The 72,089-nt window shown below is 34.4% G+C and overlaps 4 protein-coding genes across 4 annotated transcripts; 2 read left to right on the top strand and 2 right to left on the bottom strand.

Moving 5' to 3' along the window:
* Positions 1 to 9,074: 9,074 nt before the first annotated feature.
* LOC107892637 (F-box/kelch-repeat protein At3g06240) lies at positions 9,075 to 10,304 on the bottom strand. The gene has a single exon (XM_016817701.2). It carries the CDS (start codon positions 10,302 to 10,304, stop codon positions 9,075 to 9,077), a length of 1,230 nt encoding a protein of 409 aa, XP_016673190.2.
* Positions 10,305 to 19,275: 8,971 nt separating this feature from the next.
* On the top strand, positions 19,276 to 20,510 carry LOC107892636 (uncharacterized). Its single transcript, XM_041100203.1, has 3 exons — positions 19,276 to 19,374; positions 19,491 to 19,706; positions 19,803 to 20,510. Exons 1-3 carry the CDS (start codon positions 19,276 to 19,278, stop codon positions 20,508 to 20,510), a joined length of 1,023 nt encoding a protein of 340 aa, XP_040956137.1.
* A 23,425-nt stretch (positions 20,511 to 43,935) lies between these two features.
* Positions 43,936 to 44,805, top strand: LOC107892635 (uncharacterized). The gene has a single exon (XM_016817698.1). The coding sequence runs from the start codon at positions 43,936 to 43,938 to the stop codon at positions 44,803 to 44,805; it is 870 nt and encodes a 289-aa protein (XP_016673187.1).
* Positions 44,806 to 51,617: 6,812 nt separating this feature from the next.
* Positions 51,618 to 52,584, bottom strand: LOC107892955 (pollen-specific leucine-rich repeat extensin-like protein 2). Its single transcript, XM_016817967.2, has 2 exons — positions 51,855 to 52,584; positions 51,618 to 51,764 (listed from the first exon to the last, which is right to left on the bottom strand). The coding sequence occupies exons 1-2, from the start codon at positions 52,510 to 52,512 to the stop codon at positions 51,703 to 51,705; spliced, it is 720 nt and encodes a 239-aa protein (XP_016673456.1). The 5' UTR covers positions 52,513 to 52,584; the 3' UTR covers positions 51,618 to 51,702.
* Positions 52,585 to 72,089: the final 19,505 nt, after the last annotated feature.

Raw genomic sequence — 72,089 nt, forward strand, 5'->3', positions numbered from 1 at the left:
GTAAAATTAGATTGAATACCTCCAATAAGTGCTTTTATTGGATTTTCAAACCTTTTATCCAATAGAATTGCTATTATAGGAATATCATGACCTCTCCTAAATAGAGCTCTAATGGTTATCATAATAATACCTAAATGTATATATCTAACTTGAGGATATTTCTTTTTAATCATCTTAATTTTATCTTTATTAAATAGGAAAATTTCTGTTAATCCTCCTCGAGTATCCTTAGCGACTGTGTTACCGCTAATTTTCTCTATATGTATGTGAGTCCATATTTTTAACTTAGATATTTTATATATTTCTTTTTTAGAAATATATTTTTTATTTACTTTTTCTATCATCTCATCAGAAAAGTCTTTTTCTTCTCCGATTAAACTTCTTAATTTAATATCCTGTTGTTCAGAATTAGAAATTTCTTCTAATTGATTATTAGAACTACTTCCTATATTAAACATATAATATTTTCATATAATATTTCATATAATATTTCATCAGGATTTGTTTCTTCTTTGTAACATATTTCTAAATCTTGTTCTTCAAGACTTTTAATTATTTTCTTAGCATTTTTTTCCTTTGTTAGCATAAAATGTTGCTATGTGAGATTCTTCATCACATATAAAACATTTACAATTTTGTTTCTTAGGTTTTTTAGGAGTTTTTCTTCTAACAAATTTTTTATTATTATAACCAAAAAAAAATTTATTACATGGTTTCCATTCAACTAATTTATACTTCTTATCTTTCTTTTTATGCCTATGATAAGTATTAGGACGTATTGTTTTATACCCTAATAATTTTGCTGAATTTTTATTAGTTACATTTTTTAGTTTACTAGTCAAAATGCTGGTTGTATTTTTCTCAATATCTATATTAAAAGATATCATATAGTCATTTGTTTGAATATCCGATTCTATTTTCCTTTTTCCGTAAGGATCTGTTGGTTCAGTATCCATAGGTTCTGGAATATCTATATTTTCATCTTCAGATGAAGTGTTTTCTTCATCAGAATTATGACTAGTGACTTTTATGTCTTCATCCTGATCTGTTGAAGTTTTTTCTTCATCAGATTGATAACTAGTAACTTTTATATCTTGATCTGTTGAAGTTTTTTCTTCATCAGATTGATAACTAGTAGCTTCTAAGTTTTCTGTATTTTCAAAATTATTAGAACCACTACTATTTGAAGTATCATAATTTAACATATAATAATAATTAAACAAAGTAAATAGATCTTTATGTAATTCATACAGTTCTTCTATTGACTTTAAATCTTCTACCTTTTCTAATTTATCAGTACTATTAATAAATTTATCTTTCCAATGTTCTATAAAGTTTTTGTAGGACTGGAAATTATATTTTTGTTGTTTTTCATATTTTTTCCTTTTTTTTATATTTTTTAGACGAAGTTGATTCTTCAAACGAATCAAAAAATCTAATATAATATTACCATTACTCATAATATAAAGGACCTAAATCTATTTCTTGATTTATATTATTATTTATAACCTGATTTAATTTATTATTAACATTAGTTAATATTTCTTTAGATTCGCTATTCAAATCTAAATTTTATGTCGGTTTGCTCCGCTTGTATGTGGTTAAGGTTTGGATCTTTGTATGTTTACTATGATTGGTTTGGGTAATGGTAATCGTAAAAATTAACTTTCCAATATCACCATTTTATTTGTTTGATAATATCTCGCCTTCCAACCACACCATAAAGCCTGCAGTTCTTCAAAGTAAATAGCAGTGAACTCTTTTAGCTGCATTTTTAGTCATCATGTTCTATTATTAACACTTATGTTAATTAAGTTTAATTATTAAATTATTTAACACTTTTACAAAATCAAATTAGCCTAAACTTGATGACTCCTTTTAATAATAATCTTATATAAACACCATATATTCAATATTTTTTTCATATGTAATGTACTCATAACATGAAGACTAAAGCGGCATCCAAATTTTAAACAAATATGAAAGATAATTATCATGTAAAGTTACTTGCAGATTCTTTGATAGATACGAACTATGGTTATTTGGAAGAAAAGTCAAGAGTAGAACCATTGGTGTTATCTGTGAACAACCAGAAAGGTCCACTTTCTTGGAATATTCGGTCAATCAAATCTTGAGATGATTATGTCACCCTCTCCTCAAACATTTATCGATCCTTTTGGTGTAACTTTCATTAGTTCAAAAACTGAGTCAACACTCTCATTTACAAGCTCAAAAAAACTGCTACAACTTCTTTTCCCTGGCAAAAGGCTAATCTGGTTGCATGGAAGCCAAAAATGAAAAGGAAAACATGTGGCTATTGTAACATGTTAAGATGATCATAAAGCAAAGCATATACCCTTTTTCAATTGTTTGTTTGAATTACTTGTGAGAGTTTCTGCATTTCTTAATTAGTAGTTACAACAATCACCAAAGATCTCATTCAATTGTTGCAATCTTGACTCTCAAGTATGTGGACGTGTAACAATGAACTATGGTTACAGATGTGTACCATAGCGAGTTGTTTATAGCATGTAGAGGTTGTAATTTCTTGTATGTAAGACTAAAGAGGTTGAGCTGAATTCTAATGAAGACCGTGTCTGCAAATTTCTTAAGATTTTTCTCTTCATATCTAATTATTTCTCCATTTCATTTCTCTTTTTGTTATGCATACATTTTTAAATGACGATGTCTGTCTTGTCTTGGGACCTTTGCTCACAAAATTGTCAACTGAAAATGTGCTTTAATTGTACCTAATTCAAAGGATTAAAACCTTTAAATTTTATAGGAAATAATTGGAACAAAAAATTGTATCAATTAAATTAATAAACTGGACTACTTCAATATAAAAGATAAATTTTGAAGGGGTATAGTGGATGGTAACACCAGGGCAAAGCTAGAACAATTTTTTAGTGTGGCCGAATGAATTTTTAATTTTTTATAGTCTATATCCTTATAATTTTTAAAGGATTAAATCAAATTTTTATAATTTTAAGAAGGATCAAAGTGTAATTTTATCTTTACTAATTTAAAATTTTAAAATATTTAAAACACCTAAATTGTTATCCCCAAGCATGCAAGGTTCATGCAATTTGTGTTGCCAACTTGCCTTTCTTATTCTTATTATCGATTAACATTAAAAATTATTTATTAAAAGATATAATCATCATTTGATAATTTTTTATTTTATTTTTATTAAAAAATCTATTAAGGGTCTATCAATGATTTTGAGTATTTTAAAATTTAGAGGTTTTACTGTTTAAAAAATCTATTAAAGGATAAATTTGACATTTAAGCAATTTTTCTTATACTATTGTAGTCTCTGTTTTACTAAACCAAGCACATTAATGCAATTACAATATTCATCCCATTCCATCTACCAAACTACTGTTATACTTATTTTATTCCATTACAACTCTATTTCATACCGACATAATAGCCATTTTATTACAGTTCTATCCATTCTAGTGAATCAAACGCGGTGTAAATTTTCACGACCAGACCTATGATTGAAATGGATAAACCATTTATTCTCGATTCTTCATTTGGTTGACCTGAATGGTTTGTTTAGTTCAATAAAATAAATTATTTAAAAATTATAAATATAAAAAAAAAGTCGATTTGACCTCTTTTTTAATTCAATTCAATTGGTGGTTCATATCAATTAGCGAATTAACCAATCCCACTTCTTTATTTTGAACCGATACTCCAACTAACAACTAATTTTCGATCCCGACGCACTTATCCAATACTTAAAACAATGCTTTTGATGATGAAACTCAAATGGAGCCAAATCTCGTTTAACTCGACTTAAATTATTATAGAATAGTGTTTGCTTAGTTGGGTAAATAAGTATTTCTCTAAATTACTATGAATTAAAAATAGTATTAGGTAAGAGAATATAAGAAATGTAAAAAACAATAGGAAAAAAGGTTTTCGTACATAAAATTAGTGTCCAAAATTAGAGGTGCTCATGGGCCGGGCCGGGCCGGGTCCAGAAAAATTTTTGGCTCGCGTCCTAGGCCCGAGCCCGAGTCCGGCCTAAAATATGGGCTTAAAATTTTGTCTATGCCCGGCCCGGAAAAAATCCCTAAGCCCGAGCCCGACCCGACCCGGCCCATTTTTTTTAATAAACATTAAAAATTTATTTTAAAAATAAAATAATAAAAAAGAATTTTAAAATTATTTTAAAATAAAAAAATAAAAATAAATATTTATTATATATTCGGGCCGAACGCGGGCAAAAAAAGTGGTGCCTGAGGCCCGGCCTATTTTCTAAACGGGCCTCTTTTTTTGCCCAAACTCATATTTTGGGCGTATATTTTTACCTGAACCCTCCCATATTTCGGGCGGGCCGCCTGGCACATGAGCACCTCTATCCAAAATGTGCCAAAAGTGATTTTGGATAGTAAAATGTCTAATTAACCCTTATAGTAAATTGAAATTTAAATTTTTTATCATTCAAATATGTAATTATTGTACATAATTTAATGTAAAAATATTAAAAATAAATACCTGGAAGAAAATATGTTGAGATTAGAGGATTCATTTTAATGTCATGTTAAGATTAAACTTTGGTACTCAATGTTATTACTCAATTAGAATCCACACAAAACGAAGGTTCCAATAGAATAATCTAGCAATTTACGTCCATTTATTAAGCATATGAATCCATAAGTAAAGGTATGTCCATCAAAAGAGTGTCCAATAAGTCCAAGAGTTTAGCAAATGAATCCATAAGCAAAAGATGGTGCAATATGAAAATTCAACCGTTTAAGTGCAGTCCAAAAATAAAACATATGGTATTATAATCATTTGATAACTTCAAAGCTTATAAAAAAAATTTCAAATATTTATTATGGTAATTTTCATATGTCTACAACAAACCAAGGTTAATTTATTCAAGCATTTATTGTGTCAGCTGTTGTCTATAACAAATAAAAAATCTTACTTTACAAGTATGATTATGGCAAGTGGTTGAAAATCAATTTTAGCTCAAATGATAAATATGGAATTTATCTTAATATTTGTCGAGAGTCTCACCCTTTCGCCTCAGCATTGAAAACTTAGAAAAGCATAACAAAATTAAACAATTCAAACTTAAATGAAAAAGACATATTAGATATAAGAAACTTGAGATTTTACATGGATAAAGAAAGAAAGAAATACTAACAAGATTCTGAAAAATAAATGCTACTTATAGAGGTTTGGGAGGAGGAAAATGACAATGCCAAAGACTTGTTAGTAACAAATTGCTAGATCCCACTTCTTTTTCATTTTTTGGAATTATTTTTCACATGTTATTTGATGACTTCTTTTGTTCAAGTTAACGACTTTCAATTGGAAAAGTCAAAGAAAGTTGATTGAATATCTACATATTGTAGAAGATATGATTCAAATACGAAAATGCGTCAAAATTGTCCATCAATGTGAAACTTGTAAGATTTCTTCTTGATGCATTTTGATATTGGTGTTCCAATATTCGAATAGATCTTCAACTTCTCTTTTTGATAATATAAAGTACACTCGAAATGGAGTCCAAGAGTTCGAGAAATGATTGAAACAGTAAAATGTGTTTTGGTTGGAAGTTTTAAATATGTCCAAATTACAAATTTTGAATTTTTGAGCATTGAACTATCACTCATCATCTAAATGCGTGAACAACATTAAAACACACAATATTTACAATACAAATATAAAAAAATGTTAGAGTTGTATGAGTTGTATGACCCGAATCCTTGTTAAAATCACCTAAAATAAAATACAATTAAAACACACAATATTTACAATACAAATAAAAAAAAAGTCAAATCACCTAAAATAAATTCAAATTATTTCTTTATCGTTAGAGTTGTATGACCCGAATCCTTGTTAAAATAAAATACATTTCTTCTATTTGATATTGATTAGAATAAAGTTTTTCAACCTTTAAATAAATGTAGTCGAAACTCCTCTTCTCTCGTTCGGTTTTTCAACATTAGTAAATTATCTTCTTCTCTACCCGTAATTTTTTCCCAAAAAGATTTCCACGTAAAATCTGTGTGTTTTATTTTTCTTTTCTTATTGCTTTGCAATTGTTCTATATTGTTATTATCAACGTTCAGTTGTTAACATTTACTTGTTAAAAATTTAATTAAAACAATTTTTTTAAAAAAAAAACAACCATGTTACTAAGTCAAACTATAGGTCGATAAAAAAATTAAAATTTAGCTTGAGTTTTCATTAATAGAAGTTTAGTTTCTTGAACTTGGAAATTTTATATTAATCAATTAATTCAATCAATATCTTTCTAATTGAGAGAGAAAGTAATTGCAAAATATAACAAAAATATGCATAAAATTAGTTGAGAATACGTTTATTTTTTATAATTACAGTTAAAAATAAAAAAAATTCATAATTAAATTCTTGGAAATATTTAAATTTACTAAAATTTTCAAATAAAATAAAGATGATAATGTTGATATAGATTATTTTAGATTAAATTATGGTTACAAACAAACCCTCTATTATCAATATCTACACTTTAATTTGAAATAATTTTATCCACCTATTTTTATAGTGTTGTAAGTTAATCAAAATAGTTAACACCTTTTAACTATTCTAATTAAAACGTTGAGACAGATTTTTTAAAAATACCCATTTTAATTTATGGAGACAGATTATTTTTATGCTTTACAAAAGTGTTTTAAAGAAAATTTTATGTAGATTTGAATGTAAAAAAAGTTGACAGGTGGAACCAATTTGGGAAGACATCATAGGTATGTGTAAGAACAACTTCAAGGCTTTGGTATGGTCAGGTAAAGAAACAACAAGATTGCTTTATAGTTTACGTTTTCTTGCGTATCCAATGACTTTCTTCTACAAATAGTTTCTTAATGAATAGAAAACCTTACTCCCAAGACCAAGTAATTCCCATGCACGCGGTGAATATTACTTTTATGCCTTTAAGTTAGATAAATAAGTTATCAATAACATATATTAATCCTTGTTGTGGGGTGGATTGTTTGGGAGAAGTATTTAAAGTTTCGTCTGCTGAGTAGAGGTGATCATGGGCGGCCCGGTCCGACGGTCCGTCCGAAAAATGAAAGGGATCGAGTAAAATTATAGGCCCTAAAAATAAGTTTGGGTAAAAAAATGAGGCCCGTTTAGAAAACAGGCCGGGCCTTGTTTTTATTTTTAATCAAATATATATTTTATATATATTGAATATATATTTAATATGAGCCGGGTCGGACCGGATTCGGGTTAGCAATTTTCTCTCGGGCCAGGCTTGGATAAATTTTTAGACCCATATTTTGAACCAGACCGGACCTAAAATTTTGATTGGACCCGGCTCGAACTCAACCCGGCCCAGCCCATGATCACCTCTACTGCTGAGTAGTCAATCAATCCTCTAACAATGACAAAGTATCGTCTTTTGGTGGGGGTTTTATTCCCTAGAGAGCCCAAGTGTCTTTAATAGACTTTTCGTTGGCTTGTGTTCAGAGAGCTGGGAGCACTTCCATTTGTGAAGATATGACTTTTTCATGTATTATAGATTACTTAATTTCTTTAAAACTTTCATGTTTTAAGTAGTTATTTTAAGTTTTAAATAATTATTTCATGTATCACAAATTATTTAATTTGTTTAGAAGTTGAACTAAAATCCTTTCATGTTTTAAATAATTCTTTCAAGTTTTAAGATTTTTTTTGTCAAAACTGACAATTGAGTAATCCAAATATTTCTATCCTTAAAATTTTTATTTTCTTTCATCAGTCGAGATTATAAGATTTTTATTCAAACAGTTAGTTTTTATCAAGGTTTTCAGAACTAGACCAATGGTTAAACCAGTCAGGCCATCAGTTCGTTGATCCATTTGGTCCAGCTAGTTCGATTGATTTGTTCGATTCGATCAAATAAATCATTAAAAATTCATTAAAAAAATGCTAAAAATTTAGTTTAACCAATTCAATAGAGTTTTGCCTAGTTCTTGAGTCAATCGATTCAAAACCCTCTCCAAACCAATACTTTAACCGATTCCATTATTATTTAACCGTTTTTGTGGCATTCGATGTAATTTGTTAAATTTTTAGAAGTTAGATTGGGTTATTCTAATATTTGATTAGAGTAACATAACAATGTATTTTTAATACGTTGAACATATATTTGTAAGAAACTCAGATTGGAGGTGAAGCACAAATAATTAAATTTGAAATCAGATTCTTTTTTATATGAAATTAAGCTTGAATTTTAAAAGATAGAGTTCCAACTCCTTTAAAAAATAAGAGTAGAAGTATAATGCAAAAATCATAGCCAGTGAACAGTGGAGATTTGAGGGTTCAACTGAAATCAAAACTACTGAAGATAACATTAATCTCATAGCTATTATTATAAACCAATGAGAAGAACAATCAAAGGGTACAAAATTTCAGACATTAAAGATAATCCCTAACACCAATTTACAATCTCAGGTCTTACTAGACCTAGTGTACATGCAATTTCAAAGAGCTTATCGACAACTCCAAAGTATATATGGATGAAATCTTCGTGTTGACGACTATTTCTTATCTATCTATAGTCTAAACCTTCAAACGGGTTTGCTTCCGTATCATTCCATAGAAGAAGGATCCGTCCGATCCAAAAAACAATTACTAGAGCTGCTGTGATTCTTTGCGAACAGAAGAACATGAAGATGAAGAGGAGAAAAAACGATATGCATTCCACTATAAGTCTGCCAAAGGAGGAAACAAGTTCTAACATATGTTCTTCCAACTCTTTGTTTTTTCTTGAAGTACCAGTGTCTAACACCTATGTCTGACACTTATTCGGAGATGGGTATAAGCTATGATCGACAAATATATGATATTTAACTAAAGGATCAATAGAAGACAATATCAGCTAAAACAGTTACTATAAGGCTACCTTATGGTTACATGCTGAAGATATATACCGTGAAGGTTTGCCACTCACATCCTCAACCTTCCATGAAAACTTAACAGCTCAATTGGTATTCCATGTTGCTCGGACTCCAACGAGTTTATCATATTAAGCTCTTACCACTTGTCCCAAAGTTCCCAAATTTCCTGATACTGCTAGTTCAAGTCCGACAGAAGCCATTGGGTGAAACGAGGGTCTCCAAGTAGGTATCAGCTTCAAAACCATCCCCTGCCAGAATGCCATCGACCACTAAGTACTTATAACTATCGTCTTCCAAGTTGTACAGCAACAGTTTTCCATCAACATCCAACAGGGCTTCTCTGTTCTGCGCCAAACACAACGGCTTCATACATATGTATGAGAGACTGAGGGTTAATTTAGTCCATGATTTACCCACACCATACTCAGTCATCACCCAAAAATCATTGTGCATCTGATTGCGGCTATGGAGCACACACAGGCAACCATTAAGAACCCCAACCACGAACTCAAAGCTAGTATTGACAATGTCAGGTGCCGGCATATCCGAAAACACCTCTTCTTCCAAACTAAAAGCAGCAACCACACACCTACAATCCACCCCATCTTCGAAACTAACCATCCAGTGAATAGTCCCATTAAGAAGCACTCGGGATTCAGACACATTATCCACATATGGAAAACTACAAACAATCCTCCAAGAATCAGTTCTCAATGAGTAGACACAAACAGTTCCACAACCTACTTTCACCACCTTATAATCATCATTAACAAAATCATAACCGAAACCATAAAAACTCCAACCGTTCGGAACGAAACCCGAAGGTGGGTCTGGGATTCTCTTGGATTCTCTAGTGGAAGGATTAAACAAAAAAAGGGTATCTTCATCTGGGGCAATACAAACCAAACCATTACAAGAGCCTAAGATATCAACCCAATTCCTTTGGTTCACACAAAATGGCAAATTTAACTTCACCATTACTGGAAATTCATCATTACCTTCTTCACTTCTTTCACAATACAGAAAACCATCTCTGGCAGAATCTAATAACTCAGCTAATCCATTTGGCTTGTCTTTCAAGGGATAATCAAGCTCTAAAGCTACCAAATTCTCATCAAAACTACCATTTCTACCAATTGATTCATATTCAAGAGAGTACAAATTGTGTGAGGAAATGATTACTCTTTTTCTCTGAGAATAAAAACAATCATTACTAACGGTTTTTTTGAGGTGGGATTTGGCTAAAAGGGGATCTGATATAAGAGAAAGCCATTGCTTTGAGACACACCTGAATTGGCAAAGCGATTTGACGGGTAATCTTGAAAGGATTTCCACCATGATTTCTTGGGGAAGAAGAGGGATTTCAGCTTCAACCGGTGATTGCTGCTGAATTCTTCTTTCTTTATTCATGATTTCAATTGCTCTAAAGAACCAGTTTTGATGGAAAATATTGAATAACCCAAAAGGGGAAATAATTAGAAAAGACAGATGAAATGAAGCAAAGTAGATAAAAGACGAGAGCAATTGGATTTTGAGCAAATTTGGGAAAATTTTTGAGTCAAGTCGACACCTGATGGGCTTAACTCAGCCCCCACTTTAAATGATAATTTTTTATTTTGCACCTTTTATGTTTATGAATTCCGATTTTCCTCACAAAGTTATCACTTTTGGTCCTCAAACTCGAATTATTATTCACTATTCCAAAATTTTATTATTTTCAAATTTTGATACGATAAACATATTATCACATATGTAATGTTATGATAATTTTAACTTTTTACTTTCATATTTTACTTACAAAAAATCAATTAATAGTGTCGTTTGCATTAAAATTAAAATGCGAAAAATATAACTACTAAGAAAAATCCAATTAATTAATATGGACAAAATTTACAACTTTATGCATATAGTGAATGTTGTTCAAATTTTTTTGTGAAAACGGTGTTGACTTGAATTTTGAAAATGAAAACGAAAACGGGAGTCGCTACCAATCTTTTTTGATGAGGTGTGATAGGATCACCTCGAAAAGTGATTGTTTTTAATAAATAATTTGATTTTATTAAAACAACGATTTTGGTCCACGAAATTTAGAAAACAGGTTCGGGAGTCGGTTACATACGAGGAAGGATTAGCACCCTCGTAATGCCCAAAATTGGTACCTAGTTGATTAATTAATGTCTTAGTGTCAAAGATTGAAAACTTTAAAGAGATTTAAAATACGATCATTTATTGAAATGTTGAAAATTTTAGGGAAAAGGGCATATTTCACCTTAATCGAGAAAGAGAATTATATCCAGTAAGTTAGGACACAATGTCTTGAATTCCTGATGCGCGAATGAATGCCAAAAATTTACTTATTTAAAATATATTTAGTTATCTCGAGTTTAAAAAAGGGATCATGCCCAGTAAGTTAGGACACGATCTTTTCTTAATTCCCGAGATCGTTTAAAACTTGAGAAAAAAAGGGATCATGCCCAGTAAGTTAGGACACGATCTCTTCTTAATTCCCGAGATCGTTTAAAAATTGAGAAAAAAAAGGGATCATGCCCAGTAAGTTAGGACACGATCTCTTCTTAATTCTCGAGATCGTTTAACTTGAGTTTGAAATGATTCGTGTATTTAGATTTATCGAGAAAATCGAAACCCCGTAAGTTAGGATACGATTTTTCAAATCTCAAAATACGAAAAACAAATTTTGATATGTCGAGTAAAATGAAACATGATGTCGTAATAAAAATGCAAAAAACAAATTACATAGTGGATACGTATAACAAAACAATAATAAATACGATAGTGTAAAATATTACGAACAATAACAACAAAAATAAAATAAATAAAAGGACAAATCAATAACATACAAAATGATAAGCATACGAGCAAATAAAATTAAAACATTCTTTCAAAATAGTAATAAAAAATGTAAATAAATAGATAAATAAATAAAATGAATGAAATTATAAAAATGTAAAAAGATATATATATGTACGTGTATATAAAAATCATGAAATGTACAAAAATATAAAAGTATGTGTATACATGTATATTTATAATAATTAAAAATGTACGTATGTATATGTATATATATGTATATATATAAAGTATAAAGTATAAATAATATATAAGTATGTATATATATACAAATGAATCAAAAAATTATATACGCATATATATTATAAAAAATGTATGTATATATATATGTAACAAAATTTGAATTTTTTTTTGATAAAATGATTGGGAACTTTAATTATAAAACCAAAAACAAACAAAGCCCAACATTTTGAGGCCCAGTGTCAAGCAAAAACGGTTAAAACAATCAACATCACTAAATGTTGAACTCTTACTGCTTGGAACAAGTTAATCCATGCCACGTTCGCAACTCCTCTATCTAATCTTTCTCGTATGGTAGTCTTCGAAAAATTTCCTCTTTCCCAAGTAAACCAGCTACCTTCATAGCCCACATCGTACAATTGACATTCCTTGAGTACTCTTTGGAATAATTCCATTCTCCTCTCATCTTTAGGCAGTCCTCCTTTCGTCTCAACTCCATACATAATTTCATTGAAGTCACCCACAACAAACTATGGAAGATCCTTATTAGTAGCTAGGCTTTTCAGTATAGCCCATGATTTGCTCCGGTCCTATGTATAAGGGGATCCATAGAAGCATGTAAATCTCCACTTACATCCTTTCTCATTATCATCAACAAGTACATCAATGTCTTTTTGAGAAACTGCTCAACGATATATCAACCTTATTCCTCCATGCTAAGCACAACCCTCTCGTACCTTCTGAATCAACTTCAATACCATTTGTATACCCACATCTTCTATGAACTCGTTCCATCTGCTGTCTGCCTAACTTTGTTTCTATAAAGAAGACCATTTGGGGATTATGTAACCTCAGCATCTGCCGAAGCCTTTTGATCGTCCGTAGTCTCCCCAAACCAGAGTTTCCAGCTTATGATTTTCATTGTGACCGGTCGGCTTGCCTCTTGGCATTCGCTGATGATAAAAGGTTGAGATCCATCATTCTCCTGTTTCTTGTACTAGTATTGTCTCTTTCTACATTGCTAGGAAGATCTTCCATCTCCCCTTTATTTCGTTTTTTCCCCTCCTCACCCACTAAGGTCTCATCTTCTAAATTATGCTCCATTGCCATATTTATCTGACTTGAACCATATTTGCTCTTTTGCCATTCCGCAGGCTGTACCTCTCCCTCAATACTGAACCCCAAAATTCGGTCAATAATCTTTCCCCCTCTTACTTTTGAACTTCCATCCCTATGTCCTGATTCATCAGATCGATTCTCCCCCCATCTTCCAATCCCTTTTCCTTCATCTTCTCGCAGCCATATACTATTCATAGAAAGAGCTCTTCGAGATTGCGCTCGCAAAGATAAATCCCAGCCCAACTCTTCTGTATCTGCCCCTGTCATCATTTTTATCTCACAGAAGGACATAGATGAGTAAATAATAATAATAATGTAATATAATAGTAATAATAATATTAAAATGATCAATTTAATAATAAATAACTAAAATTCCAAATAGATGACTAAATTGAAACTAAACAAAACCTTAGGGCCGAAATAAAAAATGAAGAACAAAGAAAAAGACTAAATCGTGACGCGCGCGAAAGTAGAAGGGCCAAAAGGAAATTTATCTTGGCCTCTAAAACGCACAGCTCTGATGGGGACCAAATTGAAATAAAAGAAAAATAATAAGGTCAAAATTACAAATAAAAATAAATTACATTAAAAAGGTAGAAAATGTGGAAGGACCAAAATGGTAAATATCCCAAAAGTCAAAAACACGCGGATCCTGTAGCAGGTTAGGTTGCACACGTTGGTCAAGGAGTGAAACGATGCCGTTTTAGGGCTATCAGGGCCAGCCCTAAACAACGCCGTTTGGTAGCCCTATATAAGTTTAGATTTTTTAAAAAAATAATCATTCTTCTTCGTGTTTTAGAAAAAAATGAAGGTTTTCCTTCAACCTCCTCTCTCTCATCGACCAGGATCCGACCAAGGGTTCCAATGCGTCTCCATCGTAGCCCAGCCATAAGCGGCGATCGGAGGTGCAAAATAGGGTCTTTTATGTCCCTTTTGAAGCCAGACGCCTCTAGGACTCAGATTCAAGGCCAAACCCTTGGAAAAATGAGTTAAAACCTAAAAAAAACGCAAGAAACCGCTTGCTTTTCCTTCCCTCCGGCGCGGCACAGGTAAGATTTTATTTCTTTCTTTTTTATTACTTATTATTTAGTATGAAAAATAAAGAAACAAAAATAAAAAAATGGACGAAAAAAATGCAAATCTAAAAAAAATGAACTTTAAAAATTTTTTGTTTTTTTATTTCTCAAAATGTTCATGAAAAAAGAAAAAAAAATCCCCAACCCCTGTTACAGTGATTTGAATGGCTTTATATGGCCTTTTTACACATTTTTTAATTTTATAAACTGTCACTTTTCTCTGATTTTGCAGGTGCAAATGGCGGTTGGTGGGTCAGTGGCAGAGGAGTTGGTGCGGCGCAGCAGTGACGGTGGGGATGGGACGTGCGGCGCTGAGCAGTCAGAAGGCAGACCTAGGTGCGGCGCACCTAGGGTTTTTTTGTTGTTTTCTGTTAGATTTTTTTGGGTTATTTAGGTTAATGTATCTTTGGGCTTTATGGGTTAGGTCTAGGCTAGGTTTGATTTTGGGCCCCAGGCATAAATTGGGCTGTACAGCTATCCCTTTTTGCTTGTTGTCGTGTAGCGAGAACAGACCAAAGACTAAAAAAGACCAATTTTGCTCGGTCTCACTGATACTTCTTTGGGCTCTTCTTTTCTTCAAGTAACCTCATTCCAGTCCATTGTGTCTTATTGCTTCGATCCACTCCACTGCAACTTCAAAAAGAGATATGACTTGTGGCTTCAATCCAATCTGCTGTGACTTTAGGGGGGTGAGGTTTGTGGTTTTAGTCTGCTCCACTGCAATGTCAGGGAGATAAGACTTGTATATTTTTAACCTACTACAGTGCAACTTCAGGGAGGTAAGGTTTGATATGATATACTCTACTACAACTTCAGAGAGATAAGATCTGCTATTTATAGCTTTAATCTGCTCTACTGCAACTTCAGAGATAAGATTTGTTATATTCAGTCTGCTCCACTGCAACTTCAAGGAGATGAGACTTGCCGTTTTTGATCTGTTCGCCAGGGAAGTAAAATTTGCTGTTGTAGCTTCAATCTATTTAACTGTAATGTCGGGGAAGCAAGATTCATTGTTGTAGCTTCAATCTGTTTCATTGCATCACCAGGGAAGTAAGATTCGTTGTTGTAGCTTTAATTTATTTAACTGCGATGTCGGGAAAGTAAGATTAACTGTTGTAGCTTCAATCTATTCCACTACACCGCTAAGGAAGTAAGATTCGCTGTTGCAGGTTAAATCTATTTAACTGCAATGTCGGGGAAACAAGATTCATTGTTGTAGCTTCAATCTGTTCCACTACACCACCAGGGAAGTAAGATTCGTTGTTATAGCTTCAATCTATTTAAATGCAATGTCGGGGAAGCAAGATTCACTTTGTAGCTTTAATCTGTTCCACTGCACCACCAGGGAAGTAAGATTAGCTGTTGTAGCTTCAATCTATTTAACTGTAATGTCAGGGAAGCAAGATTCGCTGTTGTAGCTTCATTTTGTTCCACTGCACCGCTAGGGATGTAAGATTCGCTGTTGTAGCTTCAATCTGTTCCACTGTAATGCCAAAGAGATAGGATTCACTGCCCACAACTTTAATCCACTCCACTTCAGCTATTCCAAGCCTTAACGCCAGAGAGATAAGATTCGTTACCCTCAGCTTTAATCTTCTCCACTGCAACGCCATAAGATTCGCTATTGTAGCTTCAATCTGTTCCACTGCAATGCGAAGGCGATAAGACTGGTGTCTTCAATCCACTCCGCTGCCACTTTAGGGAGATAAAATTATTGGCTTTAAACTGCTCCACTTCAATTTTAGGGAAATAAGATTTGCCATGATCTAATTCAATCCATCCCACTGCAACCTCAGGGGTATAGGATTTATGGTTTCACTAATCTGCTCTCTAGGGAACAGAACCTGTAGAATCCATTTGATGAACCTAATTATGCCTAGTGATTAGGATATCATGATCAGAATGAGTCAAATGTTCCTAACTAAGTGTAATACCCGAATTTTTCCCCGGGTCTAAAACCAAATAATAAAAAGAAAGCACACTTAAGAGGCCAAATGGAACAGTCCATATAGGCCCAAAACTACAAAACCGAGTGGCCCAATTACAATGTGGCCCAAAACAGTTGCAGAAACTATTAGGGTTTCTATGGTAAACATCAGCCTTCAGCATTCACGCCGCAGCCACTTAGCCCGCATCTCCAATCTTCACCTGTACGACAAGAAAGGAAACAAGATCGGCAGAATAACAAGAAAATCGGAGCTAAATCAGCGAGCAGAGATTTCTTGCCTTTTTTCTTTTTTTTCATTATCTGCTATAAAAGCAAACTTAAAATATTGTAAAAGGGGATTCGAAATCAATAAGAAAAAACGATTATTTTCACAGCAAAAAGACAGATAGTTCAATACCGAGAGAGCAGAAATTGATCCAAGGTTGACATTTACGTTTTTTTTATTTTCTTCAATCTACAGTTATTATTATATATTTTTATCTATATACGAATAAAATAAATAGGAGATAGAAAGGAACAACCTTTGTTTGAACCCAGATCGCCGTGGACGGCCGAGGTAGTCATCTCCGAGGATAGACGGCAGGAAATCGAAAGGTTTCTTGAGATTTAGGGCTTTTTCATCGGTAATTTGAAGATCTCGGGGTTGGATTTGGGTTTAGCGGTTTCGAAAGGTCCAAATCTAAAATTTTCTTCTTTTTCGGCCACCGCATGCAGTGATGCTGTCACCGGTGACCGGTGGCCTGCGCGGCGATCCCTTCGCTGAATTTTAGGCCGGTGCCCGAAGAAAAAGGGAGAGGGTTGAGAGGTTTTTGGGTTTTTTTTATAGGAAATGAAAAAATGAATTTTTTGAGTTATTTTTGGCTTAAATAGCCTAATGAAACGGCGCCATTTCATTAGGCCTTCCCAGGTGCCAAAACGACGTAGTTTTGGGGAGGCCGACCCGAAACCGACTCGACCCATCCTAGGATCCGCGTGTTTTTATGCGAAGGGGTAAATTGCACTTTTGGTCCCTCCGCCTTTTAATGTTCTTGCAATTGAGTTTTTTTAATTTTTAAAATTTACCCTTTAATTTATTTTCGATTTCAATTTAGTACTACTTGAACGACGCCGTTTTAGAGGAGAAGGGAGAATTTTCTTTCCAGCTCCTCTATGTTATTCGCGTGTTCAATATGGTCCCTTAGTTTGCATTTATTTACAGATTTGCCCCAGATTTCTATCTCAAATTCAAATTAGTCCTTTTGTTATTTTTTAGAGAATTAATTAATTTCAAAAATTTAATTATTAATTCTATTTTTAACTTATGTATGTAATCATTATTTTCATAATATATTTATTTATTTTATAACTTATATATGTACATATATATACTTATATTCTTAATACAATTTTATAATTTATATATATAAATATTTATATATTTTTCTTTATTTTTGCAAATGCATTTTATATATTTCTTAAATGTTTTAATCCATATTCGTATATATAAATCCATATGCATGTCTTTTATTCTTCGTAATTTCAATGTATATATTATATTCACACCTTATATTCTTTATATATTTTTATTTTATAATTCCTTTCACTCGTTTATTTATTTGTGTTTTCATTTATATTTTAAAAGAATTTTTTTTGCTCATTTATTTGATATTTTGCTTGTCATTGATTATTTTTTGTTATTTATATTATTTTCGTTTATTTAATGTTCATACTATTCCTATATCATTGTTGTATTCATTATTTGTTAAAGCGGCATTTATTCATGCATCAAATGTAGCATTACACTGTTTTTTTACTCGAATTCTTAAAAATAGAAAACTTTGAAAAATAAATGCAATACTCGTATTTAGGATCTTCGAAAGGATTGAGCCCTAACGTATTGGGTTCCAATTTTCTTTGTTGAATCTAATTATCGAGAATGCTTTTTAATCAAACAAAATAAAAGCTTGTTATCGGAAATTCAACATGTCGTGTCCTAACGTATTGGATGTGATGCATTGATTTCTCGAGATGAAGATTTTTTTCTAAAAAAACAATAAAGGAAATATTCAATGTTTAGAATTTTGAGAAATTGTGCCCTAATGTATTGGGCCGCGATTTCTTTATAAATCTTAAACAAATAAATATATTCTTTTAAATTTTATTACACGAGTATTTTGGACAAACTCATTTTTGTGGAAGTAGAATATCGTGCCCTAACGCATTGGGTGTGACATTTTCTTTCTCCGAAATGAAAAGAGTCTTAATAAGTAATGCATTTTTTAAGTTTTTACTAAGGATCATATTTTTCAACTCTCGACATTAAGACACTAATTAATCAACTAGGTACCATTTTTTGGGCGTTACGAGGGTGCTAATCCTTCCTCGTATGTAACCGACTCCCGGATCCGTTTTTCTAAAACTCGTAGACCAAAGCCATTTTTAGGTGATCCAATCACACCTCAATAAAATATTGGTGGCGACTCCCGAATTTCATTTTTTTAAATCATTAACTGATTTTTTTTTTCCAAAATAAAAATGGTTTCGACAGTTTGGCGACTCCGCTGGGGATAAAATTTTGAGAGTTGAGCCACAAAGTTGATTAATTTCTGTTTTATGGTCGAAAAAAAAAATTTATTTTAAATTCACAAGATCCTTTTGCATTCATTATTTTCGTGCTTAATTGATCTAAGTACTTTAGTTGTTTTCTTTGCATTGTACATTACATGTGTTGGATGATTTTACCTTCTAAGTGGGAGTGAGAAACTATTCCTTCGTGAGGTTTTCACCTCCGTATAGGATAGCAGATCGCTTTCGGGATACATTTGTACCTATGCCTTCGTGAGATTCTCATCTCCGTATAGTCATAGGGAAATGTATTCCCCTGAACCGAACTTGATCTATATGAGCCTATAATGCGAGAAAATCGAGGAATCTATTGGTTTGGGTACCTTTCCCTAGATGCCAAACTTCATAAAATGAACCTTAGGAATCCACCTTAGGTAGAACTACACTAAACCCTAGTAGATATTCGAATAGGTGTTTTACTATTTCTTGATTATATTCTATGTTTATATATGATACTGACTTTTTGTGTTTTATTTTGATTGCATGACATGGCATTTCATTTTATTATAAAAGGCGTCGGTTCATATTCAGTTTCTAGATAGAAAGCTTATCATGGAAAAAAGGTTTCTTGATAAACTGGAAGATAATGCGGTTGTCCGAACTTGGTCTAAGACAACACAGTGAGAGAAAGGCGATAGTTTGGCTGATGGATATGTATCAGAATTATGGGACTTTACGCGCATCAGTGTAACTCAAAATAATTTGTAAGAATTGAAGGAAATCTGGGATCAGTGGAATGAAGAGGTTAGACAGCTATTTTATAATAATTATGGGGATTTGCCTTATTTGCTTGATGTGAAGGTAGACAAGCACTTATTTCGAGCCCTCGCCCAGTCTTGGAATCCTACTTACAGTTGTTTTACATTTGGGAAGGTTGATTTGGTGCCAACGATAGAAGAATACGTGGCTTTACTTCGATGTTCAAAGTTTCAAGTAGACAAAGTCTACTCGAGAGCGGTAAATGTGCCAACCTTTTTGAAGAAGCTGATGAATATAACGGGGATGAGTGAGCAGTGGGTTACTGCGCGGATCAAGCAAAAGGGGGATAGCAAGTGCATTCCCTAGAAGAGTTTGAAAGATTCAATTCTAACGCACCCATATGTGAGGAAGAAGGTAGATGTTTCTGCATTGAGTATATATGGCTTAGTCATCTTCCCCAAAGCTTTAGGACATGTTGATGAAGCAGTCACCGATTTATTCAACCGGCTTGATAAGAGAGTTACACCAATTCCGACAATCTTGGCAAAAACCTTCAAGTCATTGAGTGCATGCTGGAAAGCGGGAGAGGGTAGATTCATTGGATGTGCACAGCTCCTACTCGCGTGGTTTCACAGCCACTTTTGGAAGGTTGATAGGGTTTCATATCGGGTTTTCTCTAAAAATTATTCGCCACTAAAGAAGATTGTAGCCACACCGAGGAGAGACGACATTTCGGAGGAGAAGTGGATGGCAATTCTTCAGAATCTTAAAGAAGAGGACATCGAATGGAGAGCCCCTTGGTTGCTTCCGGATGAGATCCTGTATAGATGTGGTAATTTTGATTGGGCTCCTCTGCTTAGAATTTGGGGAGCTATTGGATATATCCCATTGCTAGTGCTAAGGCAATATAGGTCAAGGCAATTTATACCTGCAACCCAAGGAATAGCTGATTGTGAATTCTCATACAGGGATGATGGTTATGGAAAAAAGATTCAAGAGATATCTAGTGCATGGAAGCACATTCACCGGATGAAGAGGTTAGTCGTCGGTATAATGAATGGTGGGTTAGGAGAATCAATGATAATATACCCAAGACAAGTCAAGAAAACGACTAGTCAATAGAGGAACATTTGCGGGTCATCCCTTCTGAGTTGGAAATCATAATGCAAGATTTTGAAAGAAGAAATGTGGATCTAGAAAAGAATATAAAACAAATGGAGGAAGAAAAAATGAACTTGAGATTAGACATAGACGTTCAGAAGCTCGAAACTGAAAAATTAAGGAAAGAGAAAAATAAGGCTGAGGAAGAGTTGGATAGTTTGAAGACTGATTATAAAAATTTACGTCTGTCAATGAGAACTGTGGGGCTGAGAAAAACCTCAGAACAGTAGCGTGAAGAAATTCGAGAAGAAAAGGACAAAGCCGATAGATGGGAACGAAAATTCCAAAAGGTGCAGATGCGAAATGAGGCTTTAAAAGAGAGTTTGTCAGATAGCCAAAGAGAAAAAGGTGAATTAAAGGATAGGGTGACCGAGTTGGAAAGATCTCTTCATCAATATCGAAATCGAAACTCCGCAATAGAGTTGAAAGCAAGCTTGAGAAAGATTGAAGAAATGAAGAAAATAATATAATAGTTAGAAACGTCTTTGCAAAATTGTGACATCCGGATCCAGTACTTGGAAGCAAATAGAAGTCGTAATAATGAACAACTTCACTACTTTCAGACTCAAGTTAGGAGCAGAGATCATATTATAGGGGAAGCTGTGGTCCAGATTCGAGAAGTGGCTGATCACATACAGACTTTAGTGGTGCAGGTTGACATGTTGAGTTTGAGGTATGAGTTAGAGTCAGATCAGGGGCAAGAGTTAGCTTTGTTACTTAGAAAGATTAGAGTTCTGAGTAGTAGGGCAAAGCCTTATTTGTAATTGACTTTATGTAAAGAAATTTATTTTCTAGTAAAGTTTTTCTAAATGGAATTGAATCAAAATTGACGCCTTTTTTGCATTCATTTCATGCATTGCATTGCTTCATATGCATTAAAAAATATTAAAAGATTCTAATTGATATAAATCATTCCTAAGTTAATCTGGAAACCAACCATCCTACCAAGCACCGCTATGGTACTCGAGCAAAAACTAAAGACATGGACCAAATGATAGAAAGGCTAGAACAGTTCCAAAAAGAAATGCAGGATCAGCTTCAACAACAAATGAAAGAGTAGCTCGAGAAGATTCAGCAGAATATGATGGACAAAATGATGGAATCTCAGGGGAAAATGATGACTCAGTCAACTCAGTTGTTGACTGGAGAAGTTGATAAAGGAAAGGGCTCTGTGCTCAATGTTGAAGAAGGAGACAGTGAGGGACCTGTTTATCCTCCAGGCTTTACTCCTCAGCATGTTGAGGTATATCCACGCAAATCATTTGTTACCATCAAGCCTCAACAGTTTCAGGTCGGTGCTTCAATGCCAATGAATTTTCAAGTTGGATCAGGCTTTAACCCTGGAGACAACCTTGTTAATCCTGCTATCCCTGACTTCGATGAAACAGCTGGAAAAGAAAAAATGATGGATGAATTGCCAAAACAGCTAGAAGAAAAGTATAAATGGCTGGAAGAAAAATTTAGAGCGATGGAAAGTTCTGAGAGCTACCATGGGGTTGATGCTAAAGAATTGAGCTTGGTTCCGGATTTAGTACTCCCTTACAAGTTCAAAATGCTAGAGTTTGAGAAGTACAATGGAACTAGTGGCCCCGAAGCTCATATTACCATGTTTTGTATACGGATGACTGGGTATGTTAATAATGACCAACTGTTGATACATTGTTTCCAGGATAGCCTCACAGGGGCAGTGTCCAAGTGGTACAATCAATTGAGCCATACCAAGATTAATTCATGGAGAGATTTAGCACAAGCATTCATAAAGTAGTACAGTCATGTAATAGACATGGTACCTTATAGAATCACTCTACCAAACATGGAAAAGAAGCCTAGTGAAAGTTTTAGACAATACGTACAGAGGTGGAGGGAGGTTGCTGTCCAAGTTCAGCCATCTCTTCTAGAAAAAGAGATGACAATGCTTTTCGTTAACATATTGAAAGCCCCATTTATCACACATATGTTATGAAGTTCCACAAAAAGCTTTTTTGACATAGTTATGAATGGCGAAATGATAGAAAATGCTATCAAAAGCGGGAAGATTGATGCTGGAGAAAGTAGCAGAAGGTCGACCGTGAAGAAGAAAGAAAATGAGGTCAACAACACAAGTTCATATAGCAAGGGTTATTTAAAAACGATTGCGGTGAATCAGCTGAGAAAGGTGGCTGCTAACCAACAAGGATCATCAAAAAAGGGATCCGACACAAGACAAAACACGGTGAAGCTTTAATTTACGCAAATTCCAATGTCGTATAGGGAGTTGTATCAAAATTTATTTGATGCACCCGTTGTTTCCCCTTACTACTTAAAACCTCTACAGCCTCCGTACCCCAAATGGTACGATGCAAATGCACAATGCGATTATCACGTGGGAATCATGGGGCATTCCATAGAAAATTGTACGGTGTTTAAAAAGCTGGTTGAAAGACTCATAGGCATGTGCATTGTTAAATTGGATGATTCGCCTAGTACAGAGAACCCGTTGCCTAATCATAATGATAATGGAGTGAACATGATAAATGGAGATATGGGTAGAAGAATCAATGAAGATATCGCAGAAGTGAAAATTCCTTTAAAATGGGTCTGGAAGAAGATGGTAGAAAGGGGGTTGTTTGTTTTGGATTTAAAAAGAAGCTTTGGAAGGGTAAAAAACTACTGTGAGTTCCATAACGATGAGGGACAGGAGATTCAAGAGTGTACAGAATTCAGAGCCTTAGTTCAAGGTATGATGGATGACAAAGAAGTGAAGTTTTATAAAGAAATTAAGGAAGAAGGAAGTATATGTGCATCAGAATCAATAAAGGTTCCAAAAGTAACTCATCCTGTCATCATCATGTCGCGACCAAAGAATGATGAAGTGAGAACACCAGTAATACCAACGATCATAATTAAGAAACCTGCAACCTTTTCTTATCAAGATAGTAGGAAAGTTCTGTGGAACTACGAGTGCAATACAACTGCCCCTGGAAAGGAGATTACAGAAGATCAGGGTATAGGTGCTTATCTAGAACCTGTGAAAGGAAGGGCCATAACAGTAGAACAAAAGAAGGAAAAATAGTTGTGCCTGTGTTATTCATCAACGAGCCAGTGAAAGAGGAAGAAGCTGTGGAATTCCTCAAATTTTTGAAGCATAGTGAGCATAGCGTTGTCGAACAGTTGCATAAACAATCGGCTCACATATCTGTACTAGCCTTACTATTGAATTTAGAAGTACACCGAAGTGCGTTGATGAAGGTGCTAAAAAAAACCTATATGGCCAATGATATATCTGTTAACAAATTGGATCGATTGGTTAATAATATCAGTGCTGATAATTTCATATTCTTCAATGATGATGAAATACCACCTGGGGGCATAAGGTCTACTAAGGCTTTGCATTTTACTACACGATGCAAGGGGTATATCCTGCCAGGAGTGTTGATTGATAATAGATTAGCATTGAACGTGTTGCCATTATCCACACTTAACAGGCTTCCCGTAGATAGCTCACATATGAAAACATGCCTAAATATAGTGAGGGCATTTGATGGTACAGAAAGAAAGGTCATGGGAAGAATTGAGATACCCCTACTGATTGACCCAATAGTTTTATGAGGTGGATTTTCTCGTAATGGACATCAAGCCCTCCTAAAATTGCTTATTAGAGAGACCATGGATACATTCGGCGGGGGCTGTACCATCATCATTCCATCAGAAGTTGAAGCTAGTATCAGAAGGTCGGCTGGTGACAATAAACGCCGAAGAGGATATTATAGCGGCGGTATCTAATGAGGCACCGTATGTGGAAACTAATGACGAATTGGTGGAATGCTCTTTTCGATCTTTGGAGTTTGTCAATGCAACATTTATTCTTGAAGGGAGCAAAATTCTAGTGCCTAAAATATCTAAAACTACAGAGATGGGTTCGCAACTGTTGGTAGGGAAAGGAGCTTTACCAGAAGAGGATTAGGGAAATATCTTCAAGGAAGAATTGAGATTTCGGTGCTAAAAGAGAAACAAGACCACTTTGGCTTAGGGTATAAGCTAGATAAAGGACAGAGAAAAAATGAGTTAGAAAAAAGGCAGGAAAGAAGAAAGGCACGTCTAAGTGGGGAGAAGCTTAATTGAGAGCCAATGATAATTCCCCAAATATCCAAAACTTTCGTATCTGGAGGGATCATTCATTCTGAAAGAAATATATTGATTGAGGAAAGCGTCGAAGAGACATTGGAAAATATGCACATCAATGCCATAAATGAGGATGCAAATGAAGAAGGGAGCTTGTTAGACATTTGTCCTTATGAACCTGGGAGTGTTCTAAATAATTGGACTGCGGAAGAAATACCTAAACTCTTTAGAACTTTTTCAGAGTAATATTCAGAACAAACTTATTTTTTTAGCCTAGAGACAATAAGAACTCTTTTGTGAAATAGGCTTATGTTCGAACATTATTATTTTAATAAGATACATCTTTGTAATTGTTTTGAGCAAATATTCTTTCATTCTTTCCATACGAGTAAATATATTAGCTCATTCTTTCATTTATAATCATATTGCACAAATAATTATACATAAATTCATACATTCTTTTGTAATTATAATAGGCCCCTATATATCAATGACGTGAATGACGCCGATACAAACTCAGAGTTTCCTTTTGAACGAAACATGTGTTCAGAGGGATCGCATGACTTTGAAGGTGATGTAGATTGTGGTTTACCTTCGGACTTGTTGAGGATGGTAGAACAGGAAGAAACATAAATCCTACCTCACAAGGAATCAATAGAAATTGTGAGCTTGGAAGAAGGAAAATATGTGAAAATTGGAACTGAGATTTCCGTAGAGACAAGACGAGACCTCATTGAATTACCCCAAGAATTCAAAGATGTCATCGCATGGTCATACCAGGATATGCCCGGATTGAGTACTGACATTGTAGTACATCTCTTACCTATAAGGGAGGATTGCAAGCCAGTTCAACAGAAGCTCAGAAGAATGAGGCCTGATATTTTGCTTAAAATAAAAGAGAAAGTCAAGAAGCAGTTTGATGCTAGTTTTTTACAGGAGGTCAAATATTCTGAATGGGTAGCCAACATTGTTCCAGTCCCTAAAAAAGATGGAAAAGTACGAATGTGCGTGGATTATAGAGATTTGAACAAAGCAAGCCCAAAAGACAATTTCCCATTGCCACATATTCATACTTTGGTGGATAATACGGCGGGATATTTGCTATTTTCTTTCATGGATGGTTTCTCAGGATATAATTAGATAAAGATGGATCCTGAAGATATGGGAAAGACTACATTCATTACTTTGTGGGGAACATTTTGCTATAAAGTGATACCATTCGGATTAAAGAATGCGGGAGCAACATATTAGAGAGCCATGGTAGCCTTGTTCCATGACATGATGCACAAGGAGATTGAGGTTTATGTTGATGATGCCAAATCCAGAATAGAGGAGAAACATGTACAGGTCCTAAGGAAATTGTTCTTAAGACTAAGAAAGTTTCAGCTCAAGCTTAATCCAACAAAGTGCACTTTTGGAGCCAGGTTAGGAAAGTTGTTGGGCTTCATAGTTAGTGAAAAAAGAATCGAGATTGACCCCAACAAATTCAAGGCAATACGATATTTACCGCCACCACGTACTCAGAAAGAAGTTCGAGGTTTCTTAAGAAGACTGAATTATATTGCTCGGTTCATTTTACAGTTGACAGAGAAATGTGACCCCATATTTCGTCTTCTGAAGAAACATAATCCAGGTGTTTGGAATGAAGAGTGCCAGGAAGCTTTTGAAAAGATAAAGCAATACTTATCACATACTCTAGTGCTGTCGCCACCTAGCCTGAATAGACTATTGATTTTGTATTTAACGGTGTTTGACAATTCCATGAGATGTATGTTGGGTCAGCATGATGCGACTGAAAAGAAAGAAAAGGCGATATACTATCTCAGTAAAAAATTCACTGATTATGAAATGAGATATTTATCTATTGAAAAATTATGTTGTGCCCTGATTTGAACGACAAAGAGATTGAGGCAATACTTGCTCTACCATACGACTTGGCTAATTTCAAAATTAGACCCTTTAAAGTATATATTGGAATCAACTGCGTTGAATGGGAGGATAGCTAGATGGCAAATTTTGCTCTCTGAATTGGATATAGTATATGTAAGTCAGAAGGCCATCAAAGGGAGTGCAATAGCAGATTTCTTGGCTAGGAGAGCTTTAGAAGACTATGAACCTCTGGACTTTGATTTCCCGAATGAAGACTTTAAGTGTGTAGCAAATACTGAAAAGGATTCTCAAGAAAATCATTCTTGGAGGTTAAACTTTAACGGAGCTTCGAATGCGGTAGGTAATAGGATTGGGGCAATCCTGGTATCTCTAAATAGAGATTATTATCCTTTCACCAGTAAATTGGACTTTGATTGCACCAATAACATGGCTGAATATGAAGCTTGCATCATGGGTATCCGGACAGCCATAGAGCGGAAAATTAAGATGCTAGAAGTATATGGAGACTCGGCATTGATAATATACCAACTAAAAGGGGAATGGGAAAGGAGAGATCCTAAGTTAATTCGTTATCGGAGATTGGTTCTAGAATTGGTTGAAGAGCTTGACAACATTACCTTTTGTTATCTCCCATGAGAAGAAAATCAGATGGCTGATACTCTGGCTACATTAGCTTCCATGATTAAAGTGAACAAATTAGAAGGCATGAAGCCTATTCAAATTAGTATTTATGAAATCTCGGCCCACTGCTACAGCATTGAAGAAGTGGAGAATGATAATTGTCCTTGGTACCAAGATATATTGCTATATGTGAAGAATCGCGAATATCCTGATTAGGAAACGGAGAATGATAAGAGGACATTGAGGAGACTAGCTATTGACTATGTCTTAGATGGAGAGATTCTATACAAAAAGGGAAAGGATCGAGTACTGTTGAGATGTGTGGATGCTGTAGAAGTAAGAAAATTTTAGAAGAAGTTCATGAGGGTGTTTGTGGAACGCACGCCAATGGATTCACCATGGCTAGACAGATCATGAGATTCAGATATTACTGGCTCACCATGGAAAGAGATTGCATCAATTATGCCAAGAAATGCCATAAATGCTAAATTTATGGTGATAAAATGTACGCGCCTCCTTCACCTTTTCATGTTATGACTTCTCCATGGCCTTTCACCATGTGGGGAATGGATGTCATTGGGCCAATATCGCCAAAGGCTTCTAATGGACATCTTTTCATTTTCGTGGTTATTAACTACTTCACTAAGTGGGTAGAAGCAGCCTCATATGCTAATGTCACGAAGTCAACAGTCAATAAGTTCTTGAAAAAAGAAATCATATGGCGATATGGAATGCCTGAAAGAATCATATCTGACAATGTGCTGAATTTAAATAACAGCACAATAGTGGAAGTCTGCAGTCAATTCAATATTAGACACCATAATTCATCACCATATCGCCCAAAAATGAATGGTGCAGTAGAGGCGGCCAAGAAAAATATCAAGAAAATTGTGGGGAAAATGGCTGAAACTTACAAGGACTGACATGAGAAGTTACCGTTCACTCTTCTTGCTTATAGAACATCTATCAAGACTTCTACTAGGGCAACGCCTTTTTCTTTGGTTTATGGGATGGAGGCAGTTTTACCCATTGAAGTTGAAATCCCTTCTTTTCGGGTATTGGCTGAGTTAAAGTTGGATGAGGCTGAATGGATCCAATCTCGGTATGATCAATTGATCCTGATAGAAGAAAAAAGACTAAAAGCTGTTCGTCACGGTCAAATGTACCAGAAACGAATGATGCGAGCTTATAAAAAAAATGTTTGTCCTAAAGAATTTCATGAGGGGGACTTGGTGTTGAAAAAGATCCTCCCTTTATAAAAGGATTTTAGAGGGAAATGGATGCCAAACTGGGAAGGACCTTATGTTGTAAAAAATAATTTTTCTGCAGGTGCTCTGATTTTGAGTGAAATGGATGGTAAGAATTTGCTGAATTCTGTAAATTCAGATTCAGTAAAGAAATATTTCACTTGAAGGAAAAATAGGGATCAAAGTGAAAACCCGCAAAGGGCGCTTTGAATCACGAAAAAAAAAGGAGAGGCCAAGGTGAAAACCCGCAAAGGGCGCCTTAAGACCAAAGGGAATTTGAGTTGAAAACCCGAAAAGGACGGTTCAAATACTGATCAGATTGGGGCATGTGGTGATCTTGCCATACCTAAATCAACAGGAAATGGTATGTGACAGCTTGGGGCATCGACAAAGTACTGTAGATATTCTAAACACATGGTAAATTCAAAATGGTTCTTAGTTTGCACAGAGAAGTTCAAGCTGCGATATCCGAGGCATCTAGTCTTCATATTACTTGTACTGAATTTGTTTGTTCTTGCAATACTTTATTCTTTGCTGTTCTTGAATACTTTTTTCTTTTCAAGATACTTGCTCTCAATAAATTCCTTTTCTATTATTTTTATTTGATAATTCATTTCTTAGTCAGTATTATGATCTTGGTGCAAGCATGTTGCATTAGAATAATGATTAATGGACTAATAAACTTTCACAAAGGAAGTTTTGCATATTACTCTGGAAGTTTCTAAATAATACAGTAACCTGAAGCAGGACTATTGTTTAGAACACGCTAAGTTTAAAAGTTGAAATGTCTAAAACTATTCTTTTGGATTTTGTCGTCCAAATATTGACTGAACAAGATGACAAGATATCTTGTTGGTAACAAAGCTTCAATGAACAAACAAGCAGTGATCACCAAGGGATAAGAAGAAGTTCCCTTTAAAAAGAAAACTCTTCATTTGTGAATAAGAATTTGGTATGATACCCTAGGAATGGTGCAAAGGACCAAAAGAGTTTTAGGATCTGCATCCTTGAATTACGATAGGAGAGGATTGAGGAAAAGCCAGATTTTTCTACCTTTGGGTCACAACGAAAGAAAGATGATACAAATTTTGCGTCCCAGGGGATTAAACTTTGAAGGTTACAGTGGGGAAATCTGACTGAGTGTTTCTTGGGAGACACCAGCTGAGCAAAAAGGCGTTGTAGCACGTCAGTGATAAAACCTTAATAAACTTTGAGTAATGATAACCTGAGTGATAATGAGGGATCATTCTCGAGAAAAAAATGACATTTTGTATTCATTCATACACGACTAGTTAGGAGCATTTGATTCATTCTGATCTTATCTCTTTGAAGTTGCAGTAGAGCAGATTAAAGCCAATAATCCTATCTGCTTGAAGTTGCAGTGCAGCGGATTAAAGTGATAGATCTTATCTATCTGAAGTTGCAGAGAGCAGATCGCATCTAGTCTTATCTTCCTGAAGTTGCAGTGGAGCAGACTGAGTAAGCAGGTCTTATCCCCCTGAGGTTGCACTGGGGCAGACTCAAGAAAGCAAGTCTTATCTTCCTGAGGTTGCACTGGAGCAGATTCAAGAAAGCAAGTTTATCTCCTTGAAGTTGCAGTGGAGCAGACTCAAGAAAGCAAGTCTTATCCCCCTGAAATTGCAGTAGGGCAGACTGAATAAACAAATCCTATCTCCCTAAAGTTGTAGTGGAGTGGATTAGAATGATGGATCTTATATCTCTGAAGTTGCAGTAGAGTAGATCATATCAAATCTTATCTCCCTGAAATTACAGTGGAGAAGACTCAAGAAAGCAAGTCTTATCTCCCTGAAGTTGCAGTGGAGCAGACTCAAGAAAGCAAGTCTTATCCCCTTGAAATTGCACTGGGGCAGACTGAATAAACAAATCTTATCCCCCTAAAGTTGCAGTGGAGTAGATTGAGAAAACCAATCCAATCTCCTTAAAGTTACAATGGAGTGGACTGGAGCATCACTTCCTATACCTCTGAAGATGTAGTAAGATGGAATGAAGAAGAAAAGCCCTAAACGTAATACGACCGGGCAAAATTGGTTTTTGGGTCTTTGCTCTGTTCTCGTTACCCGACAACAAGAAAAGAGGGGCAGCTGTAATACCTGAATTTTGCCTCGGGTCTAAAACCAAATAATAAAAAGAAAGCACACTTAACAGACCAAATATAATAGTCCATATAGGCCCAAAACTACAAAACTGAGTGGCCCAATTACAATGTGGCCCAAAACAATTGCAGAAACCCCTAGGGTTTCTAGGGTAAACATCAGCCTTCCTCATTCGCGCTGCAGCCACCTACCCCGCATCTCTAAACTTCACCTGTACGACAAGAAAGGAAACAAGATCGGCAGAATAACAAGAAAATCGGAGCTAAATCAGCGAGCAGAGATTTCTTGCCTTTTTTCTTTTTTTCATTATCTGCTATAAAAGCAAACTCAAAATATTGTAAAAGGGGATTCGAAATCAATAAGAAAAAACGATTATTTTTACAGTAAAAAGACAGATAGTTCAATACCGAGAGAGCAGAAATCGATCCAAGGCTGACATCTACGTTTTTTATTTTCTTTAATCTACAGTTATTATTATATATTTTTATCTATATACGAATAAAATAAATAGGAGATAGAAGGAACAACCTTTGTTTGAACCTAGATCACTGTGGACGGCCGAGGTAGTCGTCTCCGAGGATAGACGGCCGGGAATCGAAAGGTTTCTTGAGATTTAGTGCTTTTTCATCGGTATTTTGAAGATCTCGGGGTTGGATTTGGGTTTAGCGGTTTCGAAAGGTCTGGATCTGAAATTTTCTTCTTTTCCAGCCACCACATGTGGCGGTTCCGTCGCCGGTGACCGGTGGCCGGCACGACAATCCTTTCGCCGAATTTTAGGCCGGTGCTCGGAGAAAAAGGGAGAGGGTTGAGAGGTTTTTGGGTTTTTTAAAGGAAATGAAAAAATGAATTTTTTGAGTTGTTTTTGGCTTAAATAGCCTAATACCGTTTCATTAGGCCTCCCCAGGTTCCAGAAAGGTGTCGTTTTGGGGAGGCCGACCCGAAAACGACCCGACCCGTCCTAGGATCCGCGTGTTTTTATGCGAAGGTGTAAATTGCACTTTTGGTCCCTCCGCCTTTTAATGTTCTTGCAATTGAGTTTTTTTAAATTTTTAAAATTTACCCCTTTAATTTATTTTCAATTTCAATTTAGTCCTACTTGAACGACGCCGTTTTAGAGGAGAAGGGAGAATTTCCTTTCCAGCCCCTCTATGTTATTCGCGTGTTCAATATGGTCCCTTAGTCTGCATTTATTTGCGGATTCGCCCCAGATTTCTATCTCCAATTCAAATTAGTCCTTTTTGTTATTTTTTAGAGAATTAATTAATTTCAAAAATATAATTATTATTTCTATTTTTTTGACTTATATATGCAATCATTATTTCCATAATATCTATATTTATTTTATAACTTATATATGTACATATATATACTTATATTTTTAATACATATTTTATAATTTATATATATAAATATTTATATATTTTTCTTTATTTTTGCAAATGCATTATATATATATTTTAAATGTTTTAATCCATATTCGTATATATAAATCCATATGCATGTCTTTTATTCTTCATAATTTCAATGCATATATTATATGCATACCTTATATTCTTTATATTTTTTTATTTTATAATTCCTTTCACTCGTTTATTTATTTGTGTTTTCATTTATATTTTAAAAGAATGTTTTTTTTATTTTGCTCATTTATTTGATATTTTGCATGTCATTGATTATTTTTTCTTCTTTATATTATTTTCGTTTATTTATTGTTCATACTATTCCTATATCATTGTTGTGTTCATTATTTGTTAAAGCGGAATTTATTCATGCATCAAATGTAGCATTACACCGTTTTTTTTACTCAAATTCTTAAAAATAGAAAACTTTGAAAAATAAAGGCAATACTCATATTTAGGATCTTCGAAAGGATTGAGCCCTAACGTATTGGGTTCTAATTTTCTTCGTTGAATCTAATTATCGAGAATGCTCTTGAATCAAACAAAATAAAAGCTTGTTATCGGGAATTCAACATGTCGTGTCCTAACGTATTGGATGTGATGCATTGATTTCTCGAGATGAAGATTTTTTTTCTAAAAAACAATAAAGGAAATATTCAATGTTTAGAATTTTGAGAAATTGTGCCCTAATGTATTGGGCCGCGATTTCTTTATAAATCTTAAACAAATGAATATTTTTTAAAATTTTATTACACGAGTATTTTGGACAAACTCATTTTTGAGGAAGTAGAATATCATGCCCTAACGCATTGGGTGTGACATTTTCTTTCTCCAAAATGAGAAGAGTCTTAATAAGTAATGCATTATTTAAGTTTTTACTAAGGATCATATTTTTCAACTCTCGACATTAAGACACTAATTAATCAACTAGGTACCAATTTTTGGGCGTTACGAGGGTGCTAATCATTCCTCGTACGTAACCGACTCCTGGATCCATTTTTCTAAAACTCGTAGACCAAAGCCATTTTTAGGTGATCCAATCACACCTCAATAAAAGATTGGTGGCGACTCCCAAATTTCATTTTTTTAAATCGATAACTGATTTTTTTTTCCAAAATAAAAATGGTTTCGACACTCGGTATGTATGAATGATGTTTGCATGAATGCAGAATGTTTTTTTTAGAATGATCCTTCTTTATCGCTTAGGTTGTCATTGCTCAAAATTTATTAAGGTTTTATTACTGACATGCTATAATGCCATCACTAGGCTGACATCTCCAAAGAAACACTTAATTAGATTGCCCCCATTGTGAACGTCAAAGTTCAATCCACTGGGACGCAAAATTTGTATCATCTTTCTCCCATTGTCTCCCAAGGGTAGAAAAATCTGGCTTTTTCTCAATCCTCTCCTATCGTAATTCAAGGATACAGAATGTGAAGCTCTTTGATCTTTTACCCCATTCCCAGGGTATCATGCACCAATGAAGAATTCTCTTCTCCAAGGAAACCTCTTCTTATTGCTTGCTAATTATTGCTTGTTTGTTCATTTAAGCTTTGTCACCAACCTAACATCTTGTCATTTTGTTAAATCAATGTTTTTGACAACAAAATCCAAAGAGAAAGTCCGAATTTATACTCTTCCTTCTCAAATTTCAGGTTATTGTATTATTTACAAACTTCTAAAGTAATATGCAAAACTTCCCTTGTGAAAGTTTTATTAGTCCATTAATGATTATTCTAATGCAACACGCTTGTAAAAAGAACAAAACAATGGATAACATAAAATTGATTTGAAAGCATAGCTTGAAATGAGTAAATTATCAAGAATATTGAGAATAAAAGAAGAATTGACTCGTATCTTGAAAAAGAATGAAGTATTCCAAAAATAAGCAATTTAATATAAATAGTATGACGACTAGGTGCCCCAGATACCGCAGCTTGAACTTCCCTGTACAAACTTCCTGAAAACCATTCTGAGTTTGACTTGTGTTTAGGAGATCTACAATACTCTATCGATGCCCCAAGATGTCCCATACCCCTTTCCTGCTGATCCAGGTATGTCAAGACCACCACATGCCCCATTTTGATCAAAATTTGAGCCAACCTTTTCAGGTTTTCAACTCAAATCCATTTTGATCTCAAGGTGCCTTTTACGGGTTTTCACCTTGGCCTCTCCATTTTCTTTTTCTTTTTCTTTACTATCTTTTTTGACTCAAAGCGCCATTTGCAGGTTTTCACTTTGGACCTTTTTTTTAGGACTCAAAGGGCCCTTTGCGGGTTTTCACCTTGATGCCTTCTCCTTTTAGGTAAAGTATTTCTTGACCGCATCTGTGTTTACAGGATTTGGAAAATTTTTTCCATCCATCTCACTCAAGATCAATGCTCCTCCAGAAAATACCTTTTTACAACATATGGACCTTCCTAATTTGGCATCCATTTTCCTATAAAATCCTTTTGTACAGGAAGGATCTTTTTCAACATTAAGTCATTCTCTAGAACGAACCTTTTGGTTGTAGGCTCGCATTATTCACCTTTGATACATCTGACTGTATTGAATAGTTTTTAGCCTTTTTCCTTCTATCGAGTTCAACTGATCACATTGCGATTGGATCCATTCTACTTCATCCTACTTCAGCTCAGCCAATACCCGGAGAGAAAGAATGTCGACTTTAATGGAAAAATCGTGATAAACTAAAGAGAAAGGCATTGCCCTGATAGAGTTTTTTTTTGTTTTTTTAACCGCGCTGTTCATTTTGGGGCGATATGGTGTTAATCTTAAACAGCCTGTAAACTTTTGATATCGTGCTCTTGTTCAAATTTAGCGCATTGTCAGATATGACCCTTTTTGGCATTCCATACTGACATATGATTTTTTTAAGAATTTGTTGACTGTCAACCTTGTGACATTGGCATATGAAGCAGCTTCCACCCACTTAGTAAAGTAATCGACGACCACAAAGATGAATCGATGACCGTCAGAAGCTTTTGGCGAGATCGGCCCACTGTCATTTGTGCCCTACATATAGAAAGTCTATGGAAAATTCATAACATGAAGGAATAAAGGAGGCACATGAATCTTGTCTCCATAGATTTGGCACTTATGACATTTCTTGGTATAACTAATGCAACCCCATTCCATGGTGGACCAGCAGTACGCGAATCTCATGATTTGCTTGGCCATTGTAAAACCATTAGTATGTGTTCCTCAGACACCCTTTAGACCTCTTCCAAGATTTCCTTAGCCTCAACAGTGTCCACACGTCTTAGTAGCTCAGGCATATCTTGTTACGATCATGCGAAAACATCTTTGAATTCTTGGAGTAACTCAATGACGTCTCGCTTTGTCTCTACGGTGATATAGGCTCCGATCTTCACCTCTTTCTCTTCTCCTAAGCTCACAATTTCCACTGATTCCTTTTAATGCAGGATTTGTTTCTCAACTTGTTCTACCATCCTCAAAAAATCTAAAAATAAGCTACAATCTATGTCATCTTCAAAGTCATAAGATCCCTCTAAACACATGTCTCACTCAAAAGGAGATTTTGAGTCTGTAGCAGCGTCACTCATGTCGTTGATATTCAGGAACCCATTGTAGGTGCCAAAGAATATACAAAGAATATATAAATTTATGAATAATTATTTGTACAATATGATTATGAATGAATGAATGATTTGGAAGAAAAATCCAAAAGAATCAAAATAATTATTCATAAAGAATGAAATAATATTGGCTCAAAAATCATCACAAAGATATATTTTATTAAAATAATGACGTTCAAACATAAGCCTATTTCACAAAAGAGTTATTATTGCCTCTAGGCTAAAAGCAACAAGTGTGTTCTGAATATTACTCTGAGTAAGCTCTAAATACAACAGGGGTCTCTTCTGCAGTCTAATTATTTAGAACACTCCCAGGTTTATAAGGGCGAATATCTAATAAGGTTCATTCTTCAACTGTTTCTTTGTATACAACATTAATGTGAACGTTTCCTAACATTTCTTTATTCATCGCATTCACCCAAATTATCAATATGATTGGGCAGTAGATTTTCTATATCGAATTTGACAATGCCCATACTAATGAGCCTTTCAACCACCTTTTTAAAGGCAGTGCAATTTTCTATGGAATTCCCCGTAATTCTCGCATAATAGTCACATTACGTATTTGTGTCATACCATTTGGGGTATAGAGCTTGTAAAGGCTTCAAGTAGAAAGGGGAAACAATATGTGCGTCAAATAAACTCTGATACAGCTCCCAGTATGACATTGGGATTGGTGCAAATTTAGACTTCTTAATGTTTTGCTTTGTGCGGGATTCTTCTCTCGGGGGGATCTGATGGCTAGAAGTAACCGTCCTTGGCTGGCTTGCAGTAATTGGATTTGAATAACCCTCGTTATACCTACTCACATCATTCACCCCATTTTTCCTCTTCCTTGGAGCCTTTGAAGTATTATTTTGGGAGTTCCACTCTTGCCCTTTCCGTTTGTAACAATCTCCAAATTGTTTTGATAACTTCATTCTCGCCTGTTTTGTTCCCGCTAGATCATCAAGAACAACGAGATTACTTAGATTGCCCCTAAGGTTGGAACCTGAGCCTATCGTGAAATTCACCAGTGTCGAGGTACTTGTCTGGTATTGTGGTCGGATGTTAACAGTCACCCTTTGTGGACATGTATTTGGTTGTGCTTGGATGTTTGTTGGGGTAAAGCCTGGAAAATGAGCAGGGTCTTCATTATCATCTCCAAAGTGGACCGCTGGTTTTTTTCCTTTTTCTAACCCTCTATCCAATAACTGGGTTAACTGGCTCATCAATTTCTTTGGACTTCGAGCATCTGATCCTTCATATCTTGTTGAAATTTGGTCAATTGGTCTAGCATCTGTATTTGCATCTGCTCTAATCTCTCCAACCTTTGGTCCATTCCTTTAGTTTCTGTTCGGGTACCGTAAGGGTGTTGGTTTTTCTAGATTAGCTGAAATAATTTTACTCAATTAGGGTCTTTTAATGGTCCTTTAATGCATATGATGTCATGTAATGCAAATGCATGAAATGAATGCAAAAAAGAGACGTTGATTCTTGGTTTAATTCTATTAGAAAAATTTTACTAGAAAACAAATCTCTTTACATAAAGTGGATATATATACGGTTTTACCGTCATAGGCGGAGACATTCGATCCTCTTCTTCATCCGAGTGCTAAGATATATCTCACTAACTCTTCAAAAGGGCGTCTCTTCTATCTCCTTTTTGCTTGATCTAAGTCGCGACTCGTTCTCACTCATCCTCGTGATGCTCGTTGGCTTCTCTTTAAGAAAGTTCGGCGACTCTCAAATAATCTTTGTCATCTTGAATCCTCGAGCAACGAAGCAAAGTCATGTACTCATTTATCAGACTATCACCCTTCCCTCATTACATTTTCTCGGACCATATTCGGACGACCGTATTATCTCCCGCTTTATCAAGAAACCTATTTTTCATGACAAGCTCACTATTTAGCAACTGAACATGAATCAACACCTCTTTTCCATTATGAAAGTGCAATGCAATCATAACCAAAACAAAAGAAAACAGGTTAGTACAAAGCAAAACCAAGCAAGAAAGAAACGAATAGAGCACCTATTCAGGTGACCACTAGGGGTTTGGAGTGGTTCTACCTAAGGTAGGTTCTTAGGGCTCATTACATGCGATTCGGCTCTAAAGTAAAGGGTACATGAACCAGCAGATTCCTCTATCCTCACACATTATAGGCTCATATGAACCGAGTTCAGTTTAGGGGAATACATTTCCTTATGGCCATGCGGAGATGAAAATCTCACGAAGACATAGGTACGGATGTATTCCGGAAGCGATTCACTATCCCATGCGGCGGTGAAAACCTCACGAAGGTGTAGTTTCTCACTCCCACTTAAAAGGGTGTGACCAACGGTCATGCAATGCAATGTGCAGAAAGATACCAAAACTTAAACTAACACAGCAATTATAAACCACAAGATGAATATCATAATAAAGACGGTTGAAATGCAACGAAAGGATCGTATATTTAAATCAAGTTTTGAATTTTTGACAAACAGACAAAAAGTAATCAACTCGTGGCTTGACTCTCTTATTTTAGGTCCCCAGTGGAGTCGCCAAGTTGTTCAATTTTTTTGTGAAAACGAAGTCGACTTGGATTTTAAAAACGAAAACAAAAATGGGAGTCGCCACCAATCCTTTTTGATGAGGTGTGATCGGATCACCTCGAAAAGTGGTTGTTTTTAATAAACAATTTGATTTTATTAAAACAATAATTTTGGTCCACGAAATTTAGAAAAACAGGTTTGGGAGTTGGTTACGTACGAGGAAAGATTAGCACTCTCGTAATGCCCAAAATTGGTACCTAGTTGATTAATTAATTTCTTAGTGCCGAAGATTGAAAACTTTAAAGAGATTTAAAATACGATCCTTTATTGAAATGTTGAAAATTTTAGGGAAAAGGGCATATTTCACCTTAATCGAAAAAGAGAATTATATCCAGTAAGTTAGGACACAATGTCTTGAATTCCTGATGAGCGAATGAATGCCAAAAATTTACTTATTTAACATATATTTAGTTATCTCGAATTTAAAAAAGGGATCATGCCCAGTAAGTTAGGACACAATCTTTTCTTAATTCTCGAGATCGTTTAAAACTTGAGAAAAAAAGGGATCATGCCCAGTAAGTTAGGACATAGTCTCTTCTTAATTCTCGAGATAGTCTAAAACTTGAGAAAAAAAGGGATCATGCCCAGTAAGTTAGGACACGATCTCTTCTTAATTTTTGAGATCGTTTAACTTGAGTTTGAAATGATTCGTGTATTTGGATTTATCGAGAAAATTGAAACCTCGTAAGTTAGGGTATAATTTTTCGAATCTCAAAAAACGAAAAACAAATTTTGATATGCCGAGTAAAATGAAACACGATGTCATAATAACAATGCAAAAACAAATTACATTGTGGATACATATAACAAAACAATAATAAATGCGATAGTGTAAAAATAATACGAGCAATAGCAACGAAAATAAGATAAATAAAAGGACAAATCAATAACATACAAAATGATAAGCATACAAGCAAATAAAATTAAAACATCCTTTCAAAATAATAATAAAAATGTAAATAAATAGATAAATAAATAAAATGAATGAATGAAATTATAAAAATGTAAAAAGATATATATATGTATGTGTATATAAAAATCATGAAATGTACAAAAATATAAAAGTATGTGTATACATACATATTTATAATAAGTAAAAATGTAGGTATGTATATGTATATATATGTATATATATAAAGTATAAAGTATAAATAATATATAAGTATGTATATATATACAAATGAATCAAAATATTATGTACGTATATATATATATATTATAAAAAATGTATGTATGTATGTATGTATATATATGTAACAAAATTTGAAATTAAAAGGACATAGATGAGTAAATAATAATAATGTAATATAATAGTAATAATAATATTAAAATGATCAATTTAATAATAAATAACTAAAATTCCAAACAGAGGACTAAATTGAAACTAAACAAAACCTTAGGGCCGAAATCAAAAATGAAGAACAAAGAAAGGACTAAATCGTGACGGCGCGAAAGTAGAATGGCCAAAAGAAAATTTATCCTGGCCTCCAAAACGCACAGCTCTAATGGGGACCAAATCAAAATAAAAGAAAAATAATAGGGTCAAAATTGCAAATAAAAATAAATTGCATTAAAAAGATAGAAAATGCGGAAGGACCAAAACAGTAAATATCCCAAAATTAAAAAACACGCGAATCTTGTAGCGGGTCGGGTCGCGCACGCGGGTCTGGGAGTGAAACGATGTCGTTTTAGGGCTATTAGGGCCAGCCCTAAACGACGCCATTTGGTAGCCCTATATAAGTTAGATTTTTTTTAAAAAAATCATTCTTCTTTGTGTTTTAGAAGAAAAATGAGGGTTTTCCCTCAACCTCCTCTTTCTCACCGGCCAAATCCGGCCAATGGTTCCGGCGCGCCTCCACCATAGCCCTGCCATAGGCGGCGGCCGGAGGTGCAAAATAGGGTCTTTTATGTCCCTTTTGAAGCCAGACGCCTCTAGGACTCGGATTCAAGGCCAAACCCTTGAAAAAATAAGTCAAAACCCGAAAAAACACAAGAAACCGCTCGCTTTCCCTTCCCTCCGGTGCGGCACAAGTGAGATTTTCTTTCTTTCTTTTTTATTACTTATTATTTGGTATGAAAAATAAAGAAACAAAAATAAAAAAATGGACGAAAAAATGCGAATCTAAAAAAATCAACTTTAAGAAATTTTTGTTCTTTTATTTCTCAAAATGTTCGTGAAAAAAGAAAAAAAATCCCCAACACCCGTTACAGTGATTTGAATGGCTTTATATAGCCTTTTTACATATTTTTAATTCTATAAATTGTCACTTTTCTCTGATTTTGCAGGTGCAAATGGCGATGGGTGGGTCGGTGGCAGAGGAGTTGGTGTGGCGCAGCAATGACGGTGGGGATGGGACGTGCGGCGCTAAGCAATCAGAAGACAGACCTAGGTGCGGCGCACCTAGGGTTTTTTTGTTGTCTTCTATTAGATTTTTTTGGGTTATTTGGGCCATTGTATCTTTGGGCTTTATGGGTTAGGTCTAGGCTAGGTTTGGTTTTGGGATCCGGGCATAAATTGGGCTGTACAGTGAAATTTAACCAAATAGATTTAATCGATACCATCTAAAGATTAAAATTTCAAAATTCAAAAAGTAGAATGATTAAAATTAACAAGTTAATAGTGTAGTTAGCATTTAGTTTTTTTGTTATTATATTTTTTTTATTTTCAATAAATGTTAACTTATGTTGTGTAATTATTTTTATTTTCAGAAATTGAAATATATTTAAATGCACAATATTATTTTTTTTAATAATCACATTATAGGTTTTGATCATATCTATTCTTTTTGACACAATGCGTTGGTCTACCCATAATCCATCCCCAATCCATAAATAAGAGGATAATGAGCTTCAACGTACTCAAACTCACATCCTCCTGCATCGGTAACAATGTCCACTCCAATTGGACTAAGATTCAAGCTAAGCTATTACATTTGATTGCATCTGATAGCAAGATAAATTCGTATTTTTAATATATTTATTTTTAGCTAATTATCGAATAAAATACTATTAAATATGAATTTTTCTTATCAAGAATGGAGTTGGTGTGCTGAATTCAAACTCTTACAAAAATGGACTAAATTGGAACAAAAAGCAAAGAGGAAGGCTTGATTGAAAGATTGAAGATTCAAAAAGTGGCTGGATAAAGATTGAATGATTTTTTATATTGTTACAACTTTGTAATTAGTTTAAATTTAATCTCTAGTTTAAATTTTATTTTTCAATTTTGAATTATTTAGTGATAATATTTAGAATTATTTGGTGATAATATTTAGGATTATTTAGTGATAATATTTAGTAAAAATTTAGCTAGATTTTAGCACTAAAAATGTGTATAAATACCTGGTGGCTACAGTCAATTGAACACACACCTTTGCCTTTCGCATTCAATAAAATTCCTTATTTTTCTTTCCCTTCCTCGGTCAGTTTTCTATATTGCTGTTTCATTCCCTTTTTTTTTCTCTTTTAACTTTTAGCTTTTTGGTTTAATTACCTTCCAAGGCCCTTTCCTTTTCCATCTTTCACAATTCCACAAAATCACTTTCAAAGCACGATTTTTTCCATGATTAATTAAACTTTTTTTAGCCTTAGCTCGGTTATTTCTTCGACAAAGTAATCATGAGATATAAACCCACACTAAGTATTTTGCAATTCGATATTAACTATCTCTTCCGTATATGGGATAGTACAAATTAGTCCCTCAAAGTTGACTCGTTTGTCGTACAGTTGGGAAATTGAGTCGGCAGTGCTATATTCAAAATAGAGGTGCTCATGGCTCAACTAAAAATTCAGGCCCATTTACTAGGCTCGGCCCAAAAAATGGGCCAAAAATTTTTCCAAGCTGACCCGAATAAAAATGCTAAAACCCAAGCTCGACTCGGCCCGGCCAGCCTGTATTAATTTTTTATATTATTTTTATATAATTTTTAAATATATATAATACACCAAAAATACTAAAAACATCAAAATAAATATTTCCCAACAGATTGAAAATAAATTTTAAAAAATATGTAGACTTAAATAACACAAAGATAAATGTAACTTAACAAGTAAATGCCTCTAAAAATAATAATAAAATTAACAAATGCCTTTAAAATAATAACAAAATTAACAATAAAATAAGTTTTATACAATACCCAAACAATAACAACAAAATAGTAGCAACATAATAGTAAAATGGTAGCAAAATAGGGAGAAAACAACAAGAAAATAACATTCAAAAACAAAAAAAAGGAGCAAATTTTTTTGTCCTTTAGTGAATTTGGGTCGGGCTGGGTCTGGGCCAAAAATGCCTTACTCGAAGCCCGGCCCATTTTTTAAACGAGTCTTTTTTTCCAAGCCCATTTTCGAGCCTATATTTTTGCCCAAACCCTCCCACATTTTGGGTTGGCCTTCGGGTCGGGTCAGGTGTCCCGACCCATGATTAGGTCTAATTCAAAATTTCGCGAACAAATTGGCATGTTCAATTAGAAAAAGCTAGTTGGATTCTATCAAGAGAGATAGTGATCGGATTTAAATGACCCACACGGTTGAGGCCGTTAATTCGAGTTGGGCTTTTCAAATCACAAGGCTATTGAAGTCTTAAATTACGGGTAAGTGCCACGTAGTTGGAAATTCGACAAGGGTCAATTTCCAGGTGATACCGGGATCGATTACGAGAGAAAGAGTTGGCAGTTTGAGAGATCCTTGATTGCTATAACCAGTTTATCGCTTGGAAGGAAAAATATGTTTCAAGGATCGATTCAAGATTGGAGTACACCGAGGCTAAGGCTAAGCTTAAAAAATATTTTAGTTATCCATTTATTTTATTTTCTTAAATTTATTTTTGCATTTTCAAATCTGTTTTTATTTTATTTTTTATATTTCTTTATTTTATTATCTTAATAAATTTTAAAGCCCCTATTTTTATTTTTATTTTTATTTTTAGCATTTCTACGCATAGGTCGTGGGCACGACTATGACCGCGACAACAATTCTGGTCACAAAAAAAAGGCAAAATTAGATAGTCAGTCCCTGTGGATTCGACTTTATTACTCTATACTGCTAATTACTATTATTTTGTCATAGGAATTTATATTTGGTGGTTTCGACGCCAATCAAATTTTGGCGCCGTTGTCGAGGATTGGTAAAAAATTCTAATTTTTGTTTGTTTTCTTTATGACTAGGTCAGAATCAAGGACTCTAGAATTTGAACTAGAAATAGAAAAGTTGGCCCAAACACTTCGAAAAGAAGCTATTCGTCACGGTAAACAACCACAACCGAAATTTGAAGAAGAATCTTACACCGAAGATATTTACTTATCCAAAGATTCAGATGATATGGCAAATCAAACTATATGCCAACTTGCAGCTGCACCAGATGAACAACAACCGCTATGCATAACTTATTCAGCGGGCAAAACACCGTTCGAGTTGAAGTCGGGATTAATACATTTATTGCCTACTTTTCGCGGTTTGAAAAAATGAGAACCCCCATACTCATCTGAAAGAGTTCCACATAGTTTGTCTAAGCATGAAACCAGAATGTGTAATTGAGGATCAAATAAAATTACGAGCTTTTCCTTTTTAATTAGCCGACTCTGCTAGAAAATGACTATTTTATTTACCTCCGAGATCTGTTAATACTTGGATTGATCTGTCTCGATTGTTTCTTGACAGGTTTTTCCCAGCAACTCGAGCAACCGAATTAAGAAGGAGTATAGTCGGAATACAACAAAAAGAAACAGAATCACTCTATGAATATTAGGAATGATACAAGAAGTTGTGCGCAAGTTGCCCACAACATGGCCTGTCTGAACGGTCGCTCTTACAGTACTTGTACGATGGGTTACTCCCAATGGAAATGAAGATGATTGATGCCGCTAGTGGAGGGGCTCTTGCGAGCATGACTCCCCAAAGAGCTAAGGAATTAATTTCGACTATGACTATAAATTCTCAACAGTATCGACTACTTATGGGACCTACGAGAAGGGTTCATGAGCTAAGTACTCCTTCCATAGTAAATAAAATTGATGAACTTAATAATGTGGTTAAAAATATGCTTGTAGGACAAACGAACCCAGCTCGGTTGTGCGGGATTTGTGCTAAGCTTGATCATCCTACCAACTTGTACCCAATTTTACTTGAAGACACAACCGTACAAGTAGATGCCGTTGGGAACTTTCTAGGGTCACCTCAAAGGTGTTACGATCCATATTCAAACACATACAATACAGGGTTAAGGGAGCACCCAAACTTGAGCTATGGATCGAACCCTCAATACAATCAACCATATCAACCAAGACCACCTACGCCTCAACAGTATCAACCTTCAAAGTCATCTCTTGAAGCCATAGTAGAGAGGTTAGCCGTTAGCATCGAAAAGTTCCAACAAAAGACTAAAGTACATTTTCAAGAACTAGATCAACAAATAAGTAAGCTAGCACTTACGGTTAGTCGTTTGGAGAGCCAAGAAAAATTGTCATCTCAAACCAAGCCGAACCCACGTCAAAATGCAAGTGTTATGACTGTAAAAGATGGAAAAGAGTCAGAACTAGTGCCTGGCACGAGTCGTGACCACGATGTTGAACAGGAAGCCGAACCAGCAGCTCCCACTAATACGGCACCTCATAAACCATTTGTTGTACCTCCCCATACCTTGGAAGGCTCGCCCAAATTAAAAAGGAACGAGAGGAAAAAGAAATTCTTGAGACATTCCGGAAGATAGAAATTAATATTCCTTTACTTGATGCAATGAAACAAGTTTCACGCTATGGAAATTTTTTGAAAGAACTGTGCACCGACAAAAAGAAACTCCAAGGAAATGAATGGGTAAATGTGGGGAAAAACATTTTTGTAGTACTACAAAGAAAAATTCCACCTAAGTGTAAGGACCAATGTATGTTTTCTATATCCTACAAAATAGGGAATATTGGTATAAAGAAAGTAATGTGTGATTTGGGAGCATCTATTAATGTAATGCCTTTATCTATTTTTAAATTGTTAAACATGGGTCCTTTGAAAGAAACAGGATGCATATATCTAGAAAGGGTGTTGGAAGATATTCTTGTAAAGGTAAATGAATTAATTTTTCCTTCAAACTTTTACATCATCGTTATGAAGACGACCACTCAAAAAATGCTTCCGATATTCTACTCAGGAGGCCATTCCTAAGTACTGCACGTACAAAGGTTGATGTTCATAGTGGAACCCTCACTATGGAATTCAACGGTGATGTGGTAAAATTTAATGTTTATGAGGTGATGGGCCAGCCCAACACAATGTCGAATATTTCTAGAGTTGATATTATTGAACCACTAATGAAATTTCATTTTGAGTATCATAAAGAGGATGGGTTACAAATTATACTTTGCAAGAGTTTAGACCTCGATACGGTGGATAAATTGGAGGAGTTAATGACGTTCAAAGAACCAATTCGTGAAACCGTTATTCGATTAGAGACTCCACAAATTCCTAGAAGTCAAGGTAAATATTTTGAACTTTCTCCTTCTAAAACTGAACTCTTGCCTTCTATTTTGCAGGCTTCGGAACTGGAACTCAAACCGTTACCAGAACATTTAAGGATTTCGATAGAGGAAAAGGCAAACCCAAACAGAGAAGCTCAAAGATGCCTTAATCCACCAACAATTGAGGAATCCAGGAAGTGTTTCAAGGACAATGAGAAAAGGTTGAAACCTTTCTACAAGAACTTCCAAGTGCACATAATGGAAGAATTAATTCTTGAGAAACCAAACAAATAACACTCAGGCCGTTGAGTTAATGACGTTAAACAAAAGTGCTTTATGGGAGGCAACCCACATTTTTTTCATTTATTTAATTTAATTTTGAATTCTAGTTTAGTTTGAGAATTAAATAAAGTATCATTTTAATCCGTTTGATCATGTTATTTACCAAGAACATGGACGAAAACAGTATTTTTTTATGAGGTCAGAATTAATTTGTGGCATGAGCACGCCCTGTCAAATTTCAGTGTTGCCATTTGTTGAAACATACACCTAGGACCGAACTGACCAGAATCGACCAGAACCAACCTGAACTGCCCAAACCACCTTCCGCCAAATTCACATGGAGAGTACACTTGACCCTTTTATTCATTATTATTTTAAAATTGCATATTGAGGGCAATGTGGGCTAAGTAGAGGGGTTCGTAGGATGTGCCATGCTATTTTTTTTGCATGGTTTCGCTAAATAATTTCTTAATTTGTTTTAGAAATAAACTTTTAATTCTTATGTTTAGTTTACTTAAATAAGTGGGTGAATCGTGAATAACTATTGCTTGCTTGATCAATGAATATTTTGTAGAATTGAAAATGTTATGCGTTAGTCAATATTTCATGAAAATTGTTGGTTTTATTGAATTTGCCTAATGAAAGTACTCGTTTTAAATGAATTTGCTAATAGCTTGGTCAAGAGTGAAGATTCAGAAATGTGACCAAGTTGAGTAACCGAGATGAGGCGCTTAGGTTGTCATCTCGTATCGCGTCAAAAGGTTTGGTGACGAGCCGAAGCTTTTAACACTCTGCTAATCAAGCTACCTTAAGAAATAAATCGATTAGGGACATGTGAAATTGAGTAACCGAGATGAGGTGCTTGGGTTGTCATCTCATTTCGCGTCAAAAAGTTTGATTATGTCTCGAATTCATTAGAAATAAATAAATAAGGAGAATGTGTCGGGTTGAGTAACTGGGGTGAGGTACTTGGGTTATCATCTCACTTCGCGTCAAAAGACTTGACTATGTTTGAAAAAAAAGAATAAATAATAATAAATAAAAAAATTGATAAAAGTATATATTGGGTATGATCGTTTCGCATGTTTGAATAAGCCTAAATCTAGTGAAATAGTTGAATTTGACATGCCGTTCAAGATTTTATAAAATGCTTATTGATTGAGTTTAGCAACTGTTTATTTTTTATTCACCTAATTGTTTGAAGTATGCTTGACTAGGAAATGGAGTTTTGATTTTGAAAGGGATTGACGAATTATTTTAGTGGATATCATGCTTGAGGACAAGCATCGGCGAAGTAGGGGGAATTTTATAGCAAGATAAATTCGTATTTTTAATATATTTATTTTTGGTTAATTATCAAATAAAATGCTATTAAATTTGGATTTTTCTTATCAGGAATGAAGTTGGTGTGCTGAATTCAAACTCTTACAAAAAGGGACTAAATTGGAACAAAAAGCAAAGAGGAAGGCTTAATTAAAGATTGAAGATTCAAAAAGTGGCTAGATAAAGATTGAATGATTTTTTATATTATTACAACTCTGTAATTAGTTTAAATTCCATATTGATTTTAAATTTTATTTTTAAATTTTGAATTATTTAGTAATAATATTTAGTAATAACATTTAAGATTATTTAGTGATAATATTTAAGAAAAATCTAGCTAAATTTTAGCACTAAAAGTGTGTATAAATACGTAGTGGCTACATCCAATTCAACACACAAATTTACCTTTGGCATTCAATAAAATTCCTTATTTTTCTTTCCCTTTCTGCGTCAGTTTTCTATACTGTTGTTTCATTCCTTTTAGCTTTTTGGTTTAATTACCTTCCAAGACCCTTTCCCTTTTCATCTTTCACAATTCCACAAAACAACTTTCAAAGCACGATTTTTTCCATGATAACTAAACCTTTTTTAGCCTTAGCCCGATTATTTCTTCGACAAAGTAACCGAGAGATATGAACCTATACTAAATACTTTGCAATTTGGAATTCGCTATCTCTCCAGCATATGGGATACTATAAATTCGTCCATTTAAAGTTGATTCGATTTCAATTCAAAAAGTGCACGTTGGGTTGGAATCGTTTGGCGTACAGTTGGGAAGTTGAGTCGGCGGTGCTGTATTCAAAACCCGCGAACAGATTGGCGTGTTCGATTGGAAAAAGCTAGTTGGATTCCGTCAAAGGAGATAGTGATCGGATTTAAACGACCCACACGGTTGAGGTCGTTAATTCAAGTTGGACTTTTCAAATCACAAGGCTGTCGAAGTCTTAAATTACGGGTACGTGCCACGTAATTAGAAATTCAACAAGGATCGATTTGCAGGTGATACCGAGATCGGTTACGAGAGGAAGAGTTGGCGGTTTGAGGGATCCTCGATTGCTATAACCAGCTTATCGCTTGGAAGGGAAAATCTATTTCAAGGATCGATTCAAGATTGGAGTACACCAAGGCTAAGGCTAAGCTTAAAAAACATTTTATTTATCCATTTATTTTATTTTCTTAAATTTATTTTTGCATTTTCGAATATGTTTTTATTTTATTTTATTTTTTGTATTTCCTTATTTTATTATCTTAATCAATTTTAAACCCCCTATTTTTATTTTTATTTTCAACATTTCTACGCACAGGTCGTGGGCACGACTGCGACTGCGACTGCGACAGCGATTCTAGTCACGAAAAAAGGCGAAATTAGATAGTCAATCCCTGTGGATTCAACCCTACTGCTCTATACTGCTAATCACTGTTATTTTGTCATAAGAATTTATGTTTGGTGGTTTCGACGTCCACCAACATCTTAAATATTAAAAAGAAAAACAAATTACAATTTCAAGTTAATAAATTATTAATAGTTTAAATAGCTCAATAAAAATCAAAATTATTATGTTATTTTTAACTTAAACTTATTTTGATCATTTAATTAAATCATATTTTTTTAATATTTTAATTATGATTGATTAAAATAATAAAGTATTTAAATTATAATTATCAATTATTAAATTTTTTTTATTGTGTTTAGACACTAAAAAAAATAAAACTATAATACAAAGGCAACAAAAATAGATTGTTTATAAAATACAGACATTAATATAAAACATTTTTAATATTTAAATTGAAAAAAAAATGAAATTGTTAATAATGGAATACAAGTGATTGGATTCAATAATTAAATTAAATCAAAGAAGAAAAAATATGTAATAAAAAAGGTAAATAATACATAAAAAATCATCAATGTAATTGAAAAATCATAACCAAACATCAATGGAGATATGAGAAGATTAAATGTAAGGGAATTTATTTATTAATGAACACAATTTCTAAAATTATAAATTCAATCTAAAACATAATTAAAAAAAGACTAGAAATTCTTGATGCACTTTTTGTAGCAGTATTTCACATATGCAGCTCCTTTCTTCTTCTCTGCAAATCATAGAATTTGTATCAGAATTTAGTGAAAATAATTTTTGATAAAAATAACAAAAGAATGTAGATTATTTTTACCAGATTTGAAGTTATTGGGCATGGATTCTGCACAGCGACCGGTACAAGTGTAGATGAGATCTGCATAATGGTATAAGCATCTTAACTTGCAACTTTGTTGCATAAGTTGTGAAGAATTGGAATATCTTGTTTTAGGCATTTCGTCGAACACTTCAATTTACAAGTGTTCTCTGGATTCGGTTTTGGAGGATGTGGAGCTTCTATAGGCGACGGTGCAGGTGATGGCACTTCTACAGGTGACGGTGCTGGTGACGACACTTGTAGTGGTGATGGAGATGGTGATTTGATTCTATGGTTTGGATTTATTTCAAAAGGAAATTGTTGAGTTTCGAATGAATCATGAGGAAGATCAGGTTGAGAAAGCAAAGATGTTTCTTCAGGATTTACCTCGTGAAAGTAATGGGATTGGGGCTCATAAACTTGAGATTCTGAAAGCAATGAATTTTCATCGAAATTTTGAGCAAATTCAGATTCGTAATCAAAGGGGAAGAAACCATCGACTTGAACTGCAATAAGAACAAGCACAATAGTGACTAAACTCACACCTGAAAATCTCTTATTCATTGCTTCAAAAAGATTCAAGCTTTGGATGAAAAATGTAAACAAAAAACCAAGAAATTTATATGCATCAAATTCATTCAAATTTCTTCCATTAATTGCTCCAAAATTAATTACCAACTCATTGATTCTAAAATAATGAAGAAATCTCCAAAGTTGAAATTGTTTACTTGTGAATATGTCATTTGATTGGTTTTTCATGATGATTTTAGTTATGATAATTAGAGTAAAAAAAATTTTTTAAAAAATAATATTTTATTTTTTGAATTTTTGAATGGCAGCATCCTATTTGTTTTATTTAATTCGATTTTTATTGCATTTAAAAAAACATAAAAAATCATTTATATTAATTTTCTTTTAAAAAACCCAAATTTTCAATTTAGAAATTCTCAATTTGTTATTTAAATTAAATCCTATAATTAAAAGTAGCATAAATAAGTTGGCAACTCAATCAAAAGAAATGAAGCAATCAAAGGATTTACAATTAAATCATTGATGAACTCTTTCCACTTTCTAAGCCTGTCACTATTTCTTAGGGGAGATTTTAAACTTAAAAAAATTATTTTAAAACAGCCTCTTTCCTCCTCAATTATAAAAAAAAAATTAATTTACTCATAATATATATTATTTGAAATAATTTTAATTCTACCAACTTCAGAGATTCATTCAATATTTTTAAAATTTCCAACTTTACACTTTTTTTAAACAAATTATTTAATGTTAATAGTTTAACTTTAAATCCATTCAAATATTTGGATTTATGTTCAAACTCAAAGAATAGCTCGATATTTTAAAATTTTGAATACATGTAAACACTTGATATTAGGTGCTTTTGTTGGTCCAGCTTTCAATGGGATTAAAATCTTCATAGAAATCGTATTACAATAAATACATGATTTGACCTCGACATTTATAGGTGTGGACATATGATAAGTTGACCGTATATTAATCTCAACACTATTGAAACCAAGATTCCCACAAAAATCCATACTATCCCCCAAAAGTTGAAATTAGTGTAAATTTTCATAATAAAATCCGAATTTTATTTCATTCTCAAAATTTATCCTCTCAACCTTAAAATATTTACAGAATTTATCATGCTGTCTTTTTCCTTAATCATAATTTTAATAATTAGAATTATAATTATAATAACCTATTTCACCCTTCAACTTTACAAAAAAAGTTATTTTTAGTTTTATCAAATAACCTTAAAATGGATGAAAAAAATCAACATTTTTAACTTTGTTAATGTCGCATACATGTGAATTGCCACATAGATGACACGTCAGTATTTAGTTATTTTTAAAAATTTTAAAAATTTAAATAATTTTAAAAATTATAAATTATAAATTATAAAAAATGTTTTTTAATATTTTTTAAATTAATTAAATATGAACATGTCATCCACTGTTCAATCCAAATTATTATATACGATATTAAGAGAATATATTTAGTTTCTAATATTAAATTCAAGCATTTTAATTATAAATTTAAATTTAAATAAAATATAGTTTACAAGGTAATAAAATAGATTGTTTATAATCAATTAAGTTTTAATTCAATTGGTATGCATTGAAATGCATTATTCTCCTATTTATGAGTTGGAGGGAAACTATGGGTAATTCAAAAAATTGTGTCAAATAAAGCAGATATATAATAAGACCAATGTGATTGAAAAGATTTAAGGGTTGAAAACAAAATAAAATTATATCATATATATTATAAATCAAAGATAAATGCAATGGATCTTGGATTTTATTTAATAATGAACAAATTTTCTAACATTATAAATAAAATCTAAAACATTAAATAGAAAAAGCCTAGAAATTCTTGGTGCATTTTTTGTAGCAGTATTTCACATATGCAGCTTCTTTCTTCTCATCTGCAAAAAATAGAATTTGTATCAGCGTTTAATGAAAATAATATTTGATAATTAAAAACAAAAAAACAAAAGATTACAGATTATTTTTACCAGACTTGAAGGTATTGGGCATGGATTCTGCACAACGATTAGTACAAGTGTAGATGAGATCCGCATAATGGTATAAGCATCTTAACTTGCAGACTCTGCAGCATAAGTTGTGGAGAATTGGAATTTCTTGTTTTAGGCATTTCGTCGAACACTTCAATTTACAAATGTTGTCTGGATTCGGTTTTGGAGGATGTGGAGCTCCTACAGGCGACGGTGCCGGTGAGGGCACTTCTACAGGTGACGGTGCTGGTGATGACACTTGTACAGGTGATGGTGCCGGTGATGGAGATGGTGATTTGATTCTATGGTTTGCATTTATTTCAAAAGGAAATTGTTGAGTTTCGAAAGGTAGATTGGTGGATTCAAAATTTTGAGTTTGAAATGAATCATGAGGAAGTTCAGATTGTGAAAGCAAAGATGTTTCTTCAGGATTTACCTGGTGAAAGTATTGGGATTGGGGCTCATAAACATGAGATTCTGAAAACAATGAATTTTCATCGGAATCGGAATTTGATGGAAAATTTTGGAAATCTAAAGAATTTTGAGCAAATTCAGATTCGTAATCGAAAGGGAAGAAACCATTGACTTGAACTGCGATAAGAACAAGCAAAACAGCGACTAAACTCACTCTCGAAAATCTCTTGTTCATAGTTTCCATTGCTTCAAAAATATTCAAGCTTTTGATGTAAAATGTAACAAAAAATAAAGAAATTTATAGGCTTCGAATGCATTGAAATTTCTTCCAGTAATTGCTCCAAAATTGCTAATTACCAAGTGATTGATTCTAAAATAATGAAGAAATCTCTGAAGTTAGGAAAATTAAAATGATTCTTTTCCGAATCCTTGATTGGTTAAACATATTATAGTAAATTTATTCACGAATCGAAACTAAATTCAATTCAATAAAAAACCAAGATTAAAATTAATCAAACATTACTACTATTCAAGTCAAATTTTCATTTATCTTCTTCTTCTTTTTTCTTAATTTTAGTTTTTCTCAATTTTTTATTCTTATTAAATCCTATAATTAAAATGATTATTCAACTTACAACATTTGACAACTCAATTATAAATACAAATGAAGCAATCAAGGATTAATAATTAAATGGTTTCCGGGAAATCATTGATTAACTCTTACCATTATTTTAGCAATGACTAATATTAAGGAAATTATTCTCTCGAATATTTAAATCCGAGTGAATTCGAAGATGAACTGCCTTTGACCACCAAATCAACCACTCTAAATATTATATACAAATTACTTCCTAATATTGATGAATTGAACCGGTAATTTAATTCATTTTTTAAAATAAAATTTTGCAAATGAACTTTCATCTTTTCAAATGAAATTGAGGTTTAGTTTAATTTTGCACATTAATATGGTACCACTTAATCACATCCTATTTTTACCCAATAATGTCATATAAAGGTATGGGTTTGAATCCCATCAAAGTTGAATGCTCGTATTTTTTTGCTGAGTGTAAAAAACTTTAACTCGATATAATCCAATCTCTAAATAACTTAAATTTAAAATGACTCAAGAGTGAGATTGTTCCTATCATAAACTCATGGTTGATGGGATGTTGGCCGATAGGCTGGGATGGCCCTTAGCAGTGTTGTTTGGGTGATTTTGACCTGACCAGCAGGTGTAAGGTTTCACGGATTAACTTGTAGTATTTGCAAAATTTTAAGGGTTTTTTTTTGTCATTTTTCATTTCATTTTATTTTATTTTTAATTTGTAATTAATAAAAATAAATTATAACTTAGAAACTAATGGACTATTTAGGGCTATGCCCACCTTTCTTTACCAAAATTTGATCAAGTTTAATCAATCAATATATTTATGGACTTTGAAACATGTTTTGGGATTGAAGTTATCATAAAATATTGATTTAATTTTGGATAAATTTTGGTTATTACACAACTCATGAGACACTAATAAAAATTCATTTGAAATAACAAGAGTGTCCATAATTTTTTGTAACTGTTATTAATATTCTCATCACAAGTAAATTAGTTGTAAGGGCCCAATTTTATCTCGCCCAAACAAATACTAAATGAAAAAATTAAATAAAACCAAATAAAAAAAAGGTCAAATTACATGCCAGCCCAAATTCAAGCTCTAATTTAAACAAAACCCACTACCCAAATTACAAGCCCAACAGTCAAAGAAATCCTAAGGCCTACTATCTAAAAACTTTCAGAAATCCTAGGGTTCTTGGCGTCGTACCCCCCTTTGTAGGCACGCCACTTGAGGCTTCTCCTCCCGAGGTCTGATGCGCTTCTACCGCCATTGCACCAAAACGGCAAAGGCAAGGGTCTTCGTCCCATCGTTGGCCGCGCACCATCACTTGCAAAGAGAAAGAACGAAAGGACAACAAACACAAAAATAGCAAAAGCAAATAGTAAAAAGAAGAAGGGATAAACGATGTTGTAAATCATCTATAAAAGCCATAACAACCACCATGTATTTTTTACAAAGAAATACGAAAGCAATCAAAAAAAAACAAGAACACAAAAAAGTTCAAAAGGTAGATTTTTATTCAACATTTATTTTCTCAAAAATATATAAAAAAAGAAATAAAACAAAAATCCCTTACCGATCTTGTTGCGCCGTCGTCATGGGTGGCCAAGTTTGTCATCCTCGAGGAGAAACGACCCATCTTCGACGTGGAGGAGCCTTTGATTCCCTCGTGATTCGCCTGAGCTCCGTCGGAGGAAAAGGCGTGAGAGGGACATGCCCAGAAGGCTGAAAGCCTCTTTTCTCTTTTTTTTTTGTTTTTTTTTAAATACAGAGGGAACCACCCTCTGATCTAGTCTTCTTCTTTTTTAAATAAAAATAAACAAATAAACTTTTTAAACTCCGGCCACTGGAGGTGACGGTCACCGTAGCTGATGATCGGTGGCCACGGCGGAAGTCCGCCATCCCTTTGGCCGGACAAGAGAAAAACCAAGAGAAAAAAAAGCTCTCAAATTTTTTTTAAAACCCTAAACAGAATGATTTTTTTAAAGAATTTTTAGCTTATATAAGTTGGGCTAAACGACGACGTTTTGGCCGATGTTCGTAATTCCCAAAATGGCCTCGTTTTGACGCTCAACCTAATTACCCGATCCGAGTAACTCAGGATCTACGTGTTTTTGTGACTAGGGTATAATTTCTACCCTAGTCCTTCCGCTTTTTAGGCGGTTTTCAATACAGTCTTGTTCTATTTTTTATTTTATCACTTAATTTTAATTTGTTTTCGATTTAGTCCTTCGTATGCTGACCCCTTAGGGAATGACGCGTGTCCTGGAGTTTTGGAATAATTTCCCATTTAGTCCCTGTTTCTTTTCGCGTATTTCATTTTGGTCCTTTATTCCATTTTATTAGTTTATTTTTTTATTATTTACAATTTATACCCCTAATTTCATTTAAATTTCAATTTAATCCTTGTTTATTTAACTTCAACCTTTTTACAAACTGTTTTTTTTATTATTTATTTATTACTTCTTTATTTTTATATATACTTAAAAATTAGATTGTACACATTGTTTTATTTGTGCATTTTTATTTATTTATTATTATTGTCATTATTATTTTATTTTTATTATTTTGTTCTTGTTATTTTATTATTTCTTTTATTATTTTTGGTACTTTCATGTCATACATATTTATCTTTTTAATCATGCATCTTCCATTTTTTTTTAAGTTACCTTATCTATTTTATTATTATTATGATATGATTATTAATAATATTATTATTACATTATTGTTATTATAGTATTCCTTTATCTATTTATCATTTATCATTCTAATATTATACCCATATAGCCATTTTATATTATTTCATTATCACTATATCATACATTGTGTTTAAATATACTTATCCATTTTTATAATGTGCCCTAATAAGTTAAATGTGCATCACTTTAAATTTTACGTTCGTTTTTACATGATGCATAAAAAGGAAAATTTTTAAATCGAGGCAATATTCATTATTTTTGAATTTGAAGAGTCGTGTTCTTAACTTACGGAATATGGCTTCTTCTAAAACCGAAATAGTCGAATATCTATTTTAAAAATAAAAAAAACAAGATTTAAGTAATGAAAAAATGGCATTTATTCTTGTCTTCGAGGATTTAAGGCTTTGTGTCCTAACTTACGGGACATAATCCTTTCTTCTCGATTAACCTGAAATAAGCCCTTTTCACAAAAATTAATTTTAATTAAGTAATGTCTTAATACAAAAAGGGATCGTATTTTAAATTCTCTTCAAATTTTCAATTCTCGATACTAAGACATCAAGTAATCTACTAGGTACCAATTTTCGGCGTCATGAGGGTGCTAATCCTTCCTTGTGCGTAACCGACTCCTAAACCCATTTTTGGATTTTGTAGACCAAAAAGTATCGTTTTAATAAGTCTAACATTTTATTAAAATATTTTTGAGGTGATCCAATTACACCTAAATAAAAAGGATTGATGGCGACTCTATCTTTATTTTTGTTTTTTTTAAATAAAAAGTCGATCTCAAAAAAGGTTTTGATAGCTTGGCGACTCCACTGGGGACAAATAAGAGAGTTAAGCCACAAGTTGATAACTTTTGGTCTTTTTGTCGAAAATTGATAATTTGGTTTAAATTTACGATCCCTTTATTGCACTTCACCCTTCATGTTTTGTCTTTGATATCTCAGGTTATATAGCGATCTAGTATGTCTGTTTATTGGTTCAAAAGTTTATTTTTGTATGTTTTCCGCATATTGCATTGCACAATCGTTCCATTTTGTCCTTCTTAAGTAGAAGTGAGAAACTATTCCTTCGTAAAGTCTTCACCTCCGTATAGGATAGTGGATCGCTTTCAGGATACATTCGTACCTATGTCTTCATGAGATCTTCATCTCCGTATAGCCATAAGAAAATGTATTCCCCTGAACTGAACTCGGTCTGTATGAGCCTATAATGGGTGAGGATCGAGGAATCTGTTGGTTCAGGTACCCTTTCTTTAGAACTGAACCGCATATAATAAGTCTTAAGAACCTACCCTAGGTAGAATCATACCAAACCTCTAGTGGTCACCCAAATTGGTGTTCTATTTATTATTTTTTGCTTTGAATTCTAGCTTTGTATGAAATGTACTGACTTGTTTCGTTTTGTTTTGGCTATGATTACATTTCATTTTCATCATAGAAAAAGGTGTTGATTCACGTTCAGTTGCTAAATAAAGAGCTTGTCATGGAAAAAGGATTTCTTGATAAAGTGAAAGACAATGCGATCGTCCGAATATGGTCCGAGAAGACACAACAAGAGAAAGACAACAACCTGATGGAAGGATATATGTCAGAATTATGAGATTTCACTCGCATCAGTGTGACTCAAAATAACCTTCAAGAGTGAAAGAAATATGGGACCAATGGGATGACGAAACCAAGCAGTTATTCTACCGTGACTATGGTGATTTGCCTTATTTACTTGATATCAAAGTGGATAAGCACTTATTCCGAGTTCTGGCCCAATATTAGAATCCCTCCTATAGCTGTTTTATTTTTGGGAAAGTAGATTTGGTGCTCACCATAGAAGAGTGCACAACTTTGCTCCGTTGCTCAAGGATCCAAGTCGACAAAGCTTATTTTAGAGCCTCCAACGTCCCGACTTTCTTAAAGAGGCTAATGAGTATAACTGGGATGAGCGAGCAATGGGTCACGGCCCGAATTAAACAAAAGGGAGATGGTAAATGTATTCTTTGGAAAAGTTTACGGGATTTGATCTTGGCACATCCAAATACGAAGAAAAAAGTTAACGTCTTCGCCTTGAGTATCTACGGGTTGGTTATTTTCCCCAAAGCACTAGGGCACATAGATGATGCAATTTCAAATATATTTGATCGGCTCAACAAAAAGGTTGCGCCCGTCCCAAAAATTTTGGTTGAAACCTTCAGATCTCTAAATGCATGCCGGAGAGCGAGTGAGGGAAGATTTATTAGGTGTGTGCAACTCTTGCTAGTTTGGTTTCACAGCCACTTTTGGAAGGTAAAAAAGGTCTCTTATCGAGTATTCTCTGAGAACTACTATTCATTGATGGAATTCGTGGCTACCCTAGGCAAGATGACATTTCTAAAGAAAAATGGATGGCAATTCTCTAGAGTCTCCAAGACAAAGATGTTGAATGGAGGGCCCATTGGATGATCCCTGATAAAATTTTGTACTGATGTGGAGACTTCGATTGGGTCCCTCTATTCAGGATATGGGGAGCTGTTGGATATGCCCCTCTACTTGTATTGAGGCAATATAGGTCGAGGTAGTTTATACCGGCAACGCAAGGGTTGGCTCAGTGTGAGTTTGCGTACAAATGTGATAATTACAAGAAGAAGGTTCATGAAATATCGAACGTTTAGAACCAAACTCACAAAATGAAAAGATTTATCGCAAATCCTATGATGACCCTCAAATATGATTGGTGGTGGGGTAAAAGAGTCAATGACAATATCCTAGTGTCAAGTCAAGAAAGCACTCGACCAATAGAAGAACACTTACAAGTGATCTCGTTTGAGTTGGAGATTATGAAGCAAGACTTTAAAAATAGAAGTTTGGAGCTGGGGAAAAAGATAGAACAGTTGGAAGAGGAAAAGATTCAGCTAGGATTAGACATCGATGTCTAGAAGCTAGAAGTTGAGAAAATGAGAAAAGGAAAGAACAAAGCTGAGGAAGATTTGGACAATTTAAAAACATATTACAAGAAGCTGCGTTTGTCGATGATGATTGCCGGGTTGGGTAAGACATTGGAACAATGGCGGCAAGAAATCAAAGAATAAAATATTAGAGCTAATCAGTGGGAAAAGAAATTCCAAGGTGTTCGAGTTCGAGAAGATGCTCTAGAAAGAGATGTATTAAAAATTCGAAATGAAAAGGTTGGGTTGAGAACTCGGGTGGCAGAAATAGAAAGATCACTGTATCAATATCGTAGTCGTAACTCCCCAATTAAGTTGAAAATAAGCCTAAATAAGATTGAAGAGTTGAAGGGAAAGATAGGAGAGCTCGAGGCCGAACTGTAAAATTGTGAACTTCGAGTTGAGCTTCTTGAAACGAACAACGAACACTGGAAATAGCAACTCCAACGCTCTCAAGGTTAGATTAGAGATAGAGATCACATCATGGGCGAAGCTGTGACTCAATTACAGGAAGTAGCCAACCATTTGCAAACCTTAGCAGTTCAAGCTGACATGCTGAGCTTAAAATACGAATCAAAATTAGATCCGGGCCTAGAATTAGCTTGGCTTCTTAGGAAAGTCAAGAATTTGAGTATTAGGGCAAGATCTTATGTGTAAAATATATTTGTTTTATGTAAAGAGATTTGTTTTCTAGTAAAGTTGTTCTAATAGAATTGAATCAGAATTAATGACTCTTTTTGCATTCATTTCATTCATCAGCATTACATTTCACCATATGCATTAAATTTCATAAAAAGACCCAAATTAATCGAAATCATGACACTTACCCTGGAAACCAACAAGAATATGCCAACTGAATATTGTTACGGTACCCGCGGTAAAACCAAAGCCATGGATCAAAGATTAGAGAGATTAGAACAAATTCAGAAAGACATGCAAGATCAGATGCAAGCGCAGCTGCAGAAACAATTAGCTAAGGTACAGCAAGACATGAGGGATCAAATACAAGAATCCCAACAAAGTATGATAAGCCAGTTGACCCAATTGTTGGCCGGAGGGATTGAAAAAGGGAAAAGTACTGTGATTAACTCTGAGGATGATAATGAAGACCCTACATACCCCCAGGCTTTACCTAGTGAATGTCCAAGCCCAACCAAATACATATCCACGAAGGGTACCCGTTACCATAAGACGTCAACGATATCAAGCCGGCACCTCAACACCGGTGAATTACCCAACAGGTTTAGGTTCCAATCCTGGGGATAATTTGACCAACCTAGTTATTCCCGATTTGGACGACATGGCCGAAATAGATAAAGCAAGGGTAGAATTGCCAAAATAGCTGGAAGATTGGTGTAAGTAGTTGGAAGAGAAATTCAGAGCTATGAAGAGTGCTGACTACCTTTACGGGGTTAATGCTAATGAGTTGAGCTTAGTCCCAGATCTAGTGCTCCTACCAAAATTCAAAACTCCAGAATCTAAAAAATATAATAGGATTAGTTGTCCTAAAGCCTATATCACAATATTACCAAAGAATGACGGGATACGTCAATAATGACTAATTGTTAATCCACTACTTCTAGGATAGTTTGGTCGGGTCTGCTGCCAAGTGGTACAACCAGCTAAGCCACGCCAAAATCAACTCATGAAAAGACTTGGCACAGGCTTTCATGAAACAATATAGCCATGTAACCAACATGACACCCTATAGAATTACGCTGCAAAACATGGAGAAAAACCAAAGTGAAAGCTTTAGGCAATACGCTCAGAGATGGAGAGAGGTAGCAACGCAAGTTCAGCCACCTTTTTTGGAGAAAGAGACAATAACGATTTTCATAAACACTTTAAAAGCCCCGTTCATTAACCATATGTTGGGAAATGCTACCAAAAGCTTCTCAAATATAGTAATTTCTGGAGAAATGATTAAAAATACAGTAAGGAGTGGGAAAATAAACGCGAGGGAAAACACTAAAAGATCAGCCCCAAGAAAGAAAGAAAATGAAGTGAACACCACGAGTGTGTATAATAAAAGTTATTCAAAATCGGTCACTGTAGGCCAACCAAGAGCTGTAACAACCAGTCATCAATGCCCATCAAGGCAAGAATCTAACTCAAGGCCAAACACTGAAAAACTCCAATTCACACCCATCCCGATGACATACAGAGAGTTGTATCAGAATTTGTTCGACGTACATGTGGTATCCCTATTTTACTTAAAACCCATGCAACCTCCGTTCCCCAAATGGTATGATGCGAATGCTCAATGCGAGTACCACATAGGAATAATAGGACACTCAATTGAGAATTGCACTACATTTAAAAAGTTGATTGAAAGGTTCATCAAGATGAGGATTGTAAGGTTCGATGATCCATCAGGACCTAATGTGGTAGGAAATCTGTTACCCAAGCATTCAGACCAAGGGGTAAACGTGATAATTGAGAGTGGAGGAAAGAGAACCAAAACCAATGTTGCGGAAGTAATAACCTCACTAAAATGGGTTTGGCAACAAATGATAGACGTGGGATTAATCATTCAAGATTCAGAAGGGATGCCCAAAGGAATGAGGAGCTATTGTGAGTTCCACGTCGAAGAAGGTTATGAAATACAAGAGTGCGCTGAGTTTAGAGCTCTAGTGCAAAGTCTGATGGATAAAAAAGAATTGAAATTTTTTGAAGATGTAAAGGGCTTGGAAGGAGGAGATGTTTGCGCCTCAGAGGAAGGATCAATAAATAAAGTCTACAAGGTCAATCAACCAGTGGTGATTATTTCATGACCAAGAAGTAATGAAGTGGGATCACAAGTTGTGCCAAGAGTCATAATTCAGAAACTCGTGGCTTTCCCCTACAAAGATAGCAAAAGGGTTCCGTGGAATTATGACTGCAACGTGATGATCCCAAGAGAAGAGAACTCGATTGGTACTTCAGAAGAAGGCCAGAATATTAGTTTCTACATGCGCAGTGGAAGGCGCTATGACCCTACAAGTGCAAGAACCGAGCCCATTAAAGGAAAAACCCTAGAAGTTGAACATAAAAAAAAAAGATAGCTAGACTTGAATCATCTGTTAATGAGCCAGTAACTGAGAATGAGGCTAAAGAATTCTTAAACTCTTGAAGCATAGTGAGTATAGTGTTGTAGAACAGCTACACAAACAACCAGCTCGCATATCAGTACTACCATTGCTCTTTTGCTTAGAGACACATCGTAGCACGTTGATGAAGGTGTTGAACGAAACTTATGTCGCTGATGATATCTCTGTGAACAAGCTAGACCGTCTGGTTAACAATCTGAGTGTCGATAATTTTATCTTTTTCAATGACTATGAAATACCTCTAAGGGGCATGGGATCCACGAAGGCTCTACACATCACTACCCACTACAAAGATATACATTGCTAGGGGTGTTAATTGACAATGGATTTGCACTGAAATTCTTACCTCTATCCACACTGAATAGATTACCAGTGGATAGCTCTCACATGAAGACGTGCCAAAATATAGTGAGAGCATTCGATGGTACAGAAAGAAAAGTGATAGGTAGGATTGAAATACATCTCTTAATTGGTCCGAACACATATGAGGTAGACTTTTTGGTGATAGATATCAAGCCCTCTTATAATTACTTGTTGGGTAGGCCTTAGATTCATTCGGTTGGGGGAGTGACGTTGTCACTACACCAAAAACTGAAGTTGGTAACAAAGGGTCGACTGGTGACAATAAACGCTGAAGAGGATATCATTGCATCCGTAAATAGTGATGCACTATACATAAGAGCAGATAATGAGGCAATAGAATGTTCCTTTCGATCACTAGAATTGTTAATGTAACTTTCATTATCGAAGGAAACAAGATCGAGTGCCAAAAAAATCCAAAACCACGGGGATGGGTCTGCAGTTGACGATTGAAAAAAGAGTCTTACCTGGAAGAGGACTCGAAAAATACCTTCAAGGAAGAGTCGAAGCACCAATACTGATGGAAAAACAAGATTGCTTTGGCTTAGGATACAAACCAAATGTGAGACAAAAGAAGAAGGAGTTGGAAAAGAAGCAATAAAGGAGAAGAGCGCGACTAAGTGGGGAAGAGGTCAAGTGGGAACCGATGACCTTTCTCCATATATCCAAAACATTCATGTTAGGAGAAATCATTTATCCTGAATGAAAGATGTTAGAAAAAGAAAGCCTAGAAGGAATGTTGGGAAATCTGAGCGTTAACGCCATATCCGAAGAAAGAATTGGGGAGAACCTATCAAGCATTTGTCATTATTACCCCGGAAGTGTTCTAAACAATTAGATTGTGGAAGAGATCCCTGTAATTTTTAGAACTAATTCAGAGTAATGTTCAAAACACACTTATTACTCTAAGCTTGGGAGCAATAAGAATCCTTTTGTGAAAAAGGTATATGTTCACTATTTTTATTTCAATAAAATACATCTTTGTGTCTCATTTTAGAAAATATTCTTTTATTTTTTTCCATTTCATTCATACTCATACCACACAAATAATTATTCTTAGATTCATTTGTTCTTTGGGTCTTCCTTTATTCCTACAACAGGTCCCAGATATCAATGATACGAGCGATGCTACTGTTGACTCAGAGTCTTCTTTTGAGTAGGATATGTGTCCAGAGGAACCTCAGGACTTTGAAGATGATCGAGATTGTAACCTATCTCTTGATTTTTTAATGATGGTAGAACAAGATGAGAAACAAATCATACCTTACATAGAGTCAATAGAAATTGTGAGTTTAGGAGATAAACAAGAAAAGAAAGAGGTGAAGATCGAGGCTTGCATCACTGCAGAGACAAAAGGAGATCTTATTGAATTACTCCAATAATTAAAAGATGTTTTCGTATGGTCGTATCAATACATGCCTGATATAAGTACTGATATTGTGGTACACTGACTTCCCATAAGGGAAGAATGCAAGGCGGTCCAATAGAAACTTCGAAGGATAAGGCTCGACGTCCTGCTAAAAATAAAAGAAGAGGTTAAAAAATAATTCGACGTTGGGTTCCTACAAATGGTTAATATTCGGAATGGGTAGCCAATATAGACCCTTTCCTTAAGAAAGATGGGAAAGTAAGAATGTGTGTAGGCTACAGGGATTTAAACGAAGCCAACTCGAAAGATAATTTCCCGTTACCTCACATCGACACCTTAGTGGACAACACGGCAGGATGCTCACTATTCTCCTTCATGGATAGCTTCTTCGGATACAAATAGATTACGATGCATTCTAAAGATATGGAAAAGACCACATTCATAACCATGTGAGGAACATTTTGGTATAAAGTGATTCCACTCAGACTGAAAAATGTGGGAGCGACGTATCAAAGAGTTATGGTAACTTTGTTTCATGATATGATGCATAAAGAAATTGAGATTTATGTTAACGATATGATTGCAAAATCCTAAATAGAAAAAGATCATATATAAGTCCTGAGGAAACTGTTCTTGAGGTTGAGAAAATTCCAGCTAAAACTCAATCCAGCAAAATGTACCTTCGGGGATAGGTCGGGAAAATTTCTAGGATTCGTAATCAGTGAAAAGAGGATCAAGATCGACCTAGATAAAGTCAAGGCTATACAGGAGTTGCCTCCACTTCGTACTTAAAAGAAGGTCTGGAGTTTCTTAGGGAGATTAAATTACATCGCCCGGTTCATTTCACAACTAACTGAGAAATGCGACCCCATATTCTGTCTCCTTAAGAAACATAATCCAGGTGTATAGGATGAAGAGTGCCAGAAAAATTTTGACAAGGTCAAACATTACTTGTCCAATACCCCAATGTTGATGCCGCCTAGTCCAGATAAGCCACTAATATGGTACTTGGCAGTATTTGGGAATTCTGTGGGATGCGTGCTTGGCCAACACAATGAGTCAAGAAGGAAAAAAAGAATGATATACTACCTCAATAAGAAGTTCACTAAATGTGAGACAAGATATTCGCCAATTGAGAAGTTGTGTTATGCCTTGATTTGGACAACCCGGAGACTGAGGCAATACATGTTGTACCATACAACTTGGCTAATCTCAAAAATAGACCCTCTAAAGTACATGATGGAGTCGACTGCTCTGAATAGAAGAATGACCCGATGGCAAATTCTGCTTTCCGAATTTGATATAGTCTATGTGAACCAGAAGGCAGTAAAAGGGAGTGCAATAGATAAATTTTCTAGCCAGTAGAGCTCTAGAAGATTACGAGCCTTTAAATTTTGATTTTTCAAACGAAGATCTGATGTATGTTGTGACTACTGCAGAAAGTGCTCGAGAAAAACATCCCTGGAAACTAAATTTTGATGGGGCTTCAAACAATATGGGTAACAAAATCGAGGCAGTCTTGGTATCCCAAACGGAGATCATTATCCCTTTACTAATAAATTGGATTTTGATTACACAAACAATATGACAGAATGCGAAGCATGCATCATGGGTATCCGTGCAGCCATAGAATGCAAGATCGAAGTACTAGAGGTATATGGGGATTCTGCACTAGTGATCTATCAACTCAAAGGTGAATGAGAGATAAGAGATCCCAAATTGGTCAATTATCGAAGGTTGGTTCTTGAGTTAATTAAGGAGTTTGATGACATCACCTTTTGCTACCTCCTGCTAGATAAAAATCAAATGGCTGACGCGCTGGCTACCTTAGCTTCCATGGTCAAAGTGAACAAACAAGAGGATGTAAAACCTATCCAAATGAGTATTTATGAGGCTTTGGCTCATTGTTACAACATCAAGGAAGAAGGAAAAGATGATCACCCTTGGTATCGCAATATATTATAATATGTGAAGAATCGTGAATACCCTGATCAAGCAACTGAGAATGATAAAAGGACGTTGAGAAGACTGGCTAATGAATATGTCTTAGATGGGGAGATCCTATACAAAAGGAGGAACGATCAGGTGCTACTAAGATGTGTGGACGCTGTTGAGGCTAAGAAAATCTTAGAAGAAGTCCATGAGGGTGTTTGCTAAACACATGCTAATGGTTTTACAATGGCAAGGCAAATCATGATATTCAGGTATTATTGGTCCACCATAGAAGGGGATTATATTAGTCACGCCAAGAGATGTCATAAGTGCCAAATTTATAGAGACAAAATTCATGTACCTCATTCACCTCTTCATGTTATGAATTCTCCATGGTCTTTTCACATCTTCATGTTATGACTTCTCCATGGTCTTTCTCTATGTGGGGCATAGATGTCATTAATTCATCTTTGTGGTCATCGATTACTTCACCAAGTGGGTAGAGACCGCTTCATATGCCAATGTCACAAAATTGGCAGTCAACAAATTCTTGAAGAAAGAGATCATATGTCAGTATAGAATGCCAGAAAGGATTATATCTGACAATGCACTAGATTTGAACAACAGCACGATAGTGGATGTCTATAGTCAATTCAAGATCAAACACCGCAACTCGTCATCATATCGCCTAAAAATGAATGGTGCAGTGGAGGCAACCAATAAGAACATTAAGAAGATCGAGGGGAAAATGACTGAGACTTATAAAAATTGGCATGTAAATTTACCATTTTCCATTTATGCTTATCGAACGTTTGTTAGAACCTCAACCGGGGCAATGCCTTTTCTCATTTGTCTATGGAATGGATACGGTTTTTCCCATTGAAGTCGAGATTCTTTCTCTCTGAGTTTTGTCAGAGTTGAAGTTAGATGAAGCAGAATGAATCCAATCTCGATATGATAAGTTGAACTTGATTGAAGAGAAGAGGTTGAAAGCTATTCGTCATGGCTAGATGTACCAAAAACAAATAATGTGAGCTTACGACAAAAAGGTTCGCCCCAGAGAATTCCATAAGAGGGACCTGGTATTGAAAAAGATCTTGCCAATATAAAAGGACTTTAGAGGGAAATGGATGTCAAACTGGGAAGAACCTTATGTGGTAATGAAGGTCTTTTTTGGAGGAGCGCTGATTTTGACCGAGATGGATGGCAAAAACTTTCCTAATCTTGTGAATTCAGATTCAGTTAAGAAATACTTCACCTAAAAAAATAGAGAGGCCAAGGCGAAAACTCGCAAAGGGCGCATTGAGACTAAAGAGGTTTTGAGTTGAAAACCCAAGAAAAGGCAGCTCAAATTTAGATTGAAGATTGAACATGTGATGGTCGGGTCTTCTCAGAAGGAGAAACGTTACATCTTAGGGCATCAACAAAGTACTCTAGATCTCCTAAACACATATCAGGCTCAAAATGGTCCTCAAGAAGTTTGTGCAGAGAAGTTCATGCTACGATATTTGGGGTACCTAATTTCATCTTACTCATTTTGTATTTTAGCAATGTTTGCTATTTTGATTAATTTATTCATTTTGAGCTTTGGTCCCAATAAATTTCAATCTTGTTCATTGTTACAACCTCTTTCAAACATTTTTACATTGAAATAACGATTAATGGACTAACAATTTTCAAGTAAAAGGGTTTCTGCATATTACTCTGAAAGGTTTTCTAAATAATGTAAGGACTTGAAATAGGACCACTAGTTAGAACTAACAAAATCTAAGGGTAGGAAATATTTGAGGACGAATAGTCTAAATTGTGATTATTTCTTTGGGTTTTCTGTCAAAGATACCAGATCTGAACAAGAAGGTATGCTAACACATCAGTGATGGAATCTTGATTAACAACGAGCAATGTCAACCTAAGCATTAAAAAGGGGATCATTCTTGAAAAATGATATTCTGCATTCATGCAAATATCATTCGTATACATCTAGTTAGGAGCATCTGATTCATTCTAATCATAACATCCTAATCGCTTAGCATAAATATAGGTTTATGAAATGGATTCTACAGGTCATGTTTCCCAGAGAACGACGCAACAGATTAATAAAACTACCGATCCTATACCTCTAAAATTGCAGTGGGACAAATTAAATCTACCATAGTGAATCTTATCTCCCTGAAGTTGCATTGGAGCAGATTAAAGCTATAAACCTAATCTCCCTGAAGTTGCAGTGGAGCAGATTGAAGCCACAAGTCTTATCTCTCTGAAGTTGCAGTGGAGTAGATTAAGGTCACAAGTCTTATTTCCCTAAAGTTGCAGTGGAACAGATTGAAGCTACAAATCTTGTTTCCTTGAAGTTGTAGTAGAATAGATTAAAGCTACAAGTTACAAATCTTATCTCCCTGAAGTTGTAGTGGAGTAGATACAAGTTACAAATATTATCTCCCTGAAGTTGCAGTGGAGTAGATACAAGTTACAAATCTTATCTCCCTAAAGTTGCAGTGGAGCAGATTGAAGTTACAAGTCTTATCTCCCCGAAGTTGCAGTAGAGTAGATTGAAACTAAATCCTATACCTCTGAAGTTGCAGTAGGTCGGATTAAATCTACCATAGTGAATCTTATCTCCTTGAGGTGGCAGTGGAGTAGATTGAAGCTACGAGTCTCATCTCCCTGAAGTTGCAGCGGAGTAGATTGAAACTACACTTCTTATACCCCCTAAAGTTACAGTGGGTTAGAATAAGGCTACTTGAAGAAGAGAAGCACCAAAGAAGTCGAGATTCGACAAGACCAGACAAAATTGGTTATTATTAAAGTCTTTGCTCCATTCTCGTTACATGACAACGAGTAAAAAGGGGCAGCTGTAAGGGCCCAATTTTGTTCGGCCCAAAAAACAACCAAATGAAAAAATAAATAAAACCAAATAAATAAAAAGTCCAATTACATGCCAGCCCTAATTTAAACAAAGCCCATTACCCAAATTACAAGCCCAACAGCCAAAGAAACCCTAAGGCCCACTATTTAAAAGCTTTCAAAAACCCTAAGGTTCCTGGCGTCGCACCCCCTTCGTAGGCACGCCACTCGAGGCTCTTCATCACGAGGTGTGACGCGCCTCTACTGCCCTTGCACCAAAACGGCAAAGACAAGGGTCTCTGTCCCACCTTTGAACGCACACCGTCACCTGTAAAGGGAAATAACGTAAGGACAGCAAACGCAAAAATAATAAAAGCAAACAGTAAAAAAAGAAGGGGATAAACGATGTTGTAAATCGGCTATAAAAGCTATAACAACCACCATGAATTTTTTACAGAGAAATACGAAAACAATAAAAAAACCAAGAATACAAAAAAGGGAACAGATTCCATAGGTAGATTTTTATTCAACATTTATTTTTTCAAAAATATAAAAAAGAAATAAAACAAAAAAGCCCTTACCGATCTTGTTGCGCCATCGTCGTGAATGGGCAGGTTTGTCATCCTCGAGGAGAAACGACCCATCTTTGAAGTGGAGGAGCCCTTGATTCCGTTGGGATTCGCCTGGGTTCCGTTGGAGGAGAGGGCGTGAAAGGGACATGCCCAGAAGGCCGAAAGCCTCTTTTCTCTTTTTTTTTTTGAAAATACAGAGGGAACCACCCTTTGATCTAGTCTTCTTTTTTAAAAATAAAAATAAAAAAATAAACTTTTTAAACTCCAGCCACTGGAGGCAACGATCACCATTGCCGATGATCGGTGGCCACGGCGGAAGTCTGCCGTCCCTTTAGCCGAACAAGAGAAAAATTGAGAGAAAAAAAGGAGCTCTCAAAATTTTTTTAAAACTCTAAATAGAATAATTTTTTAAAAGAATTTTTGGCTTATATAGGAGGGGCTAAACGACATCGTTTTGGCCGATGTTCATAAGCCCCAAAACGGTGTTGTTTTGACGCTTAACCCGATTGTCCGACCCGAGTACCTTAGGATCTGCGTGTTTTTGTGACTGAGGTATAATTGCTACCCTAGTCCTTTCGCTTTTTAGGCGGTTTTCAATAGTCTTGTTCCATTTTTTTATTTTATCACTTAATTTTAATTTATTTTCGATTTAGTCCTTCGTACGCTGACCCCCTGGGGAATGACGTGTGTCCTAGAGTTTTGGGATAATTTCCCATTTAGTCCCTATTTCTTTTTGCACATTTTATTTTGGTCCTTTATTCCATTTTATTAGTTTATTTTTTATTATTTACAATTTATACCCTAATTTCATTTAAATTTCAATTTAATCCTTGTTATTTAACTTCAACCTTTTTACAAACTGTTATTTATTTATTCATTACTTCTTTATTTTTATATATACTTAAAAATTAAAAATTAGATTGTATACATTCTTTTATTTGTGCATTTTTATTTATTATTATTGTCATTATTATTTTATTTTTATTCTTTTGTTCCTGTTATTTCATTATATCTTTTATTATTTTTGGCACTTTCATGTCATACATGATTATTATTAATATTATTATAATTACATTATTATTATAATACTCCTTTATTTATTTATTATTTATCATTCTAATATTATACCCATATAGCCATTTTATATTAATTCATTATCACTATATCATACATTGTGTTTAAATATACTTATCCATTTTTATATTATGCCCGAATAAGTTAAATGCACATCACTTTAAATGTTACGTTTGTTTTTGCACGATGCATAAAAAAGAAAAATTTTTAAATCGAGGCAATGTTCATTATTTTTGGATTAGAAGAATTGTATTCCTAACTTACGGAATTTGGCTTCTTCTAAAACCGAAATAGTCGAATATCTATTTTAAAAATAAAAAACGAGATTTAAGTAATGAACAAATGGCGTTTATTCTTGTCTTTGAGGATTTAAGGTTTTGTGTCCTAACTTACGGGACATGATCCTTTCTTCTCGATTAACCTTAAATAAGCCATTTTCGCAAAAATTAATTTTAATTAAGTAATGTCTTAATACAAAAAGGGATCGTGTTTTAAATTCTCTTCAAATTTTCAATTCTCGATACTAAGACATCAAGTAATCTACTAGGTACCAATTTTGGGCGTCATGAGGGTGCTAATCCTTCCTCGTGCATAACCGACTTCCGAACCCATTTCCTAGATTTTGTAGACCAAAAAGTATCATTTTAATAAGTCTAACACTTTATTAAAATGAGTTTTGAGGTGATCCAATCACACCTAAATAAAAAAATTTTGTGGCGACTCCATCTCCATTTTCTTTTATTTTTAAATAAAAAGTTGATCTCAAAAAAGGTTTCGAAATTAGTTATTCTGACTATTTTTTTTGTTAAAAATTTAATTTCAGGGTAAAAGACATTTTTACTATAAAAAGAGTTATTGTGACCATTTATGTTTGTTAGAATTACTTAAGATTTTAGTGTAAAAAATTTGGTCACAAACTATTAAATAATTGTGACTATTTAATTTTGGAACAATTGTTTACAATTTTTGTGTTGAAAATTTGGTCATAAAAAAGTTGAATATATGTGACCATTTATTACTGTTACAATTATTTATAATTTTAGTGTCAACAATTTGGTTGCAAAAACTTAAATATTTGTGACAATTTTTGTGTCACAATTGCTTAAATTTTAGTGACAAAAATATGATCGACCATTTTATAACAATGGTCACAAATACAATAGTGACAGAGGTACTTGTGACGACAAGTGATGACTTTAGATTTAGTTACTATAAATTATAGTGACTAGTTTTTATAATTTTAGTGACTAATTTTTTTCTCCACTAAAAATTCTATTTCTTGTGATGGTTGCATGAAAGACGAGGATAAACTATAATTACAATTACTTTAAAATAGAGTTTGTTCGATTTTGGTCATTCTAACTTTTTTCTTAATTTAGTCACTAGAGGTGCTCATGGGCCGGAGATTTTGCCCAGGCCCGGCCCGGGGAAAAAATCATAAGCCCGGGCCCGACCCGGCCCGGCCCATTTTTATTTTAAAAATTTTAAAAAATTAAAAAAAGTATTTTAAAAATATTTTAAAATAAAAAAAATTAAAAATATATTTTAAAAATATTTTAAAATTAAAAAAATTTAAAAAAGTATTTTAAAATTTAAAAAAAATTAAAAAAGTATGTAAAAAATATTTTAAAATTAAAAAAATAAATATATTTATTAAATCGGGCCGAGTCGGGCCGGGCCGGGCCCGGGCCAAAAAAGTGGTGCCTGAGGCCCGGCCCGTTTTCTAAACGGGCCTTATTTTTTTGCCCAAGCCCATATTTCGGGCCTATATTTTTACCCAAACCCTCCCATATTTCGGGCGGGCCGTCGGGCCGGGCCGGGCCGCCCGGCCCATGAGCACCTCTATTAGTCACCCTATTTAAGATAATTATTTGAATTAACTATTACCATTAAAAATTCGGTTAATTCACTAACGGAGTGCTGATGTGGCACATTAACCCATTAAGTGGCGATACGTGACATTTTTTTACTTCTGATTAAACCTAAAAATTTCCCTATAATTAGTCTAAAACACTTTTTTTTTGTTCTTTCTCTTCTCTCACTTTTTCTTGGGTTTTACGGTGCTAGGATTTTAACCCATTGTTTCGCCATTGTTGTTTCTAGGCCTGGTCTTAGTGCTTTTAAAGATTATATGAAGTTTTACATAAAGGATTTATTAATAAGAACGAAAATTGGGGATGAAGAGATGAAAAAGCATTGGGTAATTTATATAAAGTTATGGTTGAAGATGAGAAGTATGTTAAACTTATAATAGGAATTTGTGATATTGTGAATGTTTTAGTTTCAACAAGATAGCTTCAAATATTATGAATTTGATTCCTCAGATATGGAAATTTCTTGATTCCTCAGAT

Source organism: Gossypium hirsutum, chromosome D09 (assembly GCF_007990345.1).
Source record: "Gossypium hirsutum isolate 1008001.06 chromosome D09, Gossypium_hirsutum_v2.1, whole genome shotgun sequence".
Taxonomy (NCBI): Eukaryota; Viridiplantae; Streptophyta; class Magnoliopsida; order Malvales; family Malvaceae; genus Gossypium; species Gossypium hirsutum.

What these genes read in the sequence shown, in the direction of transcription:
- LOC107892637 (XM_016817701.2), bottom strand. Translation starts at nt 10,304, where the DNA reads ATGAATAAAGAAAGAAGAATTCAGCAGCAATCACCGGTTGAAGCTGAA.
- LOC107892636 (XM_041100203.1), top strand. Translation starts at nt 19,276, where the DNA reads ATGCGGTTGTCCGAACTTGGTCTAAGACAACACAGTGAGAGAAAGGCG. An exon ending in ATGGGACTTTACGCGCATCA is followed by an intron (nt 19,375 to 19,490) that starts GTGTAACTCAAA and finishes CTTGATGTGAAG; the next exon opens with GTAGACAAGCACTTATTTCG. An exon ending in CGGGGATGAGTGAGCAGTGG is followed by an intron (nt 19,707 to 19,802) that starts GTTACTGCGCGG and finishes GTGAGGAAGAAG; the next exon opens with GTAGATGTTTCTGCATTGAG.
- LOC107892635 (XM_016817698.1), top strand. Translation starts at nt 43,936, where the DNA reads ATGGAAATGAAGATGATTGATGCCGCTAGTGGAGGGGCTCTTGCGAGC.
- LOC107892955 (XM_016817967.2), bottom strand. Translation starts at nt 52,512, where the DNA reads ATGGAAACTATGAACAAGAGATTTTCGAGAGTGAGTTTAGTCGCTGTT. An exon ending in GCCCAATACCTTCAAGTCTG is followed by an intron (nt 51,765 to 51,854) that starts GTAAAAATAATC and finishes TATTTTTTGCAG; the next exon opens with ATGAGAAGAAAGAAGCTGCA.